At 42.9% G+C, this 52,022-nt stretch overlaps 1 protein-coding gene and 2 long non-coding RNA genes across 3 annotated transcripts in view; all 3 read right to left on the reverse strand.

The window, feature by feature from the left end:
- The window catches only part of LOC137323179 (interleukin-18 receptor 1-like), a 15,108-nt gene extending 6,600 nt beyond the window's left edge, over positions 1 to 8,508 (reverse strand). Inside the window, exons 1-2 of the mRNA XM_067986688.1 lie at positions 8,456 to 8,508; positions 1,809 to 1,954 (exon numbers count right to left, since the gene is read on the reverse strand). Of these exons, the coding sequence (XP_067842789.1) occupies positions 1,809 to 1,954; positions 8,456 to 8,493 (184 nt within the window). The 5' untranslated portion in view covers positions 8,494 to 8,508. The remainder of the gene's footprint in view (positions 1 to 1,808; positions 1,955 to 8,455) is intronic.
- On the reverse strand, positions 8,507 to 13,994 carry LOC137322516 (uncharacterized). The gene is made up of 3 exons (XR_010963149.1): positions 13,870 to 13,994; positions 10,757 to 10,825; positions 8,507 to 8,585 (listed from the first exon to the last, which is right to left on the reverse strand). It is a non-coding gene; the product is annotated as an uncharacterized lncRNA (long non-coding RNA).
- Positions 13,995 to 21,089: 7,095 nt separating this feature from the next.
- LOC137322517 (uncharacterized) lies at positions 21,090 to 34,732 on the reverse strand. The gene is made up of 3 exons (XR_010963150.1): positions 34,550 to 34,732; positions 26,526 to 26,609; positions 21,090 to 21,313 (listed from the first exon to the last, which is right to left on the reverse strand). It is a non-coding gene; the product is annotated as an uncharacterized lncRNA (long non-coding RNA).
- Between the last annotated feature and the right edge of the window lie 17,290 nt (positions 34,733 to 52,022).

Below are 52,022 nucleotides of genomic sequence, written 5' to 3' on the forward strand. Positions count from 1 at the left end.
GAGGGGTAGAATTGAAAAGCAGAGAAGTTATGTTAAACTTGTAGAGAACCTTGGTTAGACCACACTTGGAGTACTGTGCACAGTTCTGGTCTCCATATTATAAAAAGGATATAGAGGCACTGGAGAAGGTGCAAAAAAGATTTACCAAGATGATACCAGAACTGAGAGATTATACCTATCAGGAAAGATTGAGCTGGCTGATGTTCTTTTCTCTAGAAAAGAGAAGGCTGAGGGATGACCTAATAGAGGTCTTATTGATTATGAAAGAGTTTGATAGGGTAGACGTACTGAAGATATTTCCACTTGTGGGGGAGGCCAGAACTAGAGGGCATAAATATAAGATAGTCATTAATAAATCCAATAGGAAATTCAGGAGAAACGTATTTGCCTAGAGTGTGGTTAGAATGTGGTATTCGCTAGCACAAGGAGTAGATGAGGCAAATAGCATAGATGCATTTAAGGGGAAGCTAGAGAAGCACACGAGGGAGAAAAGAATAGAAGGATATGCTGATAGGGTTAAATGAAGTAGGGAGGGAGGAGGCTCGTGTGGAGCATAAACACCGGCATAGACCTGTTGGGCCGAATGGCCTGTTTCTGTGCTGTGCATTCCATGTATTTCCACATAGTCTACAGAACACTATGGTTTCTGCGGTTATGCGGTATGGTGCTGGTACATGCAAATATCACTTGTGGAATGCAACTCGTCAGGGTTCAACAATGTTGGTTGTGAGTTTATTGTATTAGTTACTTATTTTAGGTATTTAAATCAAATCAGCAGAAATGAATATATCATAAATATAATCATTGACACAGTCTAACTTGATACCAATTGTCAATAATTTACAGCAGGGCTCGTGAAGATCATGCTTGCTAAATCCCCCCACGCCCGTCCTGCACCACCCTCCCCCTCCCCCCCCCCCCCCCCCCAAATATGTTTACAGTAAATGCCATTGCATTTGATTATACTGATCCAAACCCGACACAAATATTTCTGGACAAAAAGCAAAATACTGCAGATGCTGGAAATCTGAAACAAAAACAGAAAGTGCTGGAAACACTCAGCAGGTCCGGCAGCATTTGTGTGAAAAACAGGCAAATTAAAGTTTCACGTATGAACCCTTCATTAGAACTGGAAGATATTATAGATAAACAGCGTTACAAAGGAACAGAAGAAGTGGGAGGGGGAGGGGAAAAACACAACTACAGATACAGGAAGAGAAATAGAATAACCTTTAAAGTGGTTAAGTGGAAAACAGGAGATGGTTAAATGGCAGAAGGGTCCCATATATATCTTTTATTTCTTTGATTTCTTTCATTATGCCTCCTATTGTTTCATGCCATGTCACTTCTGCCATTTAGCCAACTCCTGTTTTCCAATTAAGCACATTACAGATCATTCTATTTATTTTCCTGTGTTGTGTGTTTTATTCCTCACTCATCCTTATTAAATACTGTTCATTTGCCATACTTTCCATTTCTAACAAATGGTCCGTACCTGAAATGTTAACTTGTCTGAGTTGTTCTTGTTTATTTAAATAGTTTTACACTAATGAAGCTCATGCAGGGTATTGGCACATGATTTTTCCCTTCTCCAGCCAACGGCACTGAACACAATTGCATTGCTCCAGCTGAGGTCAGCTAACCTGACATAGACTTGTACTTGAACTTGGAATTTTCTGACTTACATGGTTAGTATTACACTAGGCAGCGTAGACCATCAGAAGAGTGAATAAAAGGGCATGAAATAGTGTTACAATTGCTCCAGCTTGAATTTGCTATGCTATTACTATAATGGGAGGATGCAGTACCTTTTTCCAGAAGAATGACATCGCCAAATGCATCAGCCTCTGGACAAACTAAAACACACTGAAAAGATCGATTCAGATGTTCTGCCTTGATTTCGTTGAACACAAGCGGTGTTATCATAAATGTTCTGTTGTCCTCAGTAAAAGTCCTAAAAGGCACAGAAGCGTGAATATTTTATGATTGAAAATACTGAAACATGTTAATTAAACAAATAATTTCTACTTCCGCAAATAGTACAGTGGAGGGATGAGAAAAAACAACTATTATTGACAATGTAATTGAAAAGTCTAAGGCTTGGAACTCCCTACCCACTCCTTCTCAAAACATGGGCATGATAACTAGTACATCATATTGACCATGAATAGGAGACTTGAATAGAAAGGACAATCAGCTGCTTTTATTACACAGAGAGATCCACAGAAAAACGTCACCAAAATCACTGAAACCAACATTATTGTCCACATCACTTACAATCCAACAGCTGTATTATAGTGAAACGGAGTATTTAACCAAATTACTTAAGCTATAACTTTCTCAATTCTGTTTCATAGAAGAGCTCTCTCTCACATGGTCTTCAATTTTTTTCTCATACTGTTGGACAGAGACATTCTGCACTTTGTTTTCCCATCTGCAGTTTGAAGTCTTACATTAAATGTGCACTTTTGATCTGTGGGCCTAGAGTTTATTTACTGTTATAACAATATCAGGATGTAGTGTCTTCAGATTGCAGATGGCAGAGGGCCTATTAGAGACCAAAAAGGTAACCTATGTGTTAAGATGTTGGGTATGATTCTTAATGAATACTTTGCGTCTGTCTTCACAAAAGAGGGGGGTGATGCAGAGATTGTAGTTAAGGAGGAGGAGTGTGGAATATTGGATGGAATAAACATAGTGAGAGAGGAAGTATTAAGGAGTTTACCATCTTTGAAAGTAGATAAATCGCCAGACCCAGAGGAAATGTATCCCAGGCTGTTAAAAGAAGCGAGGGAGGAAATAGCGGAGGCTCTGACCATCATTTTCCAATCCTCCCTGGCTACAGGCGTGGTGCCAGAGGATTGGAGGACTGCTAACGTTGTACCGTTGTTTAAAAAGGGAGAAAGAGATAGACCAAGTAATTATAGGCCAGTCAGTCTAACCTCGGTGGTGGGCAAATTATTGGAATCAATTCTGAGGGACAGCATAAATCATCATTTAGAAAGGCAGGGGTTAATCAAGGACAGTCAGCATGGATTTGTTAAGGGAAGGTCATGTCTGACTAACTTGATTGAATTTTTTGAGGCGGTAACAAGGAGAGTCGATGAGGATAGCGCATTAGATGTGGTGTACATGGATTTTAGCAAGGCTTTTGACAAGGTCCCCCGTGGCAGACTGGTCAAAAAAGTAAAAGCCCATGGGATCCAAGGGAAAGTGGCAAGTTGGATCCAAAATTGGCTCAGTGGCAGGAAGCAAAGGGAACGGTTGACGGGTGTCTTTGAGACTGGAAGGCTGTTTCTAGTGGGGTTCTGCAAGGCTCAGTACTAGGTCCCTTGCTTTTTGTGGTTTATATTAATAATTTGGACTTGAATGTGGGGGGCTTGATCAAGAAGTTTGCAGATGATACAAAAATTGGTTGATAGTGAGGAGGAAAGCTGTAGATTGCAGAAAGATATCAATGGACTGGTCAGGTGGGCAGAAAAGTGGCAAATGGAATTCAATCCAGAGAAGTGTGAGGTAATGCAATTGGGGAGGACAAACAAGGCAAGGGAGTACACAATAAATGGGAGGATACTGAAAGGTTTAGAGGAACAAAGGAACCTTGGAGTGCATGTCCACAGATCCCTGAAGGTAGCAGGACAGGTAGATAAGGTGGTTAAAAAAGCATACAGGATACTTTCCTTTATTGCCAAGGCATAGAATATAAGAGCAGGGAGGTTATGCTAGAACTGTATAAAACATTGGTTTGGCCACAGCTTGAGTACTGCGTTCACTTCTGGTCACCACATTACAGGAAAGATGTGATTGCACTTGAGGGGGTACAAAGGAGATTTATGAGGATGTTGCCAGGGCTGGATAGTTTTAGCTATGAGAAAAGATTGGATAGGCTGGGATTGTTTTCTTTGGAACAAAGGAGGCTGGGGGGAGATTTAATTGAGGTATATAAAATTATGATGGGACTAGATAGAGTGGATAGGGAGGACCTATTTCCCTTAGCAGAGGGGTCAGTGACCAGGGGGCATAGATTTAAAGTAATTGTTAGAAGGATTAGAGGGGAGCTGAGGAAAAATTTTTCACCCAGAGGTGGTGGGGGTCTGGAACTCACTGCCTGAAAGGGTGGTAGAGGCAGAAACCCTCAATCATTTAAAAAATACGTGGATGTGCACTTGAAGTGCTATAACCTACAGGGCTATGAGCCAAGTGCTGGAAAGTGGGATTAAGCTGGATAGTTCTTCTTCGGCTGGCACAGACACGATGAGCCAAATGGCCTCCTTCTGTGCCGTAACTTTCTATGATTCTATGAAGGTGCTGTGTGAATTCTTTGGTTTCAAGTAAATAAACATAACCCTCACACTATTCACGGTATCATCTACCATAACATTCTTTTAAATTGAAAAACTCAGATGGTGGACCAAGGCCTAATGTGTAGGATATCACCATGGCTGAAAAGAGTGAGAGAGTAGACTTGGTAAATCAGTAATAGGCTTGGGGCTTAATAGCCTCTAGACTGTAGGAGGAGAGAAGATTGAAGGAAGCAAGGACAATTTTTTTTTTCAATGAATCTTCAACTAGATGAACCCCATCCTAAACACTTATAAAGAAACATGTAGATTCTGCCTGTGAGTCTGGAAAATTATTTTTAAAACATCAAGATCTATGCAAAAGCCCAAGTCCATAGAAAGCGAAATGGAATTTTTAGCTGAAAAAGTCAAAAACAAGAACAACAACTTGCATTTATATAGCACCTTTAACACAGTAAAATGTCCCACGGTGCTTCACAGGAGCGTTATCAAACAAAATTTGACACCGAGCCATGTAAGGAGATAGTAGAACAGGTGACCAAAAGCTTGGTCAAAGAGGTAGATTTTAAGGAGTGCCTTAAAGGAGGAGAGTGAGGTAGAGAGGCAGAGAGGTTTAGGGAGGGAATTCCAGAGCTTAGGACCTAGGCAGTGGAAGGCACGGCTGCCAATGGTGGAGCGATTAAAATTGGGGATGCGCAAGAGGGAAGAATTGGAGGAGTACAGAGATCTCGGAGGGTTGTAGAGCTGGAGGAGGTCACAGAGATAGGGAGGGGTGAGGCCATGGAAGAATTTGAAAACATGGATGAGAATTTTAAAATAGAGGCGTTCCCAGACTGGGAGCACAGGGTTGATGAGAGAACAGGACTTAGTGCAAGTTAGGATATGGGCAGCAGAGTTTTGGATGAGCTCAAGTTCATGGAGGGTGGAAGATGGGAGACCAGTCAGGAGAGCCTTGAGGTAACAAAGGCATGGATGAGGGTTTCAGCAGCAAATGAGCTGAGGCAGGAGCGGAGACAGGCAATGTTATGGAGGTGGAAATAGGCGGTCTTCGTGATGGAGCGAATATGTGGTCGGAAGCTCATCTCAGGGTCAAATAGGATGCCAAACAGTCTGGTTCAGCCTCAGACAGTGGCCAGGGAAAGGGATGGAGTTGGTAGCAATGGAACTGAGTTTGCAGCAGAGACCAAAGACAATGGCTTCAATCTTCCCAATATTTAGTTGGAAGAAATTTTTGCTCATCCAGTACTGGATGTCGGACTTACAGTGTGACAAATGAGAGACAGTGGAGGGGTTGAGAGAGGTGGTGGTAAGGTAGAGTTGGGTGTCGTCAGCGTACATGTGGAATCTGACTTTATGTTTTCGAATGATGTCGCTGAGGGGCAGCACATAGATGAGAAATAGGAGGGGGCCAAGGATAGATCCTTGGGGGGCTCCAGAGGTAACGGTACGGGAGCAGGAAGAGAAGCCACTGCAGGTGATTCTCTGGCTACGACTGGATAAATAAGAACGTAACCAGGCGAGCACTGTCCCACCCAGCTGGATGACGGAGGAGAGGCGTTGGAGGAGGATGGTGTGGTCAACCCCGTCAAAGACTGCAGACAGGTCAAGAAGTCATGGCCTGAAAATCTGCACTGATTGAGGAGAAGCCATGTATAGCAGGCCATTGCTTGTAGACTAAATGCAAAGCAGATTAAATGCAAACACAATTAAATGAATCTGGCATAATACATACAACAGTTTCAAGGGAAAAATTTGCCTCCAGTGAACAAATATCCAAAGCAACAATAGATCCTCAAAATATTACCAGTAGCAGAGGGAAAAGGCCTGCAACATTTCCCTTCAGGATTCTGCATGGTATTTTATGCTACAAATTTATGTTCTCTTATCTCCACTACTGACATTGTGCAATGATATTTTATGTGTGAATGCGAGACAGATTTGCAGGTATATTATATGAGAGTTTTCTTCTCTTCACATTCTCTGGAAAGTCTAGCTTAAACTTTAGTCAGACACTATCTGCACTCCCATCAACATCAGCGCCTTCCCATCACTAAACATATAAGCACAAACACAACATAAAATTGCAATTACCAGGATGTCAAGTATATCTATATCACATAAATATATAGACGTTATAGCATAAACCATGCCATGTGTGTAACATAAGCTTAAAGTGGTAACCTGGTATAATTTTATCCAATTTACCACTGGATAAATTAAGCTGCTATTAGCAGTAAACCAAAAAAAACTGTAGGCAATACAGTACTTAATAGGAATCATTCAGCATCATTTTAGAATTAACAGGTCATACCTTCCAAACCTACTGGAGTTCTTTGAGGCAGTAACAAAGCTAATGGATGAGGACAATCCAGTAGATGTAGTTTAATTGGGTTTTCAAAAAGTGTTTGACAATGCTCCTCATGTGAGACTAATAAGGAATCTTAAGGCTCATGGAATAATTAGCAAATAACATAGATGGATTGCGAACTGGCTTAGCAACAGAAGACAGAATGTGGTGATAGATAGTAAATACTCTTTTTATATGTATATTACATTTCTTGATGACACAAAGCTCTACGGGCAGGTAATGAGATTGATTACCTTCAGAGAGACTTGGACTAATTAGATTTTAAATATTGGGCAGCCGGGTGGTGGAGTGCACTGGCCAGTCGTTCAATCGCTCCAGCAGGAGGACTGATCCATTTTGAGGGCTGGATCTCATTAGCATGCTGCCAGCGAGCTGAGTGTCCCAAATGGGCATCCCACTCACCAGCTCCAGGCCGGCGCAATATTAGGCAGTCTAGAGGCCGATCCAGCCAGCAGAAAGGTAGGTCTGATGGGGAGGAATCTGGGGCCACAGAAGCTGTACTTTCTTGTGAAGCCCAGAGGAGCACTCCTGTTCCTCCTGGCCTCACAAAGATAATTTTAGAATTATCTTTTAGGACCTCTTTGTCTTGACCACCATGTTTAAGTGATGATGTGGAGATGCCGGTGATGGACTGGGGTTGACAATTGTAAACAATTTTACAACACCAAGTTATAGTCCAGCAATTTTATTTGAAATTCACAAGCTTTCAGAGGCTACCTCCTTCCTCAGGTGAACGATTGTTATGTGCATAATTGTTTGCACTAGAAAATTAATTGAGCATGATATCCTCAATCCTCCAAAGTTCAATAATTCACTCCCTTAATTCTTCGGTATATTGTTTCATTTCACCCTTGGTTATTTTGTGAAGGAGAGAAGTCAAACTTTGGAGGATTGAGGATATCACGCTCAATTAATTTTCTAGTGCAAACAATTATGCACATAATAATCGTTCACCTGAGGAAGGAGGTAGCCTCCGAAAGCTTGTGAATTTAAAATAAAATTGCTGGACTATAACTTGGTGTTGTAAAATTGTTTACAAATGTTTAAGTGAGAGGAACATCTACGGTGCATGCTCTGCCCAGTAAGCCTTCTAAATTACATCCGGGTCCTATGTACGTGATTGGACCTAAATCTGCATAGATTAATGAGGCTCCTGCCTGATCCTGGCAGACACCTGCACTGTCCAGCAGAAGATCTGAGTTAAAATGGTGCCAGTGCAAGAATGAGCTCATAAGTAAACCGCCTCAATTTTAATTCTGCGAGCACCCTGTATCCACCAAGTCGAGGGAGTTAAAATCACTCCTATTGTGTAAATGGTCTGAGATAGGGCAGATGATATTTAATTGGATAAATGTAGGATAAAAAATATGGTAACAGCAAACATGTGTATAACAGGAAAGGGTCGTAGTTTAAGCTGTTTACAGTAGGTGAAGATGTGGGAGGGAAGACCATGACATAATAATTACATGTTTACTCTGGATGGAGCAGGCTTGAAGGGCTTCTGTATTAATAAGAACATTAATAAAATCCACTTTTCTCTGTGGGTTTTCTTAAATTGATACAAAAATGAATGTTGACTATTTGCATTTAGTTATTGTCCCCCTGAAGCATGACTTCTCTCCTTCACAAAATAACCAAGGGTGAAATGAAACAATATACCGAAGAATTAAGGGAGTGAATTATTGAACTTTGGAGGATTGAGGATATCACGCTCAATTAATTTTCTAGTGCAAACAATTATGCACATAACAATGCACAAAATATAACATATCAGTACACCTCTTACCTTACAGGACTTTCATAGACTGCATCGTTTCCACTCATATTAAAAAAACCGTCATTAAAAATCCAATATAGCATGCAGAGGTCATTCATTTTGTAGCCAACAGCTTTGCATTCAATTTCTCTTTTTTCACCTAAATACACAAAAAAATGAAGAAGTTCAAAAAAGTAAATGATTTTGTTTTTGTGTAGCCAGTAAAATAATTGTTTGTTATTTTTAAACTTTTTTTTTGCCAATCACAAAAATACTCTTAGATTTCCTATCACTTCAAGCAGACTAAAAACACGCAATTGGACTGAAAATCGATGGCCCTTCCAGACGGGCTACAAATTAGGTCAGGGCCTTGCCCAGAATTTCCGACTGGCCAAGATCAGCAGCAGAGATTCTCAGTGGATACGATCTCGACTTAAATGCCAAGATCACTGCCCTGCTGATTTTCGGCCCCAATGTATTAACATCCAAATGGGGCAAGAGAGATTGAATGCCATTTAGATATCAGCAAAACGTCCAGAGAACAGCAGGGAATGAAAACTGATGCCAACTGTGCCATCAATGGTGCAGGCACCTCACCTAGAATATGGGATGGAGTCAAGATGAGGGCCAATGGGTGGGCAGATCTCCTTCCACACTGCTCCTCCAGCACCTCAGGAGCAGGATCGCAATTTCTGGGCTGACCAGTCATCTTCATCCAGTTGCATTATCTTGAAAAGTAGTTTAATTGTATCATTTGAAATCAATATTTTTGATATGATTACCTAGGACAAGACGGTGCCTCCTCCTTATCAAAGGCACAGTCAGCAGCCCTGGAGGTACTGAGGGGAGAGGCTTACGAGAGTCCTGTATTCTGGCCTTCAACCATTAGGACTGGGTTAATGGAGACACTCTCTCAGGGCTTTCAGAATTTTGTGGGAGCTATTAGATCTGCCATCCTGCTAATCATATCAAAAATATTGATATGTACTGCCCCTTTCATTCCATGGCTTCAATTTTGCTGACAAGCCTATTATGTGGCACTTTATCAAATGCCTTTTCAACGTCCATATACACAACATCAACTGCATTGCCCTCATCAACCCTCTCTGTTACCTCATCAAAAAATTCAATCAAGTTAGTTAAACACGATTTGCTTTAAATAAATCTGTGCTGGCTTTCCTTTATTAATCTACACTTGTCCAAGTGGCTATTAATTTTGTCCCAGACTATCGTTTCTAAAAGCTTCCCCGCCACCAAGCTTAAACTGACTGGCCTGTTGTTGCCGGGTTTATCCTTGCACCTTTCTTTGAACAAAGGTATAACATTTGCAATTCTCTAGTCCTCTGGTACCACTCCTATATCTAAGGAGGACTGGAAGATTATGGCCAGCACCTCTGCAATTTCCACCCTTACTTCCCTCAGCAACCTAGGATGCAGCCCATCTGGACCAGATGACTTATCTACAGCCAACCTTTCTAGTATCTCCTCTTTATCAATTTTCACCCCATCCAGTATCTCAACTACCTCCCCTTTTACTGTGACTTAGGCAACATCTTCTTCCTTGGTAAAGAAAGATGCAAAATACTCATTTAGTACCTCAGCCATGCCCTCTGCCTCCATGCGTGGATCTCCTTTTTGGTCCCTAATCGGTCCCACCCCTCCTCTTACTACCCCTTTACTATTTATATGACTATAGAACACTTTTGGATTCCCTTTTATGTTAGCCACCAGTCTAGTCTCATACTCTCTCTTTGCTCCTCTTATTTTCTTTTTCACTTCTCCTCTGTACTTTCTATATTCAGCCTGGTTCTCACTTGTATTATCAATCTGACATCTCTCATATGCCCCCTTTTGCTGCTTCATCTTACTCTCTCCTGATTGGTGTTATTTTAATGCAGATGCTGACCCATTTAAAATAAATGTTTTCTTAAAATAAATAGGTCACATCAATTAGGAAATCTAGGCTATTGTGCTACTAAGCCATGTAGACCAGAAGTTCCCATGTTTGATTCTCAATCAATGTTGTATAGTTGATCTTAGCTACAGTTGTTCTCTGCGCCCCTGGAATAGAAAGGGGGAAAAGTAGCCAGGGTTCTTGCTTCTGATTGCTCTCCAGTCATTCCTGTTGGCAAGTGCACATGAATAGACAAGGGGAGAACAGGCTTGACTGTAATGCCTCCAACAGTCTTGACTCACACATGATGAATGGTTACTTGAGTAAGGTTCTGGTGCCTATAGAACTGTACCCTAGCATCAGTAGTACCTTTAGCAGAGTAGGAAAGAAAATTGTCAGGGATGTTCTTTCACAAAGCTTCTCAAAATTCAACATACCCAGTTCAACCTCAATTTGTTCTTCACTACCAGGATAAATTAATTTTGGTCTAAATGGTTCGACACGCTCTGCGAAGAAAGAGGACATTAATTAACAGATCTTAATTTTTAATTAAAGGGCCATAATAGTACACTGAAACAGAAAACACTGGAGAAAAAACAAAGGACCTAAAATTCTGGGGGTTCCACTCTTCTGTTGCAAGTGTGGTGGAGGGGAATCCGGTCCATCCATGCACCGAGACACAGACCCCATCCCAAATTGCGGGAAGGGTGTCATTTACATAATTGGACTCCAATTCTCCTTTGTAAGATAAGCAGTCCACAGTCACTCCACTCCTTCTGGGCCAAAGAAAAAAGTACTTATAAAAGTCTTCAGCTCTGAGAGGAGCATTCTTCCCACCCCAATGGAACTGGGTGTCACCTCAAATCCAGCCCCAGTGAGTGATCTCAATCCTTGGCCCGAACCGAAATTTCAGCCCAAAATGTATAATTTATTTCTATAAATCAAAAGATGCTCTTGAATTTAAAAAAATATTAGAGAGAAGCTAAGCAAACCACCAACAAGCTTCCTCAGAAAGAAGCAGATGTCACACATTTATTCCTCAGTAGCTATCATTACTATGTCCCTGGCATGTAGTTGAATTAGATAGTTTTATGGTAATCACTAAAATAGGATTCTAAAGACAGAAATTTATTCATTTAGCTTTAAACTTTGTGACACCAATAAAGGGCTTTAGATCAGTGTTTCTCAGATTCTTGTTGCATTTGAAAGGAGGAAAAATGGTTACAAACTTGCAGGTTTCACCCTGCGTTTCACTCAAGAATGTGCTGCTGACATCTGGCAACGTGGACTCAAAAAGGTAATGAAGTAACAACAACTTTAGATCTGATATAAACAGCAGAGATCTTTTCATCAAAATCTGAGACCATGACATTGGCCGTCTCGGTTTCTCCACTCCTCTTATTTACTGTAATCTAACTCCCTCTGAATTTGCAGCACTCCATTCCTTCAGTGTTAACCCCAGCATCATCATCAAACGTGCTGACATAAGGGGGGGTGGCGCTGATATTGAATGGTTGAAGGCCAAATGGCAACTTTCCGATTATTCTATCTATCTCTCTTTGGACCATGACTCCACTGACAAACAGCAAGGCCTCGATATTAATCCCCCCGTGACGGGTGAGAGGGGTTCGGGGTGGGGGAGGGGTTAAACTCTGAAAAGCGGGGAACGCGTTCCTAACCCACCGCATACGCGGCCATTGCCATTTTTAGAGTGGTGGGTAGCGAGACATGCAATTGTCCTGATTGGAGAGGCAGGACACTTCATTAACATATTTAAATCAGATTCCCAGTGTACAACTGGGAGCCTGATTTAAATTTAACAGCTGCCGGCCAGGTTTCCCAGGGCTCGGGAAACCCAGCAGTGAAATGGAGGTGGGAGATGCCGGCTCCAGAAGGTAAGTGCCTTTTTCCAGCACTCCTCGTGGTCCAGGAGGAGCAGAAGTGCTCACCCGGCCCCTCAAGGAAACCTTTGGTCTCCCTTCTGCCAATCGAGGCCTCTCGCTAGCCCCTGCCGCGATCAGCGACCTCCCCTCCCGAAGCCGTGACCTGCAGCCTGCCCCGCGATCCAATCTAACCCCTCCACCAGCCGCGATCTGCAGCCTGCCCCACAATCCGATCTTACCCCTCCACCAGCCGCGATCTGCAGCCTGCCCCACGATCCTATCTGACGCCCCCCCCCCCCATGCCAGCCGCGATCTGCAGCCTGCCCCACGATCCGATCTGACCTCCCCACCAGCCGCAATCTGCAGCCTGCCCCACGATCCTATCTGACCCCCCCCCCGCCAGCCACGATCTGCAGCCTGTCCCGCGATCCGATTGCTGGGGAACGTCCCCAAGGGTCCCTGTCTGCGGCCTCTTGCTGCCATATAAATACTGTGGCTACGAGAGCAGGTCAGAGGCTGGGTATTCTGCGGCGAGTGACTCACCTCCTGACTCCACAAAGCCTTTCCACCATCTACAAGGCACAAGTCAGGAGTGTGATGGAATACTCTCCACTTGCTTGGATGAGTGCAGCTCCAACAACACTCAAGAAGCTCGACACCATCCAAGATAAAGCAGCCCGCTTGATTGGCACCCCATCCACCACCCTAAACATTCACTCCCGTCACCACCGGCGCACTGTGGTTGCAGTGTGCACCATCCACAGGATGCACTGCAGCAACTCGCCAAGGCTTCTTCGACAGCACCTCCCAAACCAGCGACCTCTACCACCTAGAAGGACAAGAGCAGCAGGCACATGGGAACAACACCACCTGCACGTTCCCCTCCAAGTCACACACCATCCCGACTTGGAAATATATCGCCGTTCCTTCATTGTCGCTGGGTCAAAGTCCTGGAACTCCCTTCCTCACAGCACTGTGGGAGAACCGTCACCACACAGACTGCAGCGGTTCAAGAAGGCGGCTCACCACCACCTTCTCGAGGGCAATTAGGGATGGGCAATAAATGCTGGCCTCGCCAGCGACGCCCACATCCCGTGAACGAATAAAAAAAAAGTTTTCCCGCCTGTCAATCTGGCTGACTGCCGGGCTGGAAATGGAAGAAAAAAATCAAAATGAGGCCCTGCCGTTATAATTTAGCATGACCTCCGCGTCCCCGGCCTTCCCCTGCTCCTCCGCACCCTTCCCACCTCCCCGTAAATATCGGGGTGCAAGTCATTATTTCGCAGACTGTTACTGGTCTCACCTCTTCTGGTGATCTCCACCCCCCCCCCCCCAGTGCCACCATCCTCTTAGTTTCTCATCCCCACACAACTCATTTCTACCTGCTCCCCAAGATATACAAACAGGACTGTCCTGGTTGATTGGGCTCATTTGCAGATTTGGGTCAGTCCGCCAGCACCTACAAGAGCGCCTCAGTGGTGGCTATCCCAGCCCAAGCTGATCTGCCTTTACAAGGAGCAGCAGAGTGGACTAAAGGAATTCTTTTTTTAAAGCTTCCAGCTCCCACTGGGGCCACTCCAGCTAGTGCCAGGATGCATTTTGCATAATTGAAATTGACAGTTGTTACTCCTTAATAATATACGTTAACAATCTATGTTAAACTATACCTTTGGCTGTCAGTTCCAATGTTCTTGTAACCTTATATTGTACTCCACCATTCTCTAGAGTGAGTACACACAAGTAATATCCAGCACTCTCTTCTTCCACTTTCTGAATGGTGTATGTAGCCCCTGTGTGGACATTATTCTTGCAATCCTGAAAGATACAAGAACATAATGTTGGTATTTTTCTCCTGCACCATTTGGGTGGCAATCTGGTGGAGCTGATCACCCACCCATTGTAGACATTGATTTTTTATCTCATCAATTTTAATTAAATATAAATCGTATGGATTCTACAACAAGTGAGTGATCTGATCTGCCAGATTACTGTCCAGGCAGTGAAGGTAAACATTTACCCACAATTATTTTCTTAATTTTCTCATGATCTGCACTCCCTAGATATGCATCACACATTTAAATAATCACAGGCACACCTGATGGGGGGACTTTGCCAAATGCTGCTCCCCAACCCCCACCACCACTACTTCTACAGCAGATTCATTTAATTTACATAACATGGCAAGAGCCTAACTTACGTTTCCTTTTATTTTGACAGACTGGATTTTGTCTTTTATAATTCCCACGCCCCCCCAGAATATTGTTGGTGCATTGAAAAGAAATATTTCATAAATGATGCTCTATTGTATGCTCAGTTTTAAGTATTTAATAAATTAAAGCCGTCATATTTATATTTTAAATATTTTTAAGACTGTTTCTTTCATGATTTGAGTACTTTGATCATTTTGAGTGTACTTCTAAATATTTTTTATATACTTAAAGGATTATGGAATTGATTCTGTGCTGCAATTGGTGTCACCTACTTCCATCCTGTCTATTTGAGTCTGCTTGAGTAAGAGGCATGATGGTGGAAATGATATGTCTGCTGTCATATGAAACAGGATGAGACTGCAGGTGGATGGGAATGCATTGTTGCAGTTTGCTCAATCTACCAACATTCAAAATGTTGGATCTACTGAGAGAGTACCAATGCAGCTGCATTTTGAATTAATTTCAAATTAAAATTTTAAAATCTACTTGCATCTTTAGCAGGTTGTTGGTTGTACAATTACAATGAAAACAATTCTATCATCATCAATTGAACATTAAAGAAGGACTGAAGGAAGGAAAGATGGAAAGAAAGAAGGAAGGAAGAAAAGGAAAGAAAGAACAAACTTGAATTTATATTGCACTTTACCTCATCCTCAGGATGTTCCAAATTGCTTCACAGCCAATTAATTATTTTTGAAATGCAATCACTCTTGTTATGACTACAACTCCTTTAATAAATATATTTTTACTACTGCAAGCACTGTCATTTCTTTTGCTGAAAAGATAGGCACTTTTTTACTTTTATTTGGGGGTATTTCTATTTATTTTAAAAAATTAAACAAATATTTTTATAGAACTTCAGCAAGTGTATTATTAAAGTAATTTAAAGCTGTAAAAAATTCAAATCCAATCTATAAGATAAAAAAGTATATAAAAGCATGAAAATGTTTATACCTTCAGCCATATAATATTTTCTTCCTTACTGCTATAATCTTCTATTTTTGGACAGGACAACATAATTGATCTTCCAACATATTGACTAAAACGATACACATTGCCAGAACACAATCTTTCATTCTTGTGTACATTGAAAGATGTACCTTCACTCGTAATATTAGGAATTCTATTCCTGTAAACAGAAAATAAACACCGTAAATTTAGCAATATTATACTTATTATTAATGTGTGCTCACAAAAGGAACCAGCATTTAACCATCATTGTTTGAAAATATTTTTGGATGTTTCTTTCTGACTATTCTTGTTCTATCTAATACTGTAAACAGGTCTAATTTACACACAGTATATTTTGTGAGGCCAGACCTCTTGAATAAAGCATGCAAATAAATTTTCACAAAATCACCAATCAGCAATATTTTACTCCTGTATATCAATAAGGCATCAAACAAAAAGCTCCAACACTGGCACAGTGCACCATTCTAGACTCACAGAACTTCTCCACATTCTTGAAAAGAAAGGAATAGTGCAATTTATGTAATTCTGCCTCGCCCCAAATATTATTAAAGGTAAAAAAACATTTCACAGAACTTAAGCCGATGCACAAATACAGCAAAAATATATTTACCATAAAATCAACCAGTTTCATAGTCCCACATCCATTATATCCTAACACCCTGTCTATTTACAATAATCTTTTTCTCCTTTTGGTGGCAAGTCGGTTAAAGACTCTGAAGAGCTGATAGAAGACAGTCTTCAATATTGCCAATATAGCATTGACCTTACTGGCCCCTGTTACTGAGAGGTTCATGTTCTCTGTGTGGCTTTCGATGTTGTGTGGTTAGAAAGATCCAGAAATGTGCCCTCCTGTGCATTGAATGTTCTGTGCAAAAGCTTTCTGTATTCCTACAGTAGTTACAATTTTTCTTCCAGTAATTTAAAAACCTGTCCCACAATGTTTAAAACACTTGGCCAATCCAGTCATTTTTAAGAAATGGTGGAAACTACTCATGGCTTGGATGTTGCCGTTCTGCAGGATCATTTGGTTTGTTTTTGTTTTACCAGAGATTGTATTGCTAGATGTTTACTTTCTATGTATTGCCATAATTGACAAACCACTGTAGCTACCTATTGTGGATTTTTGTAGATAATTCAGCTGCAGCTTTATTTACATAGGTTTTGTCAACTTCCACTTTTAGTAGATCAAAGGGGAATGGAGATAACTGTTCTGACCTAATGATAGTCACCTCCTTCTCCATTTTTCTGTTTATCTTTTCTTTTGCAAGTTACAACAAACTTTCCCTGTGCATTGGTAAAAGATGGGTTGATGATCACAAAGATCACTACAGGTGAGAGGGGTCCTTTGGCCCACCAGGCTTCTCCTTCCACAGAAACCTACAATTGCCCATCACAGTATCCAACTCTCTCTGCAATAATTCCAGATCTTTTGCTTCCACTACGATAGCCAGAAGGCCAACCCAGGCATTAATCACTTTCTGTGTGAAGCAGTGCTTCCTGACTTCAGCACTGAACTTGCCACTTACCAGTTTGTACCTATGTCTCCTTGACCTGCAGGTGTGGTTTATGCGCTTATGTATTCAGGACGAGAAAAGGCCATTGGTACCATACGTACTGACCCCCATCCTTCAGCTGATTTCATGCCTATACTCCAACTATTTCTCCCCCCCTCCCCCTCTCTTCCACTTCTGGGGAGAGGCAAACAGTAGAGGCCTGTAGCTAATTCAGGAGTCCTCTGTTAAAATTTCCTTTCTGACCCCACATGGGTCCAGGCAAGCTCCATGCAATATTTTCCAGAATCATTTACTTTTACTTTCCAGATGCTGTGATCACCTTATTTCCAGAAATTCAATTTAACACCTTCTTGAAGGACTATCAGGGTTAAATCTTTACTACCTCCTCCAGAATCATGTTTCATAGATTGATCACCGACTGGGAAAAGAAAAACTTCTAGATATCCATCCTCACCATCCCCGTTTCCTCAATTTGCATATGTGGCCCTCGTTCTACCTAACCTCACCACCTCAAACCCACTATCTACTTGCATGATGTCCATGCCTTTAATAATCTTAAATAACTGGCACATATCCTTTCTAAATCCTCATTTGAACAGGAAGTACAAACACAAGGTCTATCGTCAAACACAAAGTCTATTGTCATAGCTCAATGATCCCAAGCCATTGCCCCTCTGTAGTTTCTCCAGTCATAAATAATGCCCTTCCTGAAGTGGGGGCAACCAAAGCTTGACAGTACTCCAAGCAAGGTCATACCAAAGCCTTACATAATCCTATTATTGTAGTCATAGTTTTGTAATGAATAGTTTGGGCAATACAGTCCAGGACCCTATTTGCTTTGACTGTAACCTCCTGAAACTGAGTTTGAATTTTGCGGTAATGGTCAATGATCACTCCTAAATCTTTTTCCCTCTTATTTACCTTTAACCAATTTTATATTCCATGTCCTTATTATGAGTACTTTGGCGCATAATTTTACTTAACTACATTGAAGGATACTTGACAGACTTGGGCCCGCATCCCCAATCTGTGCAAAGCCATCTACAATCCATTTACCCCTTCTAGGTAACTGACTATGTTCCAAAATTTGGTGTCACCAGCAGATTTAATTGTTGTATTGCCTATGTCCTCCTCCAGATCATTAATGAACATAATGAACAGAAAGGGACCCAGAATTCAACTTATGACTGACCCTATTGGGAAGCAACCCCATTTAAAACCACCTTTTGTTTACAATATCTTAGCCAAGTTTTTATCCATCTTCTCATTTCTTTCCCTACAACAGAGATGTCCAACCCTTTGGAGCAGAGGGTCAGGTTCACAAGGCACAACCATTGAGCATGTCCTATCTGACTAAAAATCAAAGCCTTTTCCAAGCTAAAAATCCAACTGCCTCCTACACTAAAAATTATGCCCATTAAATGCTAAAAATCTACCACCATCCCTTCGCTCCCTTAAGTCCTCTTCTACTGCCTGCCCTGGACTACCACCATTCTCCCACAATTGCTGGTAACATTGGGAGCTTGCTAACGATGGCCGAGCATTTACCTTTCTCACATTGTTTTTATAGCAGATATTCTGGAATTTTTAAATCAATTCTGACCGATGTTTAGATTTCAGTGCCACTCAGCTGACTCCTGCACCATAATCCTCTCCGCTTCAGGACCCAGCTAAGAACATAAGAAATAGGAGCAGGAGTAGGCCATACAGACCCTCAAGACTGCTCCGCCATTCAATAAGATCATGGCTGATCTTTGACCTCAACTCCACCTTCCCGCCCAATGCCCACATCCGTTGATTCCCTTAGAGTCCAAAAATCTATCGATCTCAGCCTTGAATATACTCAACGACTGAGCATCCACAGCCTGATTCGCTTCTGTTTTCTTGCTCTCCTTTGGGCTCTTAGCTGCAGTTTTTCCCTTGTCCTATGCCATTGCTCTCCACTGTCAGTCAATCAAACCAGCTGAAGTTTTTGGATCTTTAATCGGATGAATCTCTCTTCAATGATGATCTCCACGTCTAAATGGACCAATCAGGAAGCAAACTTTTCTAATCTTCTGCATCTATGGCTCACTGAGAAACCACTCAGAAAGGAAAGGAAAGGAAGGACATGCATTTATATAGCAGATTTCACTGCCTCAGGACATCTCAAAGTACTTTTGAAGTATAGTCACTATTGTAACGTAGGGAATCTTGGCAGCCAATTTACGCACAGCAAGGTCTCACAAACAGCAATGAGATAAACGACGAGATAATCTGTTTTTAGTATTTCTGGCTGAGCAATCAATATAAGGGGGTAGACGCCATTAGTCCCTCTCCCCTGCTCTTGCCCTGCAAATTTTTCCTTTCAAATATATATCCACAAACTTATATATTCACAAAAAAGCTTCCACAAACAGCAATGAAATAAATAACCAAATCATCTGTTTTTTTAGGTGTTGGTTGAGGGATAAACATTGGCCAGGACATCGGGAGAAGTCCCCTGCACTTCTTCGAATAGTGCCGTGGGATCTTTAACATCCACCCGAGAGGGCAACGGGGCTTCAGTTTAACATCTCATCAGAAAGACGGCACCTCCGACAATGCAGCACTCCCTCAGTACCGCAGTGGAGCGTCAGCCTAGATTATGTGTTCAAGACTCTGGAGTAGGACTTGAACCCGCAACCTTCTGACTCAGAGGTGAGAGTGCTACCACTGAGCCACAGCTGACAGGAGTGAATGATATATCGCGTATCATTTCCAGCGTATGGGGTATATTCTTTATACTTGCATGACACATTGTCAAATACTTTACACTTAAGGTCATGCTTCTGTTCTTAGGGAGTGAGGGCTTACTCATAGGATTGACCATTGGAAGGACTCAGAACCCATGATGCTAATGAACCCATTAGCAGCCTTTGTCAAGGTTCAAGAGGAAGGGTGCTAAAAAGTGACAGATGAAAAAGGAAATGATGCAAGCATAAGTCTGCAGACAGGTCACGGAGCAGCCCAGGCCCAAATCCATCTCATGACTACTGATGTGAGGTGATGTTTCATGATGTATTAGCAAAAGACCTCTCTATGGTGCCATCTCCATAAGCCAACGTTCCAGCATGCCTGCAAGGAGGTGGGACAAGTTTCAGACCACAGATGGCTGTTATTGTCTTTGGATGTGCCCACCTTGTGCTGTGTAGTAGCTTCACATGCCCATGCAACAGATGGCATGGCTCTGTACCTCGCCCACTGCTGACCCATGATGTGAAGAGAGTGCCCATAGTTACTACCAGGTAGGCTGATGAGATGGTTGGTGGCATCAGATTGAATATGGCCAATTAGAGTATGTTGTCTGTTGATCAGTCTGGCATGTATTCTTTCACGCAGTCCCACTGAAAGCATGACATTCTGTGATTGGGTGCTTTCATGAAGCATCTGACAGTATGGTTAGTCAGGCATTCATATATCTTAGTGATGCCACTGGGGTCTACTGAAAAGGAGCCTCTGCATGGACTAATTGTCTCCCAAAGTGAGTTCTGGTTACCTGTGTCTACAGATATGGGGGTGAGCATCACAGCAGGTGAGTTTAGAGCACCTCTCTTACAGGGAGACCTGCCTGGCATCCCTCCATATGTATTTTTCTTCCAAACACCTCAGATAGGGGATTACCATTGGGAAACACATTGATGCCAGAAATGGTGTTGGGCACAAAAAAAGAACAATTGGCATAAAGACTTATAAGAACCTAAGTGCCAACAGAACCTTTCCTCAAAAAAATGAGTAAAAACAGTCCAAAATGACTAACATCAAAGTAATTACCTGAGCTCTTCAGATCAGCTACCACCACAGCTATTTCCCTAAAAATGCTGCACACGAATTCCCTATTGGCATCCTTTACTAACGACATCCTACGCATCCAAATAGGTCTGCAGGACATCCCCGTCCCCTAATGCATACTTAAATAAAGCATCTGCCTGTTTGAGGAACATGCTTCCAAGGTAGCAGGTGCCCACCCAAAAGAAACTGCACTGCAGTGCAAAATGGTTGGAACTCTGGTGGGACAGAACACTTGCTAAATTTTGCTATCAATCACCTGATACAGCGGGTGCCTGTGTGGAAAATCTAAGCTGTGGCATGGGTTATTGCTCTCATAGCTACTTACAAGAGAGAACAAGAATATCTTCCAGTGTCATTCACGAATGCAGGCCAAAATCCTAACGAGGTTCCTTCAAATGTAATTCTGCCCGATTTTCCTAAAAGCTGCACACGACCATTTTCGGAAGTGTCTTTGAACCAGGTGATGTTAAATCCGTTTGCTTGAATGTCACTCAAGACAAATTGAGTGGATGCATTGCACAGTCTACACCTTAAACGTGCATGCTCCCCTTCAAGAGCAAGGACTGGTGTTGACCAATATGGAGGACACTTGTTAATCAGATCTCCTAAAACCAAAAGTAGAAAATCTTTGTTAGAAACGACAGTAAAGTACGAGGAGCAACACAAAGACTTGGTTTACACTGCTTCGATCTCTATACTTTTAACTGTGAGATTTTGGCAGTCGAAGATTTTCCATTTAATGCTTATTTTGACTGTGCTAAATGCAAAACGTATGATTACATAGATTTTTTTTTCTTTTAATGCTAATTTCGTCTCCTTTTCTCCAGAAGGTGATCACTCTTTGTTGATGTAGGGCTCTACAGGCATTGGTTGCTCTTAGTGAGTGTCAACAGGCTATTCTACCAAAGGGGCAATATAGCCAAGTCCATCTCAAGGCCTCATTTGATATCTACATGGGTCCTTCTAGCAGGAGAAACTGGATTTGACTAGGAGCAGGAAATTTCATTTTTCCCTCCTTAAGATTAATTATAGTTTCCCTACTGCTACTCGAGTTGAGCTCAGCTAACTCTTCCTGGACCATCATGATCTGTATAGCTCAGCAAGCACTGGATAAGCGCAGAGACCATCAGAAAATCTAGGTTCAATTGTAAACAGATGCTGAAGGCATCATTATTTGGCACTGGACTAGGACTCTAAGGCCTAGAAATTAGTTGGCACGCGCCCGTTTTACACGTGTAAAACGGGCGCCTATGCGTCTAATATGGCACACGCCAGAATTGGATCGGGCTCCTGCGTAGGCATCCAGCGCACACCGAAATGATTTTGGAAACTCATTATAATATTTAATAAGAGTCCTACACTTGATCTAGGACTCTTTTCTGAAATTGGGCTGTCCCAGTGCTTGACTGGACACGTGATAAACTCACTCAGCAACTCCTGGTGGTAACAGGCAGCAACAACCCTTCAGCAGCGCTACCTAAAGGGCTCATCCACTAAATACAGGTTAGTTGCTAGTTTGTACTTTCAGGTTGCTGGTTAACTTTTTGGCATTTTTTGGTCATTTTCTCACTTCTATAACTGATTTTTGATTCCTGAGAAGAAGTTTTTCCTGCACTGCTTTCGGCTGCCTTCAAGTTTCACTGCAGTCATGGGTGGTCTGGTAGGTCTGCCTTTGTGCCTGAAGGACAAGAGGGGACAGCCAAGAAAACAGGAGAGAGCAGCAGCAGCTGGGAGAAGATGGTGGAGGAAGACACGGCGCAGTAGGCCATACCTACAGTGGGTCTTCAGGGAGTACTTGTCCTACCTTAACTTCATTTCACAAAGTCAACGAGCTATGTCGCCTACTGCAGCCACAACTTGAGCCTCAAACCAGGGCATGGACAGCACTGTCTCTGACTGTCAAGGTCACTATGGTCCTTAACTTTTATGCAATAGGCTCCTTCCAAGCTGCAGTAGGTGACATCAGCGATATCTCCCAGTTTGCAGACCACCACTGTATCAGGGAGGTCACCACACCACCCTCAATGCCTGTCTTCTGTACTCATTTACCTATCAACACCTAATGATTCAACGTGGCACCAGAGAACCTGTTGCACCATCTGGACCTCGTCCAGCTATTTTCTTCAATAGAATCGTAGATTCAAAGAATGATACAGAAGGAGGCCATTCAGCCCATCATGCCTGTGCCGGCTCTTTGGTAGAGCTCTCCAATTAGTTCCATTCCCCTGCTCTTTCCCCATAGCCCTGTAAATGTTTCCCCTTCAAGTATTTATCCAATTCCCTTTTGAAAGTCATTATTGAATCTGCTTCCACCACCCTTTCAGGCAGTGCATTCCAGATCATAACAACTCGCTGCGTAAAAAAATGTTTCCTGATCTCACCTCTGATTCTTTTGTCAATTACCTTAAATCTGTGTCCTCTGGTTACTGACCCTTCTGCCACTGGAAACAGCATCTCGTTATTTACTGTATCAAAACCTTACATGATTTTGAACACCTCTATTGAATCTCCCCTTAACCTTCTCTGCTTCAAGTCTAGAACTAGGGGGCATAGTCTCAGGATAAGGGCTGGGCGATTTAGGACTGGGCGATTTAGGACTGAGATGAGGAGGAGTTTCTTCACTCAGAGTGTGGTGATTCTTTGGAATCCTCTACCCCAGAGGGCTGTGGATGCTCATTCATTGAGTATATTCAAGGTTGAGATCGATAGATTTTTGGACTCTAAGGGAACCGAGGAATATGGGGATCGGGCGGGAAAACGGAGTTGAGGTCGAAGATCAGCCACGATCTTATTAAATAGCGGAGCAGGCTCGAGGGGCCGTATGGCCTACTCCTGCTCCTATTTCTTATGTTCTTATGTTCTAAGGAGAACAATCCCAGCTTCTCCAGCCTCTCCAATGGAATGGTACCAGGTCCCCAATATTTGCAGGGAGGGAGCCTTGACAGCCTTCCTAAAGTGTGGTGCCCAGAATTGAACACAATACTCCAGCTGGGACCAAACCAATGATTTATAAAGGTTTAGCATAACTTCCTTGCTTTCGTAACCTATGGGGCGAATTTTAATTCCTGACTGCTGGTCCGAACCTAACCTCCACCCACCCTACCAACTCCACGATGTTCCCCAGCTATAGCCTCCTGCTGCTGGTTTTCCCGCCCGGCTGCCGGATGGGAAACGGAGTAAAAAAATGATAATGATGTGCTACCTCTAAATTCGGCAGGACCTCCGCGTTCCCAGTATTTCTGGGATCCCCCTCACAAACATGCTCCCCCGCTCCCACCCCGCAAATATCGGGGCTATGCTGCTGTTTATAAAGTCAAGGATCTCGTATGCTTTTTTTAAACAGCCTTCTCAACTTGCCACCTTCAAAGATTTATGTACGTACACCCCCATATTTCTCTGTTCCTGCAGCCCCTTTAAAATTGGACCATTTAGTTTATGTTGCCTCTCCCCATTCTTCCTACCAAATCTGGGAAATTTCCCTATTGCCTGCAGCCAGAATGCACCTACCCTTTAAGAGGTGCTGCTGCCTTTAAATGGCGTCAAGATGCCCGATTTCCCACAAACCCCCACCCCATATAGGCATGCCTATGAATGGCGCGGGTAGTGCTGGCAGCGCGTCTGTATCATTTTAATGAGGTCCCAGCATGAATTTAACATCGTCCCTGGGACAATGTAAACAGGTGGATGCAGCACACGCCCCGCCCCCTGCATGCCCATTTTTGGTCACGATCGAATTTCTAGGCCTAACGTCTAGGCCTAATCTGACTCAGACATCATATTATTGACATGGGAGATGGAAAGTCACAATAGTACAGCAGGAGGTCCCCTTCTGCAAACAGGGTCAAGGCACATTGTTGAAGTAGGGTATAGGGAGTTCTACTATCTATTTCATCTTCCGTACCTGATCTGTGATTTTTGCTGACAATCAGTGGACAAAGTGGAAAGTTGCTTCATTCTATGACATCTCTCACATTAATCAGTGAAAAAAGTCACCAAAAAATATAATAAAAAAAACCAGCCATTGGCCATTCATTCCTCTTGGCTATAGGAGTCCACAATTTACTTCTTACACAGTATACACACACACCAGTGATGGAGCACCATTATTATATCATACCATGGTGATCTTATTAGAAGGGCTTGGCTGAAACCTAGAATGTGGCAACTTTTAAGTTTTATATTATAAAATTTACATTATATTTATATCATATTTTACACATATTTATATTGAAAATTGAGATTCATGTCCTCCATAATACTTACCTCCTGCTTCCTTGATCCCTTTCAAACTCAGATCCTGACTACTCACATACACTTCCTCAGCCCTAAGTGTGCTTTCCACACTTGAAAATTGCCATCATCACCTCTTACCTAAACACTTAAACAGCCATCCTTGATCTATGTTCTCCAACTACTGCCCCATCTCGAGCCTCCCTTTCCTTTTCAAGATTTTCAAATAATGCCATTGATATTCTGCTCCATGTTCACCTCTCCCACCAACCTCTTCAAATCCATTCAATTTATCTTTTGTCCTGCAAAAAGTACAGGGGCCATACTGGTCAAAGTTACTAATGACATCCTATGTGGCAGCAGAGCAATATCTCTCCTTGACCTCCTCAACCCCTCTAAGGCCATTGATGCAGTTTACCATTTCATTCTCCACCACTGCCTCTCCTCCATGGTCCATCCATTTTACAGTTCTATTCCTACCTGTTGTAACATTGCCAACACATCATATGGAATGACTTCTACTACACCCCTGCGGTCACCTCCAGTGAGCTCCAAGGTCACATCCTTGGCCCTCTCCTATTCCTCATCTACATGCTGTCATTCGGTAACATCATCGGCAAAGGGGCAGGGTTCCATAGGTATGCTGATGATACTCAGTTCTATCTGTGCACCACCACCTTCGATTCTGTGACCATTACTGCGCGCTCTGGCTACTTGTCTGACATTGTGTTGCAGGTGCGACAGAACTTTCTCTTGATTAACACTGCCAAAAACAATGCCATCCTGTTTGACTTCCTGCCAGATCCTAGGCCTGATTCCGGCCTGCTCCCCATTTGCTCAGGCTCAGGCTGAACCAGATGATGCACAAACAGTGTTCTGTTTGACCCTCAGCTGAGCTTCAAGCTGCATTTCCTATCCTTCACCAAGACTACCTATGTTCATCTCTGTTACTTCGCCCACCTGCACCTGTACTTCATCCTCAATGCTGCTGAAACCCTCAGCCATGCCTTTGTCAGCTCCAGGCTGATTTCTCCTATATTGTCCTCACTGGTCCCCTGAGTTCCATTCTACATAAACTCCCAATTCATCCAAAACTCTGCTACATGCATGCTATCACATACTAACTCCTGCTCAGTTATCAACTCACTTTCAAAAGCCTCCTCAAAACCTATCTCTTCGACGATGTCTTTGGTCACCTCTCCTAACTGTTCTTGTAACGTCTGCTCAATATCTGTTTCCTCCTCTCCCTTTTGTGACGCATTTGGGAATTGTTTATTACATCAAAGGTACTATGAAATGAAAGTTTTTTGTTGTATTTAATACTGTACAATGTTACAAATATTAATTACAGATGGTTATTTTATAATTATGTATTGTAATGGGAAAATGAAAAATTTTAAGAAACTCTAGGTGAAATAATGAATTTAATTCAATCAGAACTTATTGGGATATGTTTCATTTCTTCTTGCTGTTGGCACTGAGAAAGAATTGTGAACCCAGGCTTTACCCTTATTCTGAATAGGTAACATTTTAAACAGCAGCAGAAATAGCTGACTTTAGGAAAAAAGAGTCCACTGTTCTGCTTACCTTGAATTCTTCCCGCAAAACAAATGAATGTTATCAGAGCCAAATACTTCACATCCATTTTCATCTCCTGGTTAGGTTTTACCACTGCAATGACATTTTATTAATGTTAAGAAATACTGTGCTTGTTAAAATCAAAGAAAAGTAACAACATCTAGAACTGTTGTTTATATGTATAGAATTACATAGAATTTACAGCACAAAAACAGGCCATTCAGGTCAACTGGTCTATACCGGTGTCTATGTTCCACACGAGCCTCCTCCTACTCTACTTCATCTAACCCTATCAGCATAACTTTCTATTCCTTTCTCCTTCATGTACTTGCCTAGATTCGCCTTAAATGCATCTATGCTATTCACCTCAACCACTCCATATGGTAACGAGTTCCCCTATCCTCACACTTTCTGTATAAAGAAGTTTCTCTTGAATTCCTTATTGGATTTATTAGTGACTATCTTATATTTATGACCTCTAGTTTTGAACTCCCCACAAGTGGAAACATTTTTCCTACATCTACCCTATCAAACCCGTTCATTATCTTAAAGACCTCTATCAGGTCACCTTCAGCCTTCTCTTTTCTAGAGAAAAAGAGTCCCAGCTCATTCAGCCTTTCCTGATAAGTATATCCTCTCAGTTCTGATATCATCCTTGTGAATCTTTATTGCACTATCTCCAATGCCTTCATAGCCTTTATATAATATGGAGATCAGAACTGTGCACAATACTCCAAGTGTAGTCTAGCCAAGGTTCTCTACAAGTTTAACATAAGAACAGCGTGTGTACCATCTACAGGATGCACTGCAGCAACTCGCCAAGGCTTCTTCGACAGCACCTCCCAAACCCGCGACCTCTACCACCTAGAAGGACAAGGGCAGCAGGCGCATGGGAACACCACCACCTGCATGTTCCCCTCCAAGTCACACACCCAACCTGACTTAGAAATGTATCGCCATTCCTTCATCGTCGTTGGAAATCCTGGAACTCCCTACCTAATAGCACTGTGGAGTCAGATGAGGACTTCGATGGGCCAGGCTACAGAAGACAGCCGATGGGTATAAACCACCAAATGCTTGGGGCACTGGAAAGCCTGCCAGAAAGCTGTGCACAATGAGAAGGGGCATGAAGAAGTCCAGCTCCAACTTGGCACAGGGCTTTGCGCAGAGCTTGGGGTCCACCCTTTCCAACATGGAACGGGTGGTCACCTCCATCAGCACACCTGTGGAACCCACTATGATGCAGCGTCTGATGGCTGATGTCGTGGCTTCCATTGCAGCACAAACCGATGTCATCAAAGTCTGCAAGCTACGGTTGCTGCTCCGATTGCTGCAATGCAAGCTCAGACTGCTGCAATGGAAGCTTGGACTGCTGCTATCGTGGCTCTGAGGACTACTGTGGAACGGGGCTTCCAGGGCGTCACAGCACTCCAGCAATCCATTCTCCAGCTGATCACCAGGATTGCTGAGGCACCGCCCCGGGAGAGTGGCAGTGGTGTCATGGCAGTCGGACCTGCTGTCCTCTCTCAGGACGACAGCATCCCTGCTCCCACCCCTGCCACTCTGCCAGTGTCCCTGTTGTTGCCTATCAGCCAGCCAGGCCAGGCTGCTGCAGCCCATGCTGAGATGGTGCAGTCTGAAGCTGGGCCCTCCTGGCCCAGAACTGCGTGAGGTCATCTTCCAAGGCCATCTGCACGCTCCTCCATTGAAGGCCAGCAGCCTCCCACCACCCATGCTCCAGCCACTGGGGAAGCACCTCGGAGGAGCACTAGGATAGGTAAAGGCACACGAATAACAGGCACCAAGGCAATGCACAAGGGTGAATCATTCTGTTCTATTTCCATAATTTCATTTATTCATTGATAAATGTGACTTTGAATTTGCATTCAGTGGTGTTTTTTATTTGTCTGATGAGCTGAGGGGGAAACCAATGTTCAATCAGATGGAGGGCGATTTGATTGTCTTGTGGGAGCGGAAAGGTGGGGAGTGTAGGACTGTTGGTGAGTTGGGGGATGTAGTTGACATTATTGATAGTGGGCACGGATCAGGTGAGCACGCAGAGCCCTTGCAGACAAGGCGTGTGGTCCCTGTTGCACCCTTGCATCTTCCTCCACTTCCTCTTCCGGCTCCTTCCCCTCCTCCTCCTCCTCAGCCTCTTCGTCCTCCTCAGCCTCTTCCAGCTCAGGGTCTTCTCCAATCATTGGCGGCAAAGGCCGGTCCCTCATGACGGCGAGGTTATGCAGTATGCAGCATACCACCATGAATCTGCCCACCCACACAGCGGAATACTGCAGAGCTCCTCCAGACTGGTCCAGACAGTGGAAGCGTCGTTTGAAGAGGCCTATGGTGTGCTCAATGACATTGCGTGTGGCAGCATGGCTCTCTTTATAGGCCTGCTGTGCATGTGTGCGTGGGTTCCTGACCGGAGCCATGAGCCACGGCGTGAGGGGATAGCCCTTGTCACCCACTAGCCAGCCTTTGATTTGCTGAGGCGGGTGAAAGATAGCTGGCACATTGGACTGCCGCATGATGAAGGCTTCGTGACTGCTCCCAAGGTAGCGGGCATCGACCTCCATGATTCGATGTGTGTGGTTGCACACCAGCTGCACGTTGAGGGTGTGGAAACCCTTTCGTTTGACGAAGACGGCCGAGTAGATACGCGAGGCACGCAGGGCAATGAGCGTGCAGTCAATGGCACCCTGCACCATGGGGAAGCCAGCAATGCGAGCCAAACCCTGTGCTCGCTTGTTCTGCTTGTCAAGAGGGAAGGTGATGAACCTGTTCCTCATCTCGTACAGTGCGTCTGTGACCTCCCTTATGTAGCAGTGCACTGCATACTGCGAGATGTTGCACATGTCGCCAGCAGAGGCCTGAAATGATCCTGAGCCGTAGAAATTCAGCACCATGGTGACCTAGACAGCCACAGGCAATGCTGTCCTTGCCTTGCTCTGAGGCTGCAGTTGTGACTGCACCAGTTGACAGACCTCCATCCCTGTCTCCTTGGTGAACCTCAGGTGTCGGATCTATCCTCCTCAGTCATGTTGAGCTTAGGGAATTGGTCCCGGAAGGCCCTCATTGGGTAGGGTCTCCTGCTCAGCGCCCTGCGCCTCCTCGTCCTCCGTCTCCTCGCAGCTTGTGACCTGCTGTGTGTGGCCTCTCTGCATGCTCCCAGTCATGCTCAATGCCCAGCGGGAACCCTAGCAGACCACCCTTGGTTGCCAGGAATGTTGTTCAATTACGGTTGTAACTTTCTGAACCGTAAGGCAGTAACTGCCAAAGCACTCTCAAATGTACTCTAGGAACTCTCAGTAAGAATAGGGAGCTTCAAAAGACATTTCCCATTCCACCAGCAGCCAGAAGCAATAATCCAGCAACTAACCTGCATGGTCCCTTTAAATAGCGCAAGTTGGGGGCCCTCCAAGCATTTAAGACACGTTCAGGTGGTCGGGGTTAAGACTATGCATTGAGTTGAGCATTAAATGCCAAAATGGTGTCTATCACTTTAAATCAGCGTTGCACATTGAATGCACGCATTTTCTCCCTACTTTATATGCTCCTGGTGTTCGGTATTTGCGCATGCGCTAACTCCAATACCACCACACTTGAAACGTGTCTGCGCAGCCAAGACACCATCTTGGTTGTTGGAGAGTCCGTGTAGCGCTGAAAAACGGGCATAACACACAGCCCAATTTAGTGCCAACTATGTTTAACATAACTTCTCTGCTTTTCGATTCTATTCCTCTAAAAATGAACCCATGCTTTGTTTGTATTTTTTATGGCCTTGTTAACCTATGTGGCTACTTTTAATGATTTGTGAATCTGTACCCCGAGATCCCTTTGATCCTTTACCCCATTTAGACTCTTATTTTCCAAGGAATATGTGGCCTCCTTTTTCCTTCTAACAAAATACACCACCTCGCACTTAATCAAAAGCAACATACTGCGGATGCTGGAAATCTGAAATAATAACAGAGAATGTTGGAAATACTCAGCAAGTCAGGCAGCATCTGTGGACTCAAAAACCATTTCTTTAGATTGGAAAATAGCACATGTCTCTCCAGTATTTAAGAAAGGTGAGAGAGGGAAACCAGGGAATTTAAGACCAGTTAGCCTAACATCTGTTGTCGGGAAATTACTAGAGTCTATAATTAAGTATAGAGTAACTGAACACCTTGAAAATTTTCAGCTGATCAGAGAGAGCCAGCATGGATTTGTAGGTCATGCCTGATGAACCTGATTGAATTTTTTGAAGAGGTGACTAAAGCAGTGGACAGGGGAATGTCTATGGATGTTGTTTATATGGACTTCCAGAAGGCATTCAATAAAGTTCCTCATAAGAGACTGTTTGCTAAAGTTGAAGCTCATGGAATTGAAGGCAAATTACTGACCTGGTTAGGAAATTGGCTGAGCGGCAGGAGACAGAGAGTAGGGATAATGGGCAGATACTCAAATTGGCAGGACATGACTGGTGGTGTCCTACAGGGATCTGTGTTAGGGCCTCAACTATTCACTGTATTTATTAACGTCTTAGATGACGGGATAGAGAGCCACATATCCAAGTTTGCCAATGACACAAAGATAGCAGCACTGTAAGCAGTGTAGATGGAAGCATTAAATTACAGAGAGATATTAACAGATTAAGTGAATGGGTGAAACTGTGGCAAATGGATTTTAATGTAGGCAAGTGTGAGGTCATCCACTATGGACCTAAAAAGGATAGATCAGAGTACTTTCAAAATGGTGAAAAGCTCAAAACAGTGGAGGTCCAAAGAAACTTAGGGGTCCATGTACATAGATCATTAAAATGGCTTGCACGGGTACAGAAAATAACCAAAAAGGCTAATGGAATGCTGGCCTTTATATCTAGAGGACTAGAATACAAGGGGATAGAAGTTATGCTACAGTTATATAAAGCCCTGGTTAGACCACACCTGGAGTATTATACTCAGTTCTGGGCACTGCACCTTAGGAAGGATATATTGGCCTTGAAGAGAGTGCAGCGTAGATTTACGAGAATGATACCTGGACTCCAAGGGTTAAATTACGAGGAGAGATTACACAAACTAGAGTTGTATTCTCTGGAATTTAGACTAAGGGGTGATTTGATCAAAGTTTTCAAGATATTAAGGGGAACTAATAGGGTAAATAGAGGGGAACTATTTCCGCTGGTTGGGGCGTCTAGTACTAGGGGACATAGCCTAAAAATTAGAGCCAGGGCTTTCAGGAGTGAAGTTAGGGAACAGTTCTACACACAAAGAGTGGTAGAAGTTTGGAACTCTCGTCCACAAACAGCAGTTGATGCTAGCTCAATTGTTTATTTTAAATCTTAGATGATTAGAATTTGGTTAACCAAAGATATTAAGGGATATGAGGCTACAGCGGCTATATGGAGTTGAATAGCAGGTCAGCCATGGTCTCATTGAATGGCGGAACAGAATCGAGGGACTAAATGGCCTACTCCTGTTCCTATGTGGAGAAAGAAACAGAATTAACGCTCCAGTTCTGACGAAAGGTCTTCAACCTGAAACGTTAACTCTGTTTCTTTCTCCGCAGATGCTGCCTGACTTGCCGAGCATTTCCAGCATTTTCTGTTTTTATTCCACCTCACAATGATCTATATTGAAATTAATTTGCCATTTATACACTGATTCTGCACCCCCTTCCGAAACTATGACATAAATTGTTTAAGTGAACATTGCACAGGAGAAGCACTTAACACAATGGTTAGTAGCATGAAAAGTCAATCTTTATTCCAAATACTTATATCATAATACAGCTTTAGTGCTGCACTTATAGTGAGGTAAGGTGAGAGTAACTGCCCTTGACATCAAGGCAGCATTTGACCGAGTGTGGCACCAAGGAGCCCTAGTAAAATTGAAGTAAATGGGAATCAGGGGGAAAACTCTCCAGTGGCTGGAGTAATACCTGGCACAAAGAAAGATGGTAGTGGTTGTTGGAGGCCAATCATCTCAGCCCCAGGATATTGCTGCAGGAGTTCCTCAGGGCAGTGTCCTAGGCCCAACCATCTTCAGCTGCTTCATCAATGACCTTCCCTCCATCATAAGGTCAGAAATGGGATATTTGCTGATGATTGCACAGTGTTCAGTTCCATTCGCAACCCCTCAGATACTGAAGCAGTCCGTGCCCGCATGCACCAAGACCAGGACAACATCCAGTCTTGGGCTGATAAGTGGCAAGTAACATTCGCACTAGACAAGTGCCAGGCAATGACCATTTCCAACAAGAGAGAGTCTAACCACCTCCCCTTGACATTCAATGGCATTACCATTGCCGAATACCCCACTATCAACATCCTGGGGGGGGGGGCACCATTGACCAGAAACTTAACTGGACCAGCCACATAAATACTGTGGCTACAAGAGCAGGTCAGAAGCTGGGTATTCTGCGGCGAGTGAATCACCTCCTGGCTCCTCCATGCCTTTCCACCATCTATAAGGCACAAGTCAGGAGTGTGATGGAATACTCTCCACTTTCCTGGATGAGTGCAGCTCCAACAACACTCAAGAAGCTCGACATCATCCAGGACAAAGCAGCCCGCTTGATTGGCACCCCATCCATCACCCTAAACATTCACTCCCTTCACCACTGGCGCACTGTGGCTGCAATGTGTACCATCCACAGGATGCACTGCAGCAACTCGCCAAGGCTTCGTCGACAGCATCTCCCAAACCCACAAACTCTACCACGTAGAAGGACAAGGACAGCAGGCACATGGGAACAACACCACCTGCACGTTCCCCTCCAAGTCACACACCATCCCAACTTGGAAATATATTGCCGTTCCTTCATCGTCGCTGGGTCAAAATCCTGGAACTCCCTACCTAACAGCACTGTGGGAGAACCTTCACCACACGGACTGAAGCGATTCAAGAAGGCGGCTCACCACCACCTTCTCAAGGGCAATTAGGGATGGGCAATAAATGCTGGTCTTGCCAGCGACGCCCACATCCCATGAACGAATAAAAAAATAATTTATGTCATTCGAATGGAAATGTAGCACCAACGATGTGATAAACTTGTTCTTAACTGTTGCAGTGAAGCATTATTGATCCATACTGTGTTGGCTCTATTGTATCATATAGGGTGAACACAATGCCCCAGAAACCAATGCACATTATCGCATCACAATATGTATCAATGCTGTCTTTTATATTAACCCATCAGTGCCTGTATGACTTCTTGAGTTATAGAATCATCCGGCACAGAAGAAAACCATTTGGCCTACAGTGGCTGTGACAGTGCTAGATCTTTAACTGGAGCTCTCTACTCTAATCCCATTTCCTTGACCTTTTCCATTATGCTTTATATTCCTCCTTTTCAACTACTTATCTAATTTCCTTTTAAATGATGTTATAGTCCCAGCTGTAATACATTTCATGTTCCACTAACCCTGTGTATGAAAAATTTCTTCTAACCACCTCTTTCATTCTTCTATTGATAATCCTGTGTCTATACCCCCTTGTTACTGATTCTCCAGCCAGTAGAATCATTCTTACACTATTTACCTTCTAAAAACCTGTACAAAAGCTTCAATTTTTCAATCTTTCTTTATAGCTGCAAACTTGTATTTTCGGTATCATTCTCGTGAACCTTCGCAGTATCCTTTCTATAATGGGGTGCCTAGAATTGCACAAAAAACTCCAAATGTGACCCAATCAATGTTTGGAATTAATCTAAAATCGCTTCTACCTCACCACCAGCTCTCTCCACCACTCCACTGCCTCTGTGTTGTCAGATTGTTTGTCTGACATTCAGTCCCAGATGAGCTGCAATTGTTCAGAATTTCTACATATAATTTATTATATGTACTTGAGTAAAAGACTGTGAGAAAAGCACTATACAAGCTTTCTGTATAATATTGTAAACCTTATTAGGGAAAAGCATTATGTCAGCTTTGCTGTGAACAAAGGCTTTCTGTCTGTCCAAAACAAGCTTTTTATGACCTTGTGCAAGAGAAGGCCTCTTTGAACAAAAGCACCTGTATCAGTGAGAGAAAGGGGAGTCATCCCTACCTTTGTTCCGATTTCCTTGAAGATGGAGCTAGTGCCATCCTGGAGGCCACCAATCATTAGGGAGTTGTTAGTACCAAAATGTTGTGTTCCTAAGGGAGAAGACCAATAGTAGCCTCATGCGACAGAGAGGATGATTGATGGGCAACACATACAGAGCTAATTGTCTAAAATCTGTATAAAGTTGGCTGCTTTTCCACACGTTTCTCAGAGTACTCTCGGGGCAGTTAATCTGCCCAGTTAATCAAGGTACTAAAAGTGCACTTCGAAGCCTTGAAAAGTAATCAACTTTGTGTCAGATTGTGTCAATCTTATTAGCATCTTTGATTGTATTCTTGTATTTTAACCTCTTTGTTACTTGTTATAACTTCTTAATAAAGCCATTATACTTTGGAACAAATCACCTTGCGACCTTTTGATTAAGCACTCGATCAATAAAAGTACTTTGTTTACAAAGACCAACTTTGCTGTAAGGTCACAAAGTATTTTCAAAGACTATAACAGCTATATTCATGAAATGCTGTTGTTTTTTCAGAGTATTAAAAATTAATAAGCACTGCTAGCAAATTACAAAGACTTTTCACATGACTGAAAGAATTTTATAAACAACCACAATATCAATATAACATATACTGTTCCACGTAAGAAGCATTCACTGCAGTTAATAATCACATAAAAAGGTAAAAACAAAATTACCATAGAGCTAGAGGAAGCCTATTGTACCTCTCAAAAAGACTGAGATGGGTAGGACTTGGATTGAAATTCATAATTCCTCATATGGCGTTGATCTTAGGTAAGAGGTATCTGTCCCAATGGGAAGATTGTGTGCACCCCATATTGGGCAACAGGAGCTCTAGATTTCTCAGTAACTTAGAGACTCCTTAACATGGTGATAGGTTTGTGTGACACTGTGTCAGACATTGGGCTGACGAAAAAATAAACTGATCTCAGCATCAGCAGCAGGCACCAAAAAAACTCAATACTTTCTCAGAAACAAGGAAGACAAAAGTGTGACCATCTCTTGTGCTTCTAACAGCTGGATTACAAACAGAGGCCTCACCAACCCACTATATTGCAGGAGAATGGTGTATGATGTGACCCAAAGAGGGAGGGAACACCTTTCAAAAATGGGACAAATAAGGAACTCTAGAGAAAGAACTACTAAAACTATTGAGAGTAATCTTGAGAGAAAAACTTTTCTACTACCTGAATTCTTCTTTGACCAGCCAACAAAGGGTAATTTGCACTATCTGCCAACATTAGACTTTGTGCTCCAAGGTGAAATTAGTGTGGATACCTGCTGGGACACTTTTCATTTCCTCTGCTGCAGTTCAAACAAATAAAAATAAAGTAGTGCTTAATATTTAGAGTACCTCACACCACTGCTACCACATTTAATAGATTTGTGCATGGTGCCTTCTCCTTTTACTGTGCAGTTTAGGTGTCAGACTTGGCTCTGTGGTAGCACTCTTGACTTTGAGTGAGAAGGTTGTGGGTTCAAGTCCCATTCCAGAAACTTTAGCAGATAATCTAGGCTGACACTTCAGTGTAGTATTGAGGGAGCGCTGCATTGTTGGAGGTGCGAGATGTTAAACCGAGGCCCCATCTGCCTTCTCAGGTAGACGTAAACGATCCCATGGTACTATTCAAAGAAGAACAGGGAAGTTCTCCCTGGTGTTCTGGCCAATATTTATCCCCTAAGCAACATTAAAAAAATGATCTGGTCATTATCTCATTGCTGTTTGTGGAACCTTGCTGTGTGCAATGTGGCTGCCGCATTTCCTACATTACAACAGTGACTACACTTCAAAAGTACTTCATTGGCAGTAAAGCACTTTGGGACATCCTGAGGTTGTGAAAGATGCTATATAAATGCAAGTTCTTTTTTACTTAGTTTATTTGTTAATTGTCTGAATTTCTGTCCCTTCCCCCTTTATTCTTTATTGTTGTAGTTTGCCTATGCTATCCCATTTTATTATCCAAGTCTATCTGCCTCCTCAAAACAGATTGAAATCTCCTTTTCCCAGCTTGTATTTTGGCATCCACAGCTCTTTTTTCACTTGATAATTTTTTTCTGACTTTTTGTGAGTTTAAAGGCTCAAACTGGAGGATATTAGTGTTAGAAAATGGAAGAATTTCTACTTTGAGCACCCAGCATCAGTGCAGGGTACTCCCAGGTTAGGTATACCGTAGATAGATACAGGGTAAAGCTCATTCCACTCTGTCCCAACAATGTGGCTCCAACCCAATCTCAGAAGAGCACTCCCTGCAGCACCAGTGTGACATCTGTCCATTTCCCACACCAGCCACCTTATGCCAATCATATCTGAATTCAAGGCATATTTGTGTTGATGGCTCATGCTCACTTGTAACTTCACTGAAACTGCCCAAAACCAATTTCACAGATAAACCTTACAACTATCAAACAGAGAAGTTGCTTCATAAATTGGTTGAAGCCAAGGCAAGTGAGTTTGTCATAAATAAACTGCTCTTTCATTCCAATAGTCTGGTTCAGTTTCAAACCCAGATTTCTTTCTCTGTGTTTCATAGCCTCATTCACTTGCTCAACACAGGTTTCCCTGCTATTATCTCCACAAATACACTTAGACCCCAATGTTGTGCAGAAAATGAAACTGCATTTATGTATGCATCACCACTTTCCCTTCTTTTATGAACTTTTATTTTTTATTCCTTTTGTCCCTTTCCCTGGAACAATACCAAAATACCTTAATTTTTTTCCAGTTGAATTATAAGAGACCTTCTTGAGTCTTCTAGAAGACCCATGGGGCATTTGATCTGAAGCAAGTTCATTCATCTTTCTGGAAAGATGAATGAACTTGCTTAGGGGTTGATTATAGAAAATCAGATGTTAGGGGTTGATTTTCTATAAAATTATAAAACTTTTTCTATCCTGAAGCTTGATTCAACACAAAGCATATATGCGTGAAATCCATCATATGAGATCAGCCAAGTCCCCAACAAAAAGCAACTGTCTAAAGCTAACAGCCAGTTCAGACAGGATATGGAAGTTGATTTAAAAATCATGGATGCCTGCTTCAATGCACAATCATGGTATTCCAATTTAGCCCAAATAGCACTGGGGCAGGAGGCAAATCATTAGTGGAGGACACTGTCTGTTAAAAAATTTGTTCTAATTTGGAACAATAATTTTTAAGATACATTTATTGACTTTGTTGTCAACCCATCAATACTTACTAACTTTTAGTGCATTGGGGGAGAATGGCAATCATTCACCAGTGTACTTTTTCTGATGCATACAGCTATGCGCAGCTCTGCCTGTATATTATGGTGTTGGGATACAGGCGAATGGTTGCTATGCTCCACTGATGCTACCTGACAAGCCTGGCATCCCTCCATTCCTCATCCACTTCTTAGTCCAAAAAAAAATACAGTGGAATTCCTAAAGGAAACCCATTGTGCACTGTCTGAGATGGTGATAGGAGGAGAAACAGCAGCACCATGGCAAATGGTAAACAGCAGATGTCAAAGTAGTTGACAACAGCAAAAAACAACCCCTCCAAAAATGACTGCTGTTTTACATGGGAAAGATGATGAAACAGAGCAAATGAGGCAAAATGAATCACATGGAATGGCCCAAAATGGGCAGCCATTTCATGCAAATGATAGAAATTATGGCGGAATATGGGATATGCACAAAAGTGATCAAAGATCCAGCTTGAGTCAGGGTCTTATAACTCTGGTTTTGCCCGTGTCCATTTATCTGTTATCTCGTGCAAAGTTGAACCCAGCTTCAGCAAACTTTATGTATTCCTTGGAAGTTAAATAAAAGCAGTACTAATGGTGAAAATGTACATGGTATTGCCTTTACGAAAAACCGCAACTGACTTTGGTGGGTCTCATGCTGCTAATTCAGTAGACGTCCTCCTGACTGTCTGAAATTTGGCTTCAGAAGGGTTTGAAGTTGGATTTTTCTATTTTTTCAAGGAGATTGTGATCTGCCGATTGGCACCATCAAATAATTCCACATGTAGCTTTGAATATTGCTAGTCCCCATAAAGGTGTATATGTAGACGTTTACTAAATATTAATGTGGTAATTAGCTAAAGGACAGTACCATGTGCTAGTAAGAGCTGCCTAACTGTTTTACTGGTGTAAATTGCACTGAAGGGACTGCAACGTTGGTGGTATTTGTGGTATTTGGATGTTGTTTGGAAAGTGCTTACTCTGTCTTTCACCTCTTCTTTTTCCGACTGAAGTTCATGAATGATATTATGCAGCTGTAGCCAGTAGTGTACATGAATGCAGGTCATGATATATGAATTTTGGAGCTATCAACCTTTTTGTAAACTCTTTAGAAAAAAACAAAATGCGTAGTGTAGTCCTTTATAGCATCTGTCTTGTGTTGTGACTGATGCTGATGGTAAGAGAGAACAGAACATGACTTAGTAAGAGGATGATGTTCCAGACATAATAAGTGAAATATTAGTACTTTTCTGGAAACTTCCTGGAACGTATGTCTAGTTGAATAACTTACCTTACCCATGGTATTCAACATTCATTTGTTAGAAACAAATGTGCTAAACTTTTCTTTCTTTCTCAACAATACAACAACTTCCTTATTCAACTCAGAGACAAGAGTAGAAAGCTATTTCTTGAATGTAATATTAAGCTAATAACACGGCCTACATTTTTCAAAAGCAAATCAAACCACATGTGTTATGGTAAGCAAAAATCCACTTCTACCAGTCATGTAAAGTTGCAAAAATGAAGTGTGAAACGGACCACAGTGAAGTTGTGTACTGCTAATTCACAAATGTCAGCAGTGAGATCTTTGTCTAGGTCTGATTAACTCTTGTCTGCGGTGAGCTATATACTAGTAAAACTACCCAAATCAATGAAAACCATCTATTAATGTGAGAAAAAGAATTCCAATAATTATTCTATTCTAGGGTCTTCTGTTCTAACTCATTCTTTAACAAGACTAACAAACTGCAAATGTTTAAAACAAAGCTTGGTCTCACTGAACCACTACTTCTAACCTACTTTTTCCAATTTTGCTTTTGCCTCGTACTATGAGCTGAGGCCTTTCATATTGGGCTCGCAGTCATTTTAAAAAGTAATCTAATGGTTCGTAATGTTTGCGCAGTTGTGGTTTCACACATACGTACGCAAATACAAGGCAGGGACTGATTAGGAACAGTCAGCATGGTTTTGTGAGAGGAAAATCATGTCTCACGAGTTTTTTGAAGGGGTAACCAAGAAGATAGATGAGGGCTGTGCAGTAGACGTGGTCTACATGGACTTTAGCAAAGCCTTTGACAAGGTACTGCATGGTAGGTTGTTACATAAGGTTAGATCTCACGGGATCCAAGGTGAGGTAGCCAATTGGATACAAAATTGGATTGACGACAGAAGACAGAGGGTGGTTGTAGAGGGTTGTTTTTCAAACTGGAGGCCTGTGACCAGCGGTGTGCCTCAGGGATCGGTGCTGGGTCCGCTGTTATTTGTCATTTATATTAATGATTTGGATGAGAATTTAGGAGGCATGGTTAGTAAGTTTGCAGATGACACCAAGATTGGTGGCATTGTGGACAGTGAAGAAGGTTATCTAGGATTGCAACAGGATCTTGATAAATTGGGCCAGTGGGCCGATGAATGGCAGATGGAGTTTAATTTAGATAAATGTGAGGTGATGCATTTTGGTAGATCGAATCGAGCCAGGACCTACTCCCTTAATGGTAGGGTGTTGGGGAGAGTTATAGAACAAAGAGATCTAGGAGTACAGGTTCATAGCTCCTTGAAAGTGGAGTCACAGGTGGATAGGGTGGTGAAGAAGGCATTCGGCATGCTTGGTTTCATTGGTCAGAACATTGAATACAGGAGTTGGGATGTCTTGTTGAAGTTGTAGAAGACATTAGTAAGGCCACACTTGGAATACTGTGTACAGTTCTGGTCACCCTCACTATAGAAAGGATATTATTAAACTAGAAAGAGTGCAGAAAAGATTTACTAGGATGCTACCGGGACTTGATGGTTTGACTTATAGGGAGAGGTTAGATAGACTGGGACTTTTTTCCCTGGAGAGTAGGAGGTTAAGGGGTGATCTTATAGAAGTCTATACAATAATGAGGGGCATAGATAAGGTAGATAGTCAAAATCTTTTCCCAAAGGTAGGGAAGTCTATAACGAGGGGACATAGATTTAAGGTGAGAGGGGAGAGATACAAAAGGGTCCAGAGGGGCAATTTTTTCACTCAAAGGGTGGTGAGTGTCTGGAACGAGCTGCCAGAGGCAGTAGTAGAGGTGGGTACAATTTTGTCTTTTAAAAAGCATTTGGACAGTTACATGGGTAAGATGGGTATAGAGGGATATGGGCCAAGTGCAGGCAATTGGGACTAGCTTAGTGGTATAAACTGGGTGACATGGACATGTTGGGCCGAAGGGCCTGTTTCCATGTTGTAACTTCTATGATTCTACGATATGATTCTATAAGCAAGTCTCGAACAGCTAACATTTCTATAACTAGTGGTTTTATACTAATGTCATATTACAAAAGCAAAATACTGCAGATGCTGGAAATCTGAAATAAAAACAAAAAATGCTGGAAATACTCAGCGAGTCAGGCGGCATCTGTGGAGAGACAAACAGAGTTAACGTTTCAGGTCGATGACCTTTCGCCAGAACTGGAAGAAGTTTAGTGAACTCTTCCATCTCCCCCAACACCCGATCCTCCTCCCACGGCACCTTCCAGTGCAAGCGCAGGAGATGCCACTCATGCCCTTTCACCTCCTCACTTCCCACCGCCCAGGGCCCCAAACACTCCTTCCAGGTGAAACAGCAATTTACTTATACTTCTTTCAATTTAGTATACTGTATTTGCTGCTCAAGATGCGGTCTCCTCTACTCTGGGGCGACCAAACGCAGATTAGGCGATCACTTTGCTGAACACCTCCGCTCAGCCCGAAAGCGTTTCCCTGTCCTTCCGGTCGCTTGTCAATTTAATTTTCCATCCCACTCCCATTCTGACCTCTCTGTCCTCAGTCTCCTACACTGTTCCAATGAAGCTCAACGGAAGTTCGAGGAACAGCACCTCATCTTTCGATTAGGCACTTTACAACCTTCTGGACTCGAGATTGATTTCAATAACTTCAGGATCATAACCACTGCTCTCATTTTTTTCAGACAGCAGGTGCTGGTAATGGTTCAGCCTTCCCTTTTATTCCTCCCACTTTCCCCTGCCTCTGTACTTGCTTAAAAACTGTTAAATCTCAAACTTCTTCCAGTTCTGATGAAAGGTCATCGACCTGAAATGTTAACTCTGTTTCTTTCTCCACGGATGCTGCCTGACTCGCTGAATATTTCCAGCATTTTCTGTTTTTATTTCAGATTTCCAGCATCTGCAGTATTTTGCTTTTGTAATACGACATTAGTTGCACTGCTATTAAGTTGACAAACTGTAAAACCACTGGTTATAGAAATGCTAGCTCTTCGAGACTTGCTTCTTCTATGTGCGTATGTATGTGTGAAACCACAACTGCACAAACATTATGAACCATTAGATTATTTTTTTAAATTACTGCGAGCCCAATGTGAAAGGCCTCAGCTTATAGTATGAGACAAAAGCAGAGGGATCGATCCCTTCAGAATGCTGAAAGGGGAGGGGAAGATGTGTTTGGTGGTGGCATCACACTGGAGGAAATGGCGGAGGATAATCCGTTGAATGTGGAGGCTGGTAGGGTGGAAGGTGAGGACAAAGGGAACCCAATTGTGGCTCTGGGAGGGTGAGGAAGGTGTGAGGGCAGAAGTGCGGGAAATGGGACGGACATGGTCGAGAGCCTTGTCAACAACAGTGGAGGGAATCCACGGTTGAGGAAAAAGGAAGACATATCGGAAGCACTGGTGTCAAAGGTGGCATCATTGGAACAGATGGAAATGGAGAAAATGGGAGAATGGAATAGAATCCTTACAGGAAGCAGGGTGGGATGAAGTGTAATCAAGGTAGCTGTGGGAGTTGGTGGGCTTACAGTAGATATTGTTTGACAGTCTATTCCCAGAAATGGAAATAGAGAAATTGAGGAAGGGAAGGGAAGAGTCAGAGATGGACCATGTGAAGGCGAGGGAAGGGTGGAAATTGGAAGCAAAGTTGATGAGATTTTCCAGTTCGGGGCGAGAGCAGGACATGGCACCGATACAGTCATCAATGTACCAGAAAAGGAAGTGAGGGAGGGGGCACGAGTAGGACTGGAACAAGGAATGTTCCACGTATCCCACAAAATGGCAGGCATAGCTAGGACCCATAGGGGTTCCCATAGTGACACCTTTTATTTGGAGGAAGTGAGTGGAGTCAAAGGCAAAGTTGTTCAATGTAACAACAACTTCAGCCAAGTGGAGGAGGGTGATGGTGGATGGACCTCTGTTCAAGGAAGAAGAGGAGGGCCTGGTGGGAGATGGAGGTGTAGAGGAACTGGATATCCATGGTGAAAAGGAGATGGTTAGGGCCAGGAGACCGGAAACTGTTAAAGTGGCGGAGGACATCGGAAGTGTCGCAGATATAGGTCAGAAGAGACTGGACAATGGGAGGAAAATTTAGAGTCAAGATAGGAAGAAATAAGTTCCGTGGGGCAAGAACAGGCTGAAACGATGGGCCTCCCAGGGCAGTCCTGTTTGTGGATCTTGGGAAGGAAGTAGAAGCGGGCTATGTGGGGTTGGGGGCTATGAGGTTAGAGGTCGTGGGGGGATGGCTTCTAGAGGAGATGAGGTCAGTGACAGATTGGGAAACGATGGCTTGATTTTCGGCAGTGGGGTCGTGGTCGAAGGGAAGGTAGCAGGAGGTGTTGGAGAACTGGCTTTCAACCTCCGCAAGGTAGAGGTCTGTTCACCAAACAACAACAGCGCCGCCCTTGTCAGCAAGTTTAATGACAATGTCAGGGTTGGACCTGAGAGAACGGAATGCTGCAAGTTCAGAGGGAGGTAGATTAGAGTGAGTGAGGAGAGTAGAGAAATTGAGATGGCCGATGTCATGCCGGCAGTTCCCAATGTAAAGATCAAGAGCTCGATTTTACAATGGTGGTGGGTTGGCAGCGGGGGGGTGAAGGTGTGCGTGGCAAATCCGCATGAACAAAACTTACCGTTTCCGACGCAATCGCACGTTGATTGATAGTGATTAACGTCCTCTCCGGGTTTCGCACCAGGCAGTCAGCCTGATTGACAGGCTGGCTGCCGTCAGGTGCTGCAACGCTGGACTGGAAGACCGGGGTGGGGGGGGGGGGGGGGGGGAAAGAGGGGAAGATCGGGGGAAGATCTGGGGGGTGAAGAGGAGGGCACCGGGGGGAGATCGGGGGGTGAAGAGGGGAACATCGGAGCGGGAGGCATCGGACATCGGAGCAGGTTTCAAAGGTAGGTTCATTTAGTGTTTTCACTTCCTTCCATGGTTTTTTATTTAATTTATTTAGTTTCATTTTGCCTGACCTGGCCCTTCACGCCTGGTTTGAAGGGCCGGATCAAGCAAAAAGAAACTAAATAAAAAACAGTGGAAGGAAGTGAATCAGAAGCGGTGGGCAAGTCGCCCAGATAAATTAAAAATCTTTCTAAATATTTAATCTGTCACAGGTAAAGTGCCTTAAGTACCTCAACGAGGTACATTTGGCTCTTTAACTGTCATCCCGGCCGGACTTCTGTTTTCAGGTCCCTGGGAAACTCAGAAGTCGGCAGGTTGGAGCCGGCTTCCTAACCCGAATGGGATTTCCGCGATTTTCGGAGCCCCTCCCCACGCCCCCAACACACCCACTATTGCCTCCTAAAATCACCCCCCAAGAGAGGATAAGAAGCCAGAGGGAGGAGTCCAGGTGGAATGAGAATTCTGAAGACAGGAGATAGGGTCCACTTTGTGGGGGGGGGGGGGGGGGGGGGGGGAGGAATCCTGACATGTAGGCGAAGGAAGAAGAGCTCAGCATCGTTTCGACTTGAAATTCATTGAGGTGGGGACATAAGCGAATGAAGCTAAGGCCTTTGCTGAGGACTGATCATTCAGGGTCAGAGAGGGGAAGGTCAGAGGGGACAATGAAAACATGACAAAGGGTAAGATTGGGAGGAGGGACAGGGTCAGAGAAAGGTGATGGGGATGAAGGGTCAGGAGGAGCATTGGTATCTAAGAGTTGAAGTAATGTCATATTACATGAATCATCAAGCCATACCATCTTTAATAAGTGTAAGGAATCTTACAACACCAGGTTATAGACCAACAATTTTATTTTAAAATCACAAGCTTTCGGAGATTATCCCCTTCACCCCCACCCCTGCTGCCAACCCGCCACCATTGTAAAATTGAGCTCTTGATCTTTACATTGGGAACTGCCGGCATGACATCGGCCATCTCAATTTCTCTACTCTCCTCGGTCACTCTAATCTACCTCCCTCTGAACTTGCAGCATTCCGTTCTCTCAGGTCCAACCCTGACATTGTCATTAAACTTGCTGACAAGGGCGGCGCTGTTGTTGTTTGGTGAACAGACCTCTACCTTGCGGAGGTTGAAAGCCAGTTCTCCAACACCTCCTGCTACCTTCCCTTCGACCACGACCCCACTGCCGAAAATCAAGCCATCGTTTCCCAATCTGTCACTGACCTCATCTCCTCTAGAAGCCATCCCCCCACGACCTCTAACCTCATAGCCCCCAACCCCACATAGCCCACTTCTACTTCCTTCCCAAGATCCACAAACAGGACTGCCCTGGGAGGCCCATCGTTTCAGGGAATAATCTCCAAAAGCTTGTGATTTTAAAATAAAATTGTTGGACTATAACCTGGTGTTGTAAGATTCCTTACATTTGTCCACCCCAGTCCATCACCGGCATCTCCACATCTTTAATAAGGACAGGAATTAAAACACTGCTATCTACCAATCATTGCTCTTATGTATCAACAGATGGAAATCCTAGGAGATCAGATGGAATTTGCCAAACTTCTTCAACTGACATACACATATTAAAGAAAGAGCTTGTATTTATATAGCACCTTTCACAACCTTAGGACATCCCAAAGAGCTTTACAGCCAATGAAGCACTTCTGAAGTGTAGTCATAGTTGTAATGTAAGAAATTATAATTACAATGTTATTACATTTGAATGGACTGTTCACTGAAATGGAATAAATCGTACAGAACCAAATACAATGATCACCTTAAATTTAATCACCTTAAAAGGTACAAAATCACAAAACAGATTTTTTTTAATAAATCCCTTTTTAACTACAAAGATAAACTACATTTGAATGTTTCAACTCATAAATAAACTTTCACACAAAATATCCATTCCCTATTTTCAGTTCATATTTAAGTAACGTAAACCTATACCCTTTTATAGGCATTTTAAAATTCTGTGTAGAAAGAAAATGCACATACAATCTAACCAAAGTCAACATGGTTTATTTTAATCACACTCTAGAAAGAATTGGTCAATTTTCAGCATATAATAATCAAATGTGTAAACCAATGCTCCACAAAGTTTGAGGGAACACAACCCATATACAGGGTGTTGCTTTGTTCCACTTACAGTATGAGTGCAAGGACATTGATAATAGTGCCCAGTAAGTACAGCAGTGATGACTGGATTATAATCAAGAGCTCTTGCTAATTTTCTCTTGCCTAACCCTTGGGCACTGAGACCAATTCCAGTGACCCTACCACTACTCCAGCGGAGATCACCTAACTCAACATGGACCAGGGATTGACGTGAGGTTTTTTGATTCTTTTAAGTGCTGGCCTTTATGGCTTAGCTACTGATCATCTAACTTCACTCAGCCAACAGGGCAGCCAAGGTTTGATTTTTTTTTAAAAGGGTCCTCAGAGATAGCTCCCCCCCCCCCCCCCCCACCACCACCCGCCTCTGGAGTAAGGTTGGGGGGGGGGGGAGGGTTAGGGAACTACACTCTAGAGACATATTAGATGGAAATATCATCACATTGAGATGCTGAAAGTACTACACGTTTGTTTCTAGCGTTTGTTTTTTGACAGCTCCAGTTGTGCGCTTGACTTTAAAAGGTGGTCTCTAAGCTCCTGCAGATCCAGGAAATGGATGGAATGGACAGTAGGACAAAGTACCGGGAGAAAGGTCATTGTTGTCATTTAATTTTCTCAGTCAGTTATTTTACAACATTTCTCTACACAAACGATCACAATAGCACTGCTTTAGAAATAGAAACAAGACAAGGATTCCACTCCTGCACACTGCATCCTGCCTTCTCCAAACCGGTTTCAGATTCCTCACTGACTAATTTCTCTACTTTTCGGAATGACTTACCAGAGCCCAGAACTTGAACGGGGAAGGATGTGACCGACGAGATGAGCAAGAAAAGGGTTTTTTGGTGGTGGTTAGGGAGGGGAGTGACAATCGCCAGCAGATTGTTGCAAACGAAAACCTTGAGCACGTATGTTGTTGGATGTGTATTAAATCACACAAACCCGCAGCATGGACAATAAATAAGCTGTTCTAGAGACGCTGCGATACGTCACGAAATTTGCGGTAAGTCGTTCAAACTCCAGTACTTTCACTGCTCAGAGCAGAGGTGAGAATTGCAACCTGCTTTTTATTACTAATACTATTCAGCCGTTTGAAAATAGAACTGGGTGCTTTCCGACACAGCCAACCCCACCTAAAGGCAAATACTGCACACAATTTGGGTTTCATTAATACAATGGACCTGGGAAATCAAGCCCTTTTTGTAACCTTTCAGTACGGTCCTGATCAGATAAGGATTGCCTCTAGTGATTTTTATAGTCATGTTCTGTACACAACACACTCATAATATGGATTTCTAAATGCAGCACTAATAGGATAAGATCATGTTTTTGTTGATTCTTAAAATCACTCATGGTACTCCTAACTTTATAGTAACTGAAATCTCACCATCCACCTCCCATTGCTTCCAGATCCCTAAAATACCACACCCAATGCCACCCACACCGCAGAAATCTCTCACTGCTTCCAGAGCCCACAACACCCTCCCCACTGTACCCACCTCCTGTAATCCCCTCCTGAGTGACAAAAGGGAACATGAAGAGGTTAGGAAAGAAGTCAAAAAACAATTAGGAAAGCAAAGAGGAACTATGAAATTCAATTATCAAGGAACAGAAAAAACAATAATAAACATTCTACACACACATAAATAACAAAAGAAAAGTCAGAATGGGGATAGGGCCACTAAGGGATGCTAAAAAATAAACTCACAGGTAATGGCAGCAAAATGGCAGAAATATTGAATAATTACTTTGCCTCCATATTTATCAGGGAGACTAAGGCAGAAAGCTAGAAGAAGAGGTCGAAAAAGATATCGAAACATTTAAGATAGAAAGGAGGAAGGTAATTGATAAGCTAATTAAACTAAGGGAGGATAAGATCCCTGATCCGGCTGGATTGCATTTGCAAATATTAAAAGAAGTTAGGGAGGAGATAGCAGAGGCATCATTACATAGATGTAAAAATTCACTAGAAAAGGGAGTAGTGTCAGAGGACTTGCCGACAGCTAATGTGATTCCTATGTTTAAAAAGGGAGATAGAACAAGGGAACTATAGACCAGTTAGCTTAACATCAGTGGTAGGAAAGATAATGGAATCTTTACCTAAAGATGTTATAGAAAGACATCTAGAAAACGAAATTATAATGAAGAATAGTCAGCATGGATTTCAGAAAGGAAAGCCATGCTTGACCAACCTTATTGAATTCTTTGAAGAAGTAATAGAAAGAGTAGACAGGGTAATGTGGTAGATGAAATATATTTTTCATTTTCAAAAGACGTTTGATAAGGTACCGCATTGTACACTCATGGCTAAGGTGAGAGCATGTGGAGTCAGGGGACAAGTGGCAGAATGGATAGCAAACTGGCTACAAAACAGAAAACAGAGTAAGGGTTAAGGGTATCTACTCAGACTGGCAAAAGGTGGGAAGTGGTGTTCCACAGGGATCAGTGCTGGGAGCATTGTTGTTCACAATTTATATTAACAATTTGGATTCGGGAATTGGAAGTATAATTTCAAAATTTGTGGAGAACAGCAAATTGGAGGGTGTAGTTAATACAAAGGAAGAATGCATCAAAATGCAAGAAGACATTAATAAACTTGCAGAATGGGCATGTAATTGGCAAATGAATTTCAATACAGATAAATGTGAGGTGTTGCATTTTGGTAGGAAGAATAAGGAGGCCACATACTGCTTGGATAATCAGAGTCTAAGCGGGATAGCGGAGCAAAGGGATGTAGGAGTACAGATACACAAATCACTAAAAGTAACGACGCAGGATAATAAGGCCATAAAAAAGGCAAATCAAACACCAAGGTTCATTTCTAGAGGGATCAGACTAAGACTAACTACTAAGATAGTTATGTTAAACTTGTGCAAAAGCTTGGTTAGACCACATTTGAAGTATTGTGCACAGTTCTAGTCTCCATAGTATAGAAAGGATATAGAGGCATTGGAGATAGTGCAAAAAAGATTCACAAGGATGATACCAGAACTGAGAGGATATACTTATCAGGAAAGTTTGAATGGGCTGGGGCTTTTTTCTCTAGAAAAGAGAAGACAGAGAGGTGACCTGATAGAGGTCTTTAAGATAATGATAGGGTTCCATAGGGTAGACATAGGGAAAATGTTTCCACTTGCGGGGGAGTCCAAAACTAGAGGTCATAAATATAAAATAGTCGCTAAAAAGTTCAGAAGGGAATTCAGGAGAAATTTCTGTTAAGAATGTGAAATGCGCTACCACAAGGAGTAGTTGAGGCGAATAGCATAGATGCATGTAAGGGGCAGCTAGATAAGCACATGAGGGAGAAAGGAATAGAAGGGTATCCTGATAGGGTTAGATGAAGTAGGGAGGGAGGAGGCTCGTGTGGAGCATAAATACTGGCATAGACCAGTTGGGCCGAATGGCCCGTTTCTGTGCTGCAGTTTTGATCTAACTTGAAGTAACGCTTACACCCCCAAGAAAGCCCTCCTATCACTGCCAAACTTCAGTACCCCTTCCACTACTTTCAAACTCATAAGAGATCATTTCCACTGTATCCAGGCCCAATATTCACAACCCCAACAAACTTTTACTCCGCCCATATGCCACCATTCTCCTCTCTGTACATCCAGACCCCTGGAAGGAGCACCTCCAGTACCGCTATATGCTTCCTACTTACCTGAAACACGGGACATCATCCTTACCATCTTCCAGTGTATGTGTGGAAATATTAGACATAAAATAGATTACATCGCTAGGCAAACATATTAATAATCAAAGACAACGATGTACAATTTCTATGAAGATATGGACTTGGTGTCATAGTAGGTACTGGACAGAAGGAGGCCATTTGGCCCATCGTGCCTGTGGCTAGCTCATTAAAGGAGCTATTCAATAAGTCCCATTCCTCTGCTCTTTCCCCATAGCCCTGTAAATTTTTTCCCTTCAACACAAGAACACAAGAAATAGGAGCAGGAGTCGGCAATACAGCCCCTCGAGCCTGCTTCGCTATTTAATAAGATCATGGCTGATCTTCGACCTCAACTCTACTTTACTGCCCGATCCCCATATCTCTTGATTCCTTAGAGTCGAAAAATTTATCGATCTCAGTCTTGAAAATACTCCACAACTGAGCATCCACAGCCCTCTGAGGTAGAGAATTCCAAAGATTCACCACCCTCTGAGTGAAGAAATTCCTCCTCATCTTGGTCCTATATCATCCACCCCTCATCCTAAGATTATGCCCCCTAGTTCTAGACTCTCCAGCCAGGAGAAACAGCCTTTCTGCATTTACCTTGTCAAGCCATCTAAGAATTTTATACATTTCAACGAGATCACCTCTCATTCTTCTAAACTCCAGAGAATATAGGCCCATTCTACTCGATCTCTCCTCATAAGACAACCCTCCCATCCCAGGAATCAATCTAGTGAACCTGCATTGCACTACCTATAAGGCAAGTATATCTTTCCTTAGGTAAGGAGACCAAAACTGTACACAGTACTCCAGGTGTGATCTCACCAAAGCTCTGTACAATTGTAGCAAGACTTCCTTACTCTTGTACTCCAACCCCCTTGCAATAAAAGCCAACATACCATTTGCCTTCCTAATTGCTTGCTGTACCTGCATGTTAACTCTGTGTTTCATGGACAAGGACACCCAAATCTCTCTGAACACCAACATTTAATAGTTTCTCACCATTTAAAAATATTCCGTTTTTCTATTCTTCCTAACAAAGTGAATAACTTCACATTTCCCCACATTATACTCCATCTGCCACCTCCTTGCCCACTCATTTAATTTGACTATATCCCTTTGCAGACTCATTGTGTCCTCCTCACAGCTTACTTTCCCACCTAGCTTTGTATCATCAGCAAACTTGGATACATTACACTCGGTCCCTTCATCTTCATTTAATCTAGATTGTAAATAGCTGAGGCCCAAGCACTGATCCTTGCAGCACCCCACTAGTTACAGCCTGCCAACCTGAAAATGACCCGTTTATTCCTACTCTCTGTTTTCTGTCTGTTAACCAATCCTCTATCCTAATATATTACTCCCAACCCCATGAGCCATTATCTTGTGTAACAACCTTTTGTGTGGCACCTTATTGAATGCCTTTTGAAAATCCAAATATACTACATCCACTGGTTTCCCTTTATCTACCCTGCTTGTTACATCCTCAAAAAACTCTAATAGATTGTCAACCACTATTTCCCTTTCATAAAACCATGTTGACTCTGCCTAATCATGTTATGATTTTCGAAGTGCCCTGTTACCACCTCCTTATAATGGGTTCCAGCATCTTCTCAGCGACTGCTGGCCTGTAGTTCCCTGTTTTCTGTCTCCTTCCTTTCTTGAATAGCGGTGTTACATTTGCTACCTTCCAATCCACTGGGACAGTTCTAGAATCTAGGGAATTTTGGAAGATCACAACCAATGCATCCACTATCTCTGCAGCCACCTTTTTTAGAACCCTAGGATGTAGGCCATCAGGTCCAGGGGATTTGTCAGCTTTTAGTCCCCTTAATTTCTCTAGTACTTTTTCTTTACTAATATTGATTACTTCAAGTTCCTCACTCTCACTAGACCCTTAGTTCCCCATTATGTCTGGTATGCTTTTTGTCTCTTCTACTGTGAAGACAGATACAAAATGCTTGTATAACTTCTCTGTCATTTCCATATTCCCCATTATAATTTCTCCTGTCTCAGTCTCTAAAGGACCCGTGTTTACTTTCACTATTCTCTTCCTTTTTACATACTTGTAGAAGCTCTTACAATCTGTTTTTATATTTCTGGCTAATTTACTTTCATATTCTATTTTCTCCCTCTTTGTCATTTTTTTGGTCATCCTTTGCTGGTTTCTAAAACTCTCCCAATCCGCAGGCTTACTACTCTTCTTGGCAACCTTAATAGCCTTTTCTTTTAATCTAATACTATCCTTAACTTCTTTACTTTGTCACGGATGGATCACTTTTCCCCTGGAGTTTTTATTTCTCAATGGAA

The sequence above is a fragment of the Heptranchias perlo genome, chromosome 6, assembly GCF_035084215.1.
Source record: "Heptranchias perlo isolate sHepPer1 chromosome 6, sHepPer1.hap1, whole genome shotgun sequence".
Classification (NCBI taxonomy): domain Eukaryota; kingdom Metazoa; phylum Chordata; class Chondrichthyes; order Hexanchiformes; family Hexanchidae; genus Heptranchias; species Heptranchias perlo.